The sequence below is a fragment of the Odocoileus virginianus genome, chromosome 23, assembly GCF_023699985.2.
Source record: "Odocoileus virginianus isolate 20LAN1187 ecotype Illinois chromosome 23, Ovbor_1.2, whole genome shotgun sequence".
NCBI classification, from domain to species: Eukaryota; Metazoa; Chordata; class Mammalia; order Artiodactyla; family Cervidae; genus Odocoileus; species Odocoileus virginianus.
The window spans coordinates 11,725,810-11,796,779 of NC_069696.1; the positions used below are offsets into that span (position 1 = coordinate 11,725,810).

At 52.4% G+C, this 70,970-nt stretch overlaps 1 protein-coding gene and 1 long non-coding RNA gene across 3 annotated transcripts in view; one reads left to right on the top strand and one right to left on the bottom strand.

Annotated features, from left to right (window-relative positions):
• The first annotated feature begins 24,231 nt into the window (after positions 1–24,231).
• LOC110140217 (uncharacterized) lies at positions 24,232–31,270 on the top strand. Its single transcript, XR_002314686.2, has 4 exons — positions 24,232–24,321; positions 26,932–27,100; positions 30,512–30,720; positions 31,136–31,270. It is a non-coding gene; the product is annotated as an uncharacterized lncRNA (long non-coding RNA).
• A 36,412-nt stretch (positions 31,271–67,682) lies between these two features.
• Positions 67,683–70,970, bottom strand: part of RTL6 (retrotransposon Gag like 6) — a 5,665-nt gene continuing 2,377 nt past the window's right edge. For both annotated transcript variants that reach the window (XM_020898532.2, XM_070453487.1), the window contains exon 2: positions 67,683–70,970. This exon is cut by the window's right edge. The gene's annotated coding sequence lies outside the window, so the exon portion shown is untranslated.

The following is a 70,970-nucleotide window of genomic DNA, read 5'->3' on the forward strand; positions in this document are numbered from 1 at the left end:
AGGAGGGGGAGAGATCCAGAGGATGTTCAGAAAGCGGCTGGGAAAAAACACAGGCCCACTTGTCCTGGTCTTCTGCCTGCAACACCAGGAATGGCCAGTGAGGCGACAAGAAAGCCAGCCTCTCCCCCACAGGGCGCATCAAAGTGTTCCTGATGGAAAGCAGGACCGAAAAAGGAGGAATTCAAACATACTCAATCCCTCCCTTTGCTGGGATCAGCTGCCAGGAGTGTAATGATTTTCATTAATACCATCAGCTTTCCTCAAACTTGATTATAATTACTCTCCAGCCCACGTTCCCCTCTGAGGAGTGATGCTGAGTGAAATGTACATTAATCAAATCAACTGATCACATCCGAATGCTGATGGCCTGAACTTGGAGCCCACGGCCAATGGGAGAGACCAGGAGGGGCTGGCCAGGCACTCTCCCTCCCTGGGGCAGGACATCCATATGGATGGCAGAATTAATGAATGCTAATGTGGCCGTGATGAGTTGCCTCCCTGCAGTCACGGGCCTCCCATTCTCAGGCTCTGTTCTCATTTATCACCTGTGGGGCCTGGCACAACAGCTCCTGGTAGCAGAAATAGCTTGTGTTTTCAGACAAGCAAGAGCTGTGGCTCAGAGAAGTCAAGTGACTTCCTGAAGGTCACACAGTATGTTGAGAGTCAGTTTTAAACCAGAGTCCAGTGATCCGTAGCCCCCCTTCTTTTTCCTCTATAGCCTGATTGTTCCCTGGGGCTGGAGAGTAATTATAATCAAGTTTGAGAAAAGCTGGTGATATTAATGAAAATCATTACACTCCTGGCACTAATGGCAAAGAACCCGTCTGCCAGTGCAGGAGACGAAAGAGATCTGGGTTCGATCCCTGGTTTGGGAAGATCCCCTGGAGGAGGGCATGGCAACCCACTCCAGTATTCTTGCCTGGAGAATCCCAGAGGAGCCTGGCAGGCTGCAGTCCATGGGGTCACAGATAACCAGACACGACTGAGCCCACACAGCAGCCCACACCCCCCTGGCCTGGCTCCCCTGGAGCTGCCCGAGAGCGGGTGAACTATGCAAGCCTGAGAGATGCCTGAGTGACAGAGGACTGGGTTCCCGATTAAGCCAGGGAGAAAAGCAATGCCTTAATATTTACTTTAGAGGAAAGAAACAGAAACATCGTAAATTCACTTGGCAGGAAAAATAGCCAAGACGCCCTGTTAGGGCAGCACACTGGGCTCCGAGACCCTGCCCTCCCCGCCCAGGGCTGCTCAGCACAGAAAATGTGCAGGGCGGGGACTTCCCTGGCTGTCCAGCGGTTGGGACTCCTCGCTTTCACTGCAAGGGGCTCGGGTTCGATCCCTGGTCAGGGAACTGGGATCTGCATGCCAAAAAATTTTTTAATTAAAAAAAGAAACTGTGCAGGGGTAAGGATGACCACCTCATGGGGGAAGGGACCCATCGTCGGCTCCCCTGCGGGCGGGACAGCATAGACTAGAGAGATGAGAGGAGAGCAAACCTCAGCCAGAGGGGAGAGGAAACCTGTGTCTCCCCAGCAGGGCCCCGAGAATCCCGAGTGCAGAGGCTTGAACCGGTCAGAGGGCAATAGACAGGGAACCCATTGGGGACAAAGGATGCCCTTCTGGTTTCTTCTCTCTTGTTAACCGGAGTTGCTGGTGACCGTGACCTCTGACACCACGCCTCCAACCCAGGGCCAGAGTCCCAGGACCGGTTCGGCCTGGGTGCTGAGCGATGCAAGGGAAGAAAGGCAGGAGAGAGTCGTGGGTTTGTTCAGAGCCCTGGGATCGCTTAACTGGAACAGCCTACCATCTGGGTTAAGGACCGCACCGGCTCCGCGGGAGATCGAGATGGGGGTTCTGGAAGAACCTTCAGCAAAGTAACATCCAGACACAGAACAAAGCTACAAAAGAGACGGAAGTGAGAAAGGGAGGTGGGCATCTGATCGAGAGCTTCATGGGCGTCTGAGAGCAGCTCCCGGGAGAGGGTGAGGACGAGGAATGGAAAGCGGAGTTTAAGAAATAATAATGGAAGGGGTGCCGCCTGCGAGCCGCAGCGAGACCCACATTTCCAGGTCAAATATGCCGATGAGAGCGGAGCGGGTGGAAAAACACCCACACCTGGTGCAATTCAGAATGGCAACAAGAAGAGAAAAAACCCTGCCAGGGCCCTCTGGGAGAAAGCAGCCCAGCCTGGGGGTGACAGCCAGCCCTGGGTTAGGGTTCTCCCCATCGAGCAGAAAAGCAGGGGGACAGCAGAGTCAGAGGCGCAAAGTCTGGTAGGCAGAGTTTTTGAATAGAGCCCTGCGCCAGCTGCACCGTCAGCAGGATGAAGGCGGACCAGAGACTTCCGTGGATGAGGAGCAGGCCTCTGGGGCCGCCATGCCGGCACGCACACCTGAGGCTGGGGCGTGTGCGCACACGCGTCCAGGCGAGCGGGCAGTGTGGACGGGTGCTGGGGCTGCCCGGGCCGTGGGAGCTGCAGGGAACCTGAGCGGGGCACCAGGTCCTCGTGTTGCTCAGTGCCCGGCAGGCTGTCCTCCCAGGGGTCCATTCTCAGGAGTTGGAATCACACCTGCAAGTCTGCAGGTCCAATCACGCTTCACAGCTCCTTGGGGGACAGCTTTTACATCGTGCTAACTTCATAAACCTTCTTTATTAATTCCCAACTCTAGGCTTGGTCTACTGACAAAGCACAGATGGACGGTTATTGTTTGTTCTATCCTCCCCGGCCAGCTGAGCGGCCACTGGGGGAGGGTCGGGGCCAGACAGGAAACGCAGGACACAGGAGAAAAATGCAAGGCTGGCCAAGAACTGCCCGGGATCATTGGGTAGAGAGCATCTGGTGGAGGGGAATCCCAGAATGGACTTGCAGGGGGTCCTAGGGCGGGGGCACTGAAAGCTAGGAGTGGGTGGCAAGAAGGAACCAGCAGAACCCACTTTCTGCCCAGGGAGCAGCCAGTGCAGGGCTAGAATCGAGGAACTGCGAGGGGCCAGTGATGCTGGGCTGGGGGGTCACGGAGGGTGGGGAGAGAGACGTGGAGGGGGAGAGACCGCAGAGCGGGATCATACCGCTCGAGTCTGGGCTTGGCTGTAGGTGCAGCTGTGTGGGTCGGGAGAGAGTCCTGACCCAACAAGCTCCCTGGCTGCTGGCTCGATGACAACGAGACAGAGGAAGCCAGAGTCCACAAGTGATGAGGGGTGCAGGATAGAGTCTGCGGTCCACGTGGTCAATCCCAGAGTCAATGGAACCGATTCTGAGAGGCAATCCCCCCTCCCATCAGAGGTGGAGAGGCAGGCGCGGGGAGCATGGGCGCAGGAGGCTGCAATTCCGAGCAGGAGCCGCAGCAGATATTGTGCGAAGTCGATAAGAAAGAGGTGGAAGTGTATTATTTAAAGTTATAAAGGGAAACCGAGAACAGCCGTTGGCTCACGGGAGAAGGTCTGCGCGGGGCAGGGGATGGGAGTCGGGGAGGCTTTTCCTCTTCCTTCTACACGTTCCCATAAGGTCTGCATATGCATTAGCCATGATCATGGGCATATGTAACATTTTAATTAAAAAGGTGGGGGGGGGGGAGAAATGAAGACGGGACGGGCCCTGCTTCCAGAGTGAGAGGCCAATGTAACGTCAGGGGTGGAGACAGGAGTCAGGGCGGAGGCTGTACCGAGAAGCGTGATGGGGGGCCAGGGAGCACCCCGCCGGGGGTGGCACTGAGGCTGAGCCTGAAGGTGGAGTGGGGGGTGGGCAGCCCTGGGCGGGGGGCTTCCCTGATAGCTCAGCTGGTAAAGAATCTGCCTGCAATGTGGGATTCCTGGCTTAGGAAGATCCCCTGGAGCAGGGATATTCTACCCACTCCAGTATTCTGGCCTGGAGAATCCCTTGGACTGTATGGGTCAAGGGGTTGCAAAGAATCAAACGCGACTTTCACTTTCACTTTTTCACCTGGGGGAGGGGGTGGGATGGCCAATCAGAGGAAAGGGACAGAGGGAAGAGCACCCGTCCCCAGCAAGGGCGAGCACCGAGGCCTGACGGGACCAGGGACGTGGTGGTCCAGCTGAGAAGCAGGTGTGAGGCCGTGCCAGTGAAGTGGTTGCACCAGGGGCTTCAACTTCTCCCTGAGCTCTCTGACGGCGATGAGTTACTTTCATCATTCAGAATAACATCCCAACAACAGCTCATGCCGCTGGTGCACAGGTGGGTGCCACGCCCCGAGAGGAGCATTCCAGATGAACTATTTCATTCACTCCCCACCAAAAAAGTGTCCTGCATAATTTCACCCATTTTACAGATGAGAAAACTGAGGCTCAGTGAGGTGACTTAGCTCACCCAGAGTTGGAGAGCTGGTAGAAGGCAGAGCTGGGATTTGAACCTGGGGAGCCCAAGCGCCAGTTCCCCACTACCGCGTCGTGCCGGGGACAGGCCCATTCCCTGTGACTCCCTAAACGGCAGCTGACTGTCCCCTGATGGCACCAGCAGCAGGTGAAGACCGAGATGCAAGTTCTGCTCCTGCAACGAGGTCCTCTGGTTCTGGACCAGTGCATCCCGGAGCTCCCCCAGAGTCTGAAATTCAATTCGATTATAAATGCATTAAAAAATCATCAGAACCGAGAAGCATTCTGGCTGCAGGAAGGCGGCATCAGTGAGCAGAGGCAGAAATTGAGTCTATCGGCCCCTGTGGGGCTGCCTGCGGCTCTTCGAGGAAGTGGTTCCGAAGTGCTCACTGAGGCAAAACGGCTCCAGCTTGTCGGGAAATAACGGATGCTAAACCCTGGGTTTTTAGGATGGCCCGGGGGCGCCCCTGGCTGAGCAAGGGCAGTCAGGCCCCTGCTGCCCCGTGTGGGTGAGGCTTCCATCCTTCCAAGAGCAGAAAACCAAATATTTGCCAGCTCCACATGCAAACAGGCTTTCCTTGTAGCTGTCGGTAAAGAATCTGCCAATGCAGGAGACCCAGGTTTGATCCCTGGGTCAGGAAGATCCCCTGGAGAAGGAAATGGCAACCCACTCCAGTATCCTTGCCTGGAAAGAAGTGCGGAGGTCACACGGGGAGGGTCAGTTCCTACTGCTGGCTGCGCCTTGAGGAAGGAGTGGGACTTTAACAGAGGCCAAGGAGGAAGGAATGGCCTGGCAAAGCAGAGAGGTGTCCGATTATACAGAGAACTCCGGGCCAGGCTGTAGCCTGGCGTGACTGCAGCTTGGGGAGGATGATAACGCGTGAGCAGGGCTACAGAATGGGAGTGGGGGGCCGGGGGTCTGCTCCTTTGGGGTCCAGCTCCCGCCTGGGACTGCCACCCCAATCATCTGGGGCTCGGTACAAGTCACCCACAGGTCCTCAGCCCAGCGTCTGCACTCCTCCCGGTCAATGCTGCCGGGTGGGTCTGTAGGCTCTGAAGTGTAGGGAGCAAAATTTTCCAGCCCAAGGTGTGTCTCTTTGGCAAGAGGATTAATTCAGGCTGATTGTTTTTAAGATACAGAAAGCTCAAGGAAGATTTTCTTTTGACCTCCTCTCAGCTGCCAGAAGAATTTAGAGAAAGGGCCAGTTCCCAGAATAGAGCTTCCCCAGCGGTGTCTTCAAAGAACCCCAGACAGATGTGGCGGGGGCGGTGGACACCGGAGGGCAAGGCTTAGACCTCAGAGTCCACCCGGCTCCCATTGTCTCTGCAAGGCCCTCGGACATTTGTTTTCCAAACATCTGCTTTTCCATCTTCATGTGAACTGCTTTCCTCCCCTTTGAAGTCCCAAACCACCACCGCCAACATTCTTCTTTGTCTTTAGCTGCGGATGGCATTTAAGGTGAGAGTTTCAACCATTTGGGAAAGGGGTGGGGGGGTCTCTCCCATGTACTATGTGCCTGAGAGGTCAGTCGTTTCAGTTGTGTCTGACTCTTTGCAACCCTGTGGACTATAGCCCGCCAGCCTCCTCTCTCCATGGGATTCTCCAGGCAAGAATATTGGAGTGGTTGCCATGCCCTCCTGCAGGGGATCTTCCAGACGCAGGGATCGAACCAGCGTCTCCTGCATTTCAGATAGATTCTTTACCACTGCACCACTGGGAAAGACCCTCTCCCATGTACACATGTTATTAAACTGTTTGATTTTCTCCTGTTGATCTGTCTCATGTTGGTTTAATTCTTAGACCAGCCAGAAGAACCTAGAAAGGTAGAAGGAAACTTCTTCCTTCCTGACAGAAGCAAGGCAGGCTTGAATCCTAGCCCCTCCCTGGCATTTATGGGTTCCAGGGTCTTGGCAAGCTGCTTGGTTGCTAAGCATCTCTTTCCTCAGCTTCTGATGGATGCAGTGACATCAGTTGACTGAGGGGACAGCAAGTGTGAAGGAGCCCGGGTAGGGACTCCGAGGGGTGGGCACTGAGGGTCCAGAGCGGAGAACAGCAGGCGTAAAGACTCAGCGCCATGGTTTTTTCTCACTGGAGGGTGGCAGACCTTGCAGGGCTGGAGCTGCTGGGCAGGAGAGGTCAGAATGGGTTGGGCTATATCTGAAGGGGCTGGGGAGGGTCATGGGAAGCTGATCAGCTGGAGAGCAAATGACAAAATGTACCTTCCAAAAAGAAGACATGGGCTGAAATGTGGGGGGGTGGGCTGGAGGGGCTTTGAGGCTTAAACTTGAGAGTGGAAACCAAAGGCGCTAAAGAGGAAATGCATAATGTCTCAGAATGATGGCCATCAAAGCACGTCTTTCAGGCACTTGCTAAGAACCAGGGTCTGTACATGAAGTCAAATGTGATAACTTTGCCATGTAACAGCTAAGACACAGAGAGGTTAAGTAACTTACACAGGATCACACAGCCCAGGTGGTGCACGTTCACGTGCATCCTCCCAACCACCAGCCATCCATCTAGGAGAGCCCATGAGCCATCAGACACCAACACAAAGCGTATCTTAGCCCCAGAGCCACCCTAGGCTCCACAGATCATTGTTAGCAAATGTCATGATATTTGCCTTTTGATACTGTCCATGGGGTTCTCCAGGCAAGAATCCCTAGGACTGCAAGGAAGTCAAACCAGTCACTTCTAAAGGAAATCAACTCTGAATATTCATTGGAAGGCTGATGCTGAAGCTAAAGCTCCAACACTTTGGCCACCTAATGTGAAGAGCTGACTCATTGGAAAAGATCTGATGCTGGAAAAGATTGAAGGCAGGAGGTGAAGGGGACGACAGAGGATGAGATGGTTGGATGGCATCACTGACTCAATAGGCATGAAAGTCTGAAAGTGAAAGTGAAGTCGCTCAATTGTGTCCAACTCTTTGCTACCCCATGGACTGTAGCCCATGAACCTGAGCAAATTCTGGGAGATAGTGAAGGACAGGGGAGCCTGGCAAGCTGCAGTCCATGCAGTCACAGACAGGACTGAGAGACCGAACAACAATATGAATTTGCACAGCACTTGCTTTACAACTTGCCACGCATCTTCAGCTATGTCAGCTCATAAGGCCCGTACAACAGTAGCCCTGTACAATCATGTCTGTTCTGGTTTTCAGATGTCAGGGCACTGGCCCCAGCTCACACGGTGAGCAAGGGTTACATCCGAGCCTCACTCCTGGCCAGGTTGGCGGACCCCACCTGGCGACATCGCGGCCCCTCTTCACGGTCATCACCGTTCGCTGAGCTCCTGCTGTGCAGAGGGCCCTTCTGCCACCTTCTCCTCCCCCTCGGTCATCCGTCCCAGCCACTCCAGGGCACAGGCATTCTGAGCCTGGCTTTACAGATGAAGCTCAGAGGGCTGGAGTCCCTTGCCCAGGGCCCCACAGCTCGCAAGTGGGGACATCAGCTTGATGGAGTCAGGCTGCAAAGCCTGAACACTCGCCTCTGCACCCTGCCAAGCTGGGGCCCATAAATCGACCGATGCCTGGACTGGCGCCTTTGCATCCGCCCCTGCCTCTCCCCAGCAGTGCCCACCCCGTTCCTTGATTCTGGATGGCAGGGCCTGGGGAAGCGTGTCTTAAAAGGGCAGAGGGTTTCCCAGTGAAGCAGCCAGATGACATGCACGCTCTTCTTGGGAGCAGGACTGCATTAGCGAGGAGGCCAGAGGAGCCCTAATTGTTTTCTAGTCTTTCATCATTTATGAGCCGCTTTCTCTGCAGACCTCGGGGGAAGCTAATTGGCAGGCGGGTGGGGCACGGCATCCTGTGAAGTGACTCATCTTGAGAGATCACATGGCTCGGGAGCTGCATTTAGAGGACAGTTCGGCTCCTGGACGCGGACCTCCTAGTGCTTGCGGCAAGATCAGGGCTGTGGCGGGAAGGGACTTCTGGGACACTCCCGACTGGGAAGCAAGCGGGGTTCAACCTGGGGGTTGTTGGCCTGGTCTAGAGGACTACGGGTGTTTACCCCAGCAGGGACATTTGCACTTCAGTACAGGCTGGGATGCACTGGGAAGGCAGGACTCCTAGTTTTTCACAACACAATGTAACCCAAATGGATCCCATGGCCCCACGTGGCCCAGTCTCAGTGAGGAATCATGTGCGTGCTAAGTTGCTTCAGTCATGTCCAACTCTTTACGACCCCATGGACTGTAGCCCACCAGGCTCCTCTGTCCATGGGGATTCTCCAGACAACAATACTGGAGTGGGTTGCCATGCCCTCCTCCAGGGGATCTTCCAGACCCAGGGATCGAACTGGTGTCTCTTAAACGTCTCCTGCATTGGTAGGCAGGTTCTGTACCACCTGCGAAGCCCCAGTGAAGACTCACATTCTACCCCAAATCCTCTATCTTTTTCCACCCTTGCAGCTCTTCTGTGTCTGCTCCCACCTGGGCCGCCAGTTCACTGTTCTTCTGCTTCCTGCCTCAGCCTGTCTCACAGTTTTCTCTCCACCTGCCCATGATCAGAATCCTCTAGAATACAGGAAAGCATGGGAACTGCCTGGTGGTCAAGTTCTTCCCTCCTTGTCATTCTCAACTTACTTTCCCAGTCCCATAGCTCAGAGACCCAGAAGTCTTCCTCTAGACTTTCACCTGGGAGCTGAGAGGTGGAGCAGATGAGCGGAGACAGATGGCCTTCTCTCTAGCTGGGAGGACGAGGCAGAAGTTTCCCCACGTCACGGCAGCATGGCTGTGTTGGGGCAGTAATGCTCCATCGGCCACTGTCCCCTCCTCGAGGACTTCTATCTTGTGGAGAAAGACACGTGTCCTCCAAGGGGGGCCCCGTCACCAGTGCCTTCCTGGAAGGCCACACAGGTCCAGTGTGGAAGAGGGAGGAAGTCAGGATGGCTTCATGGAGGAGGTGATGTTTGGATTGGGAATAGATGTTTACCAAGAAGACAAGTGCCTTTGGCACAAAGGGCACAGCACGGGCACAAGCTGGTGATGCCAGGTGCCCACGGGTGGCGGGGGCGGTGCAGCCGCATTAGCGACAGCCTAAATGCCACCCTAGGAGGCGACAGGAGGGCAGAGTGTTCCTGGCGGGGGGAGCAGCATGTGCAGAGGCCTTGGAGCGGGGAAGGTCCTGGGGTGCTTGGGTCCCTGGGGACCTGTGTGCCGGCAGGGCCTGCCGCTCCAGCCGACATCCCCACCGTATGGGCAGAGTGGGCTGCTTCTGTTCCACAGCTAAAGATGTAACTTCGGCCAAATCCCCAGCGGTCAGGGGGTCTGGCGGGGCCCGTGCCCACAGGGCCTGCCGCACCTGCTGGAGGAGTCACAAGGGAGCAGCCTCTTCGGCCAGCCTGCTTCCAGCGCTCCTCTGTGCGGACGTTCACGCCCGCCTCTGTCACACACCGCCTCTGACCTTGGCCGTGTCCGCGGCCCCTCGGAGCTCAGAGTCCCACCCAGAGGATGACCGTACGGTGCCCCAGTGCAGGGCTGCGGAGTGAGCTCAGTGGAGGCCAACCCCTCCCTGACCCCCATCACCAGTGTGACTGTCGCCTGGAGCGACAAGATCTCAGAGGTGTCTGATGGAGGACGGGACTTGGGAGAGGCCGAGGCCGCTGGACCCCGCCAAGGCCTCAGGGACCCAGACGTGCAGGTTCCAGGCACTACGTGCCCCCTGCCAAGCTGATCAGATGAGTGTGAATGAGGACAGGATCCCGCGCCTCTGCAAGGGGGGCGGCAGGAGAAAAAAATCAACTTGATTTGGTGGCTTTTGATTTTGAGACAGAGAAAGAGAAAATACCCGGCTCGCACTTGAAGACCTTTAATACATTTGCATTGCTAAAGAGGACACTTAAGCTTCACTTCAGGCCACTCCAGGCTGAGAGAAGGATGGAGGAAAAAGGGGGAGGGAAACACAGGGTCTGGAGAGAGAAAAGGATGGGGGAGGGGGACACAGGACTGACCCACACAGGGGAGGCCGCGGGCCCCCCAGGCTGGCGGCTCCGAGAATACGGCTCTATGCCCGGGTGGCTTGGTGGGAGCCGGCCCAGAGCAGGTTAAGGTGTGCTCCTTGGGAGGACCGGAGGCGGAGGAAAGCAGGGCCTGAGCCCACTGGGCCCCTCCTCAAGTTGTGAGGCCAGGATTTGGGACTGCAGGGAGGGAGGACCAGGAGCCTCCAGGTCCAGGGCTGGGGGGTTTCTAGAGCTGATGGCCCTGTCAAGGTGGGGGGCGGGAGGGGCTGTCTATCTGTGTCCCCGCTGTGAGCAGGAGGCTCCAGATGTGGGGCCCCCCTCCCACATTCCCCTTCCATCTCTGCAATCGGAGGAAGCCCTAGAAAAGATTTCATATGAAAACCTGCCCAAAGACGACTCAAAGCTACAAGGCTATAGGCTCCCCACCACCCCCACCACCCTCCAGGTTGCCCTGAATATGGGCCAAGGTCACCCAGGATTGGAGGAGGTCCTCTAAGAGGTGGGCCTGGAAAGACCGCCAGCACTTCCCGGGGAGCCCGCAGGTGCCCGGCGCTGTGCTAGGAGCTTCAAGCAAATTCACTCGTGCCATCTCCCGAGGACCCCATTAGCAGGCTGGGAAACAGCCTCACAGCAGTGACGCCCTCTCCGGGGTCTTGTGACTGACAGGTGACAGGGCTGGGGTCCGAACTCTGATCTCTGGCTCCAGAAACCCCAGGTGAGGTGCCCTGGGAACACAGTAGGCTCCCAATGACTGACCACACTTTCTGAAGCAGAACAAGGAGGAGGGTGGAGGAAACGAAACACGTTCTTGCCACCTTCTCGCCAGGAGGGGATTGACAGTTAATTCCTGTTTTCCCTAAACTGGCTTCCATATTACTCCTCTTATGTGTTCAATCACGCATTTTTTAAAATGTGGACTCAAGTCTCTCTGCTGAGTTAGAGATGACGGTGAACTGACCTGGGACTCCCTCGTGGTCGAGCGTGGGGTCTCCCTCACTTCCCAGGGGCCAAGAGGGCCTCTCAGGCCCGCACCCCCACTGTTCGCTCCTGTGGCAGAGCAGGTGGGCCCTTCTCTGTAGGTGCCGTCTGTGGTCACTGGGTCTCTATTTCCCTCCAGAGTCTGAGCCATAGGCCACAGATGATCCACCTCCCCACCCGTGCTCCCTAGGACCCTTTGTTCCCCCCCACCCCGGTGCACCCCCCACCCCCAGACACCCCTCCTCTGGGCACATTTTCGCAGCCATCTTCTCCCTTGATTCTCCCTGCCCTCCTAGAAGATTGGCCCAAGCAAGCATCAACAGCTCATTTTACAGATGGATAAATGGAAGCTTTTGGTGCCAAATAATTGATGCTTTCATTGTGGTGTTGGAGAAGACTCTTGAGAGTCCCTTGGACAGCAAGGAGATCAAACCAGTCGGTCCTAGAGAAAACCAACCCTGAATATTCATTGGAAGGATTGATGCTAAAGCTGAAGCTTCAATACTTTGTCCACGTGATGAAAAGAGCTGACTCATTAGAAAAGACTGATTCTGGGAAAGACCGAAGGCAGGAGGAGAAGGGGGTGACAGAGGATGAGATGGTTGGATGGCATCCCCGACTCGATGGACATGAGTTTGAGCAACCTCCAGGAGATAGTGAAGGACAGGGAAGCCTGATGTGCTGCAGTCCACGGGGTCAGAAAGAGAAACAACTTAGCAACTGACCAACAACAACAACTTCGAGAACGCCCAGGCAGCACAGCTACGGCCCTGGAACCATCCTTGATTCCAGGCCCTCTGCCTCCTGGTCCACTCTGCCTGGGAGGGGAGGGAAGAGACGCTTCGAACAGACCTTTAGTGTTCTCTCGTTGCCCAGGGTCTGGAAATCTTCAGTGAGCAGGACATATTTGACTTGGAAAAATAAGCTCTCTCCCCTTGGGTGTTTTGAAGTGCTGGTATTTAAATGCCTTCATAGCCTCAGGGCAATGGGACTGTGTATTCTATCTTTTGCAAATGAATGTGAACTGGAGTGTTTGTGAGTGACCTTTAAGCCGTGGGCCTCCTCACTCCCCCTGCCTGCCAGCTGGGTAATCCTCGGAGCCCCCGTGTCCCCGGGCTCTGCCACCGTGGATGACTAAGGAGCAGGACGATTATAATCCAAGTAATGAGATCAGAGGTCCCCGGTTACTATTTAATTTAGAGCTGGTGCCAAGAAGCTTAAGCAAGTTCTCAGGAAGGAACTCAGAAGCTGCAGACGTGCCTCTGAAAGGGCCCTGGGGCAGCACCCTCTTCGGAGTCCTGGCCTGGGGAGGCTCAGAAGTGGCAGCAGGGCCAGCCGGACTCTGTCTCCTGCTCTCCTGGCCCCCAGGCCGTGACCCGGGCAGTGCCCCCTCCTCGGATGCCCTCCGCCCCCACCTCTGCCCGCTGAGATCCCTTCACGGGCCTCCTCCTCTTGCGAACACGCTGCTGTCCCCTCAGTGACCAGTGACTCCTAAGTGCTCCCTGTCTCTGCGCCATTCCTCTCCCTGGACCACCCCCTGGCTGGAAGCAATGCTTTTAACCTGGGTGTTGATTCCCCGACTTGACCCTGAACTTGACCTTGACTCAGTGATATTTGCATCATCAGGGACTTGTGGTCCAGGGAGAATCAATCATGGTCCGACCTCAGGGAGCACCCAGGCTGGAATGGGGCGGTGTGTGAATAAAACAGAGAGAGGGTGGGAACTGTGTGTGGATGCTGGAAACAGGGCCCCTCATCCCCATCTCTGCCCCCCTCCACCCTAGGACCTTGCAGTGCCTGGAGGAAGAGTAGGTGGAGTCCATGCCCTCACCCTACCGACCTGGGGGCTCTGGAGATGGATGATGGCAAGTGCTGAGGGTGGAGACCTTCCCTGACCTGAGGTGGTTTGGCCTCCTGCTCGTTCACCACAACCCAGGGGAGACCAGGCCCCAAACTCAGAACGTGGAGCAGATGCAAAATGATTACAGCCTGGAGCCGAGTGCCTCTGATTGCATCCCAGCCCAGCCAGACCCAGCCAAGGTCAGCCAAGCCCCAGACCCACAGCAAGAAAAACACATTTGGTCGCTGTAAGCCACTAAGATTTGGGGGACTCTTTGTTACAGAGCATCATCACAGCAGGAGCTGACTGATACAGCAGAGACGTGCACGTGTCTGGAGTGGGGAAAAGACCGAGACAGATGCAGCCCTGAGGGGCAGCTTTAGTTGGGATGAAATGACGAAGGACACCCCGCAGGCAGATTTTGCCCTTGGCATAGAAGCTGGAGGGAGGCTGAGCAGAGGTGGGCACCAGCCAGGAGCTCGGTCCCCGGGTGTGTGAGCCGAGATCTGACTCCAGCAGCAAGCTTGCTAGTGTGGCCGGCAGGTGCCTCGGGTTGTAGCAGAAGCGTCTCTGCTTCAGGCCCGCCTCCCTCTCTGTGTTAAAGTACGCACACAGTGGCACTGTTTACTGAGTTGCATCTTTTTCCAGAACTTTATTCTTTGCAGTAAAGCCGAGTGGTTGGATGTGTAAGACAGTGTCTGTGAGGCACGTGGCCCCAGCCTGGCATTTGCTCACTGACACACGAGGTCGCTGTCGCTAAAGCAGGAACATGCTTGGTTTCAGGCCTTCGCTAAGACACTCCCTATGACCTTATCGTGGGTCTGCAGACAGCCACCACCTCCAGTGCCCCAAGCCTCCCGGGCATCACAGAGGCATCTCTGGGGGACAGGCTGGCTTCAGAGGCTTTGGAGGACAGAGGCTGGGTGTCCAATGCACACGCAATGTGCGTGCTAAGTCGCTTCAGTCGTGTCTGACTCTGTGACTCTATGGACTTAGACCACCAAGCTCTTCTGTCTAGGATTCTCCCAGGCGAGAATACTGGAGTGGGTTGCCATTTCCTTCTCCAGGGGATCTTCCCGACCCAGGGATCGAACTTGCATCTTTTATGTCTCCTGCATTGGGAGGCAGACTCTTTACCACTAGCACCACCGAGACGGGAGCCAAATGAGCCAGAACTCGGAACGGAGGTGCAGTTCCCACGTGAAGTCCAGTGCCTTAACCTGGGATTTCAGGGCCTCGCACGTTCCCACAGCTGCACCCACCCCTCTGGAAGGTGGACCCAAGTGCCCTGGACCCAAACCCACCAATCTGCCCTGGGAGCCGGAACCCTGCCGGGCTGGGCAGCCCCGGGTGTTGGGGAGGACAGAGGGGTAGTCACGGGCGTTGGCACCGTGGCTCCAGCCAGACTGGGTTGGTGTGGGCGTCAGAGCCAGAGGGGCCGTGCCTTTGTGCGTGCACGCTCTCGTGTGTGTGTAAGACTGACAAGCACTGTTGCACACCTACTGTGCGCCAGGCTCTGCGCTGGCGGGTGCTGGCCCTCGGGGCACAGGGTCGCGTGCAGAAGAAATGACCCTGGTGTCAGAGCCTTATCCTCCCCTGAAGGCTGCCCCAGGCTCTGTGTCACACTTCCCGCCCCAGCGCTCTGAGACTCCGCCAGCAGCCCCCCAGCACAGGCAGCGTCTCCCACTTCATGGGGGAGCGGACGGAGGTGTAGGGGGCCGAGCTTTGCCAAGGTTCACACTGATGGCGGAGCAAGCCCGAGCCGGAGTCCCAGCCCGGTGGTGACAAGACCCAGGTGCTGGTCCCAGTGACTCAGGCTGTACAGGAGGACTGGGAGTCATACAGAGGCTGGGGGAGGCGTGCTGGGTTTACTGGGTCGGTGAGGAGGCGAACGGCCCCTGAGCAGGGCCAGGATGAGGGGCCCCAGCTCCTGGGAGGTGACTCTGAGGGACCATGCAGGTGGGGAGGACCGCAAGTGTGTGGGCGCGGACTCTGGGCATGGAGGATCCTTGGGTATTTGCAGGAAGGTTGTGCTCAGTCCGAGGCCCGGAGGTTGCCCAGCGCTTTTCCACTGATCATCACAGAGCACCTCCCTCTGCAGACTGGCCTGACCCTTCTTCCTGCAGCCATATGCCTGGGCCACTCGCCCGACAGCCCCCCGCGCTCCAGACAAGCCAGCACAGCTGCAGGAGTTGGCCATGACAGGAGCCAGCTCACTCTCAGGCCACGAAAAATCATCGCGATGAACCCCACTCCCCGGGTGAGTCCCCGCAGTGTGCCCAAGAAAGGCCCTGGCAGCCCTCGCCAGGGTCTGACTCGTCCCCCAGACCCCCAGCACCTACTCCCCTCTGATGAGCGGGGTGGACAAAACTGTCAGCATGACGCCCCCACCCCAGTCCGTCTCTCTGCTGTCCCTGTCCCAGGCCTGTTAGGAGATCGCGTTAGCACTGATCACCTCGCCTTTAGGTAAATATCCTGCCCTGCAATTAGGCATAGAAACCCATCTAAGCAGAAAGGCAGGTTTGCCAGCCCCTCCAAGCCCCAGGGACGGAAGTGCAGGGCTCAGGACACATCCAGTCCAGCTCAAGGCCCAAAATAGTGTCTTCTACTGGAAGGTCTGTTTCTGTAAACCGTGCAGAATGACACAGAATCAGGGGTGCCCCCGGAAAGCATGTGTCCTTGGGACATCTCCCCATCTTCCTAGAGAACCCTCCCCCATGTTGTCAGAAGGCCGGCTGCCCGCTTCCCATCAGCGGCAGGAATGCGGTCCTCTGTTCTTGGGCCCACCCCCGGGAGCAGGAAGGGGAGCCTTCTCCAAAGCTTCCAGTCCCGTTGGCAACCCTGTGCGGCACTTGCCTTCAAAACTTTCCAGCCTGTGCTTCCGCAAACCCATTAACCTGCAGCCGGCTTCCAGTTAAACCCCCAGGACTCTGACATTTCCTGGCTGGCAGGGCGTCTTCAGAGCTGCAAAGGGCAGGCTGCTGCCCACCCAGCTGGGGGTATGGAAGGGGAAGGGAAGCTCACGCTGTGTCAGGGTTCCCGGGAGCTGAGGGCAGACACGGAGTCCCCCGCCTTCCCCCGCAAAATCCCCTTCCACTCTCGCACCCACAGCTCGCCTCCTCCGGGGCCTGAGAAGACGTCCCCTTACCTGTGCGGAGACTTGACACTCTGTAGCAAGTGGAGGGTACCTCCAGGTGTCCTGGGCGCCAGCCTCCAGCCCCTTCCTGGGGAACAGCCCCCGCCCCACTCCCTGGCACACGTCCCAGGTTGGGGCACGTGTTGTGTGCGGGCAGGGGGCAGAGGTGCCTCCAGGAGCCAGGCTGGAATATTCCTGGCTGCCACCTGCCACCGGCCTGTCCTGGGGGGCCAGCTGCCAGAGCGGAGATGCTCTGGCCGGTCCGGGCCCGCCGTCATCTGCCAGGAGCGCCAGGCGTCAGCTTTCGCTCACCAGGCGCCCGCCGGCTGCTCCCAGGCTGAGGCGAGTGGTTTATTTTTAGAGCCCGGCCCTTCCCCAGACGCCAGGATCCCAGCTGAGATTTCCAGCGGCTCAAACTAGCCTGTTCTGGGCTTTACTGGGAAGGTTCTGGAAGAGAGAGACGGAGGCTTTCAAGGATGCGGTCCTCAGTGTTCCCATCTGAGAAGGGCAGGGCTAAACTGGCGGTCCCTGAGACCCTCGGGCGAGGAGGATGGCTCCGACTCAGGGGCCGGGCTGGGATTCGGCTTCCCTCTGGGGCTCCCTCGGTTTCTCCTTCCAGAAGATGCGAGCAGAGAGGGCACTCCTGTCCGGAGCAGGGCCAGGACCAGAGAACGGGCTGGAACGAGGGGCAGCCAAGACCCGCTCTGCATGTCTCCCCAGCCGCACTGAGGTCCCAGGAGGGCGGGGACCTGTCGTCTTCACCGTCATAACCCCATGTGTCTGCTCCAGAGTCGGTGCCCATAGTAGGTGCTCGGGAAACATGTAGTGAGGAAGGGGACACAGGCCCAGGTCCTGGTGGCACCTTTAGGCTCCTGAATGCCTGCAGGGTCTCGGGCGTCAGCGCTCTCGGCAGGCGTGCGGCCCCAGGCCTGGACAGGCGAGGCGCTGGCCTCGGTCCGCTGCCTGGAGGTGGTTTTGCCTGGCTCCCTGGGTGCGGGGTGTGTGGCTCAAGCCCAGGTCACTCCCCGTCCCACCTGCAACCCTGGATCGCTCCCCTTGGCCAGGCCAGCGGGAGCCTCACACGCTGCCCCCACCCCCCACACCGAGCACTGTAAACCTCATCCCCTTCTCACCACCCACAGCCCCCACTCCCAGGAGCTGTAGGACCCAGCATGGGGCCGCGCTGCCTTATTCATCTGTCCATTGCCCCAAGGGAGGACTCAGCCGGTTCTGGACATCTCTACTCCGCAGGAGGCCTCCGCACAGCTCTTGACCTGTGGCAGCCTGGCTCTCCCCTCCATCAAGCCAGGCAGCAATGCCATTCCTGGAGCAGGTGGGGCTGCAGGGGCGAAGGGGAAGGCGCCGGGCACCCAAAGGCCCAGCAGCGTCTGCTCGTCCGCTTTGCCTCAGCTTATCGGGAAAGAACGTCTTGATCTCTGGGTTTGTCTGTGTGCGCGCGTGTGTGTGTGTGTGTGTTGGCTGAATGTGCTTGAGCCCCAGTGCAGAGAATGTGAGCCAGTGCCCCTCACTCCCTGGGCATAGCCCCTTTGCAGACGCGCGGACCCAGCTGTCCTGCCCACACCCTGTTCCTCGGGTGTCACTGCAGCCCCCCAGGCCAGCACCTCCTCTTCTGTACAGAGGAGCCTGGCTGGCCAGTCTCCCAGAGCCCCGAGAGGCCTGGGGAGCAGGAGGCAGGTCGCCTGGAGACTGGGGTGCAGCTGCAGCCATTGGGGTCCCCTTCCCGGAAGACAGAAGGAAGCCCACCCAGGGCCCCTTCCAGGCCTCAGGGCTGCTTGCAAGCAGGAGAGGGTCTTAGCATCTTAACCAGGACCGTCGATCCCTAGGGGGGCTAACCAGGCCCAGCCAGTAGCCCCTTCGAGGACCCAGCCTGTAGTCTGCAGCAGCTGACATGCCCCTTTGAGGCTGGTCTCCCCAGTTCTCTTCAGTTCCTGTTCGTGGGTCAAATGAACAAATCCCCCAAAAGAAGAGCTCAGTGAACTGGGGCTGTCTGTGAGATGTCACACTGTATAGTCATTTCAAAATGTTCTCTGAATCATATTTAATATTCTGGGCAGTGTTCACAGTGTGAGCAATGTGACTACAGTAGATTGCAAACTGTCACCTTGAAGATGCCCAGTGATGGACACGGTCCATCCCGGCAGGCACAGGGCAGCCCCCTCCCAGCCCGGCCCTTCACCTGTGCGCCCTGCTGCCTTGCTTCCTGCGGCAGCTCAGTTGACGCTTGGGGGAGGTGATGATGACCATTTGGTGAAAGGGTGGATGGGTTCCTTCATCCAGCTACCCAATACTGCAGAGCACCGACTGCGCCCACAGCACAGACTGTCTTCTCAGTGCTGGGCTCCCAGGGGGAGTCGGACGGCCGAGGGCCCCGCGCTGCAGGGTTTGCAGCAGACAGGTGATTCCAGGTACTGAGACGCAGAGGACAGGAGAGCAGCCCCCGAACGCTGAGATGAAAAGACGAGGCTGGGCCCTCTTGCCCGCTCGTCTGCAGCCCGCAAGCTCCCAGCCTGACCTGCTTTGCCCGCGCCACGTGCCGGCAGCATCTCTACCACTCCCTGCTGCCTGAGGTCCTGCCCCTGCTCATAGGACTCAGGCTGAGCCCGGGCGCTCTGTGCTCTGGTCTGAGCATCGGCGGACCCGAGGAACGATCACCCTCCAGGGACAGAGCCCCAAGCACCCACCTGCCCTCTTGAGTCCTGATGCCCTGCGTCTGGGCACCCGATGGGTCCCTGGGTTCTCTCCAGTGCACCCCACCCCAGCCAGGACACCTCACCTGTCTGTGATCTGATGGTCACAACACTCCAATCCAGGCCCAGCCCAGGATTTCTATTACTGGGTCCCCCTTTCTCTGGGGACTGTGAAAATCACCCCCCAACACCGCCCCAGCAGAGAGGAAAGAGAGGGTGGCAATTGACCTCCCAGCTGCAGGTCTAATTCCAGCCCATCTTGCTCCCCTGTCCCCACGGGAAGTGGGGAGGGGCGGGAGAGACAGACGCAAGGTGAGACAAGGCAAGAGATACATGGAGAGAAACATGGAGTTAGGAAGAGATGGGGCTGGAGGGGGGCGACAGTGCCCAGAAAGCGATGGCAGAGGACAGCCTGCGTGCCTGCCCACCTGACCTCAGACTATGAGTTGAGATGGTTTTCCGGTTCAGGTCAGTGTGGTGGTCCATTATACAGATAAGAAAGCCAAGGTTAAACTGTCAGAGTTAGATGCCTGTGCCCCCAGCCACTGCACTGACAGCCTCTCTCTATTCCTTTGCGGCACTCATGTGCCTTTGGCAGCCTTCCTGGTGGTGGTGAATGTTCGCATACCTCCAGCAATGGGGAGCTCACTATCCGACACGCAGCTCCTCTGTAGTCACAGTGCACGCCTCCAGCTGTGCCCCCGCCCCTTCCCATCTCAGCGGCTCAGGGAGCAGAGCCTCTGCCCCAGCCTTGGGAGCTCCGGTTCACCCCTGGGCCTTACGTCCACATACCTGGGCTTTTTGAAACTTTCAGTAGAACCCACTCCTGTGCCTTTAAACCACTTCTCCTGAGTCAGAATGGCTAGCAGCCCCCACACGTGTTCTATAGCCTACATGTTACTCGCAAGCACTAGTCCCCAACATAAACAGTTGGTCTGTTTATTTATGAAGTGCGGGTTGACCCCATTCTGGAAGGTCAGGCCAAGTCAGCAGGGCCCCGTCTGTCTTGTTCACGTCTGGGGGGTCAGTCCTGACCACTGCTTGGCACATACCAAGCAATCAGTGGACATTTACTGCCAATCGGGTGATCTGGCAGAAGAGGGAAGACGCACATCCCTGGTGCCCCAGACAGAGACCCCTTCTCCTGGCTCCCTGCCCTCCTGGCCGCCTCCACACAGGAGGCTCCTCCGTGGCTCAGTCTCCCCTGCCCTGAGCCCACCCTAGCTCAGTCAGGGTCATCCAGCCCAGAGGTGGGATTGGAGGGGGACAATGCATCATCCGCAGGAGCCCAGGGACCAGCATGGGGCCCAGATCAGAACAGGTGCACCATTTACGGAGAAGACTGTACTTTCTCTGCCCTTTTATTTTTCTTCATTTAAAAAACTCTATTCTTAAGTATGGATAATTTTTTATTGGTCTGTATTGTTTCCCCATCATCTCTATCAATACACTGTGGTGCCCATGTAGTGAATTTTTCATTGCAGGTGTACACTTTACTTCTAGAGTTTGCATTTTTAGTAGTTTTTACTCTTCTGGTGAGTTTTCCTACCTGTTCACTCATTAATATCATATTCTTTAATTTCTTAAAGACACTTTTCCTTTAATTGTTTGAATGTATTTGTAACAGCTACTTTAAAGTCTTTGTCCACTAAGCCCAATGTTGGAGTCATCTCAAGTTTAATTTCTATTATTGTCCGCTTTTTCCCCTTAACTGTCCGTCTCATGTTCCTGTTCTTTGTATTTCTAGCAATTTTTTAATTGAATTCTGGGCATTGTGAACAACATATTGTAGAGATATTAGAGTCTACGGTCATCCTGTAAAGAGTGGTTCTTGTTTTAGCAGGCAGTTATTCTATCAGCTGACTCAGCTTACACTTGGTTCACGTGAATATGGAGAAAGCCAGCTTGTTTCCTCAGTTCCTCTTGCATGCGTGTGTCCAACTCTTTGTGACCACATGGACTGTAGCCCACCAGGCTCCTCTGTCCATGGGATTCTCCAGGCAAGAATACTGGAATGGATTGCCATGTCCTTCTCTAGGGGATCTTCTCGACTGGCATCTGCAGCGGCTTCTGCAGGCAGATTCTTTCTGCAGGAGACACGGATTCCTCTTAGTTGGCAAGAATTACCTCTGAACCCTGTGTTCCTTGCAGATCTTCTGGGGACTTGGTTTTAAGCTTTAATAGTCAGACAGAACTTAGCAGTCAAACAACAAAGGAGGAGTCCAGTGTAAATCTTACCCTAATACATGGTTCCCACTCTTAAGACAAAGCCTCTCCGGGGTCTCAGCTGCATATTGAGAGTATTAACGAAGTGTGAAGGCTCCTCTGTTCTGGCCAGGCTGAAAGTGCAGTATTCCCTGTTCTTCCCCAGTTTAACTCAGACCTCCAGTGCTTCCAGCTTGCTTGCAGTTCCGCAGGGTCCACTCTCTGAAAGTCTTAGATGGTCTTGCTCTGAGCACCGACAGAACATCCTCCAGCCGTGTTCTCAACAGGAGACCCCACACTGAGTTCTGGGCCCTCTGTGTGCACGGTCCCCTCCTCTCTGATGTCTAACTCTGCTGGTCCCAGCTGCCCTGACTTCTGACCACCTGTCTCCTCAACTCACCGTGGCCACTGAGCTCGGCTTAGGTCCCTGGGCTGCACCTAGGAAGCCCTCCCCTGGGAGGGAACTGGTGGCTGCGGGTGCCCCGTGGGCTTTCCTTCTCTCAGGGAAAGTCTTGCACTGCCTATTGCCCACTGCCTGCCAGGAGTTGCCTCTTGTTTATTCCCAGGTGGTGCTAGTGATAAAGAATCTACCTGCCGATTCAGGAGGCAGGGGTTTGATCCCTGCAAGAGGAAATGGCAACCCACTCCAGTATTCTTGCCTGGAGAATCCCACGGGACAGAGGAACCTGGTGGGCTCCAGTCCAGGGGGTTGCTCAAGAGTCAGACACAACTGAACAGCTGAGGACCATACATAGTGGTGAACACATTCGGGAGGGCATGGCCGGGTGCCAGTTACTCCATCCTGGCCAAACGCAAGTGGCTTCATGCCCTGGCCTCTGGTGCTGCTCAGAAAGGAATTCGGGTTCTTTATTTGGTCTCGAGGCTCTGCAATCCCTACCCCACTCTCAGATTTCACCCTCATGCTCGGCAGTCCCTTAATCTCCAGGCACAGAGACCTTCCTTTTGATCTTCAAGTACATCAAGCTCTTTGCTGCCTTGGAGACTTTGCATCTGCCCCTTCTGCCAAGTGTTCTGAGCCCGGCTGTCTGCCTGACAGACAGGTCTCAGTTCCGAATCACCTCTTCCCGGACCAGACAGGGAAAACAGCCCTCTCCACCTCCCCACTGTTTCTTTTACTGTCTTCCTTCCTTTTCCTGTTTCTATTGTTGTTGCTGCTTTCAGTTCTTTTATTTAATTTTGGTGACCCAGGGTCTCTGTGGCGTCCGGGCTTTCTCTTGTGGAGCAGGGCTCCAGAGCGGCCAGGCTCGAGAGTCGCAGTGTGAGGGCTTAGTTGCCCCCACGGCAGTGGTATCTCAGTTCCCCAGTTCAGTTCAGTTCAGTCGCTCAGTCGTGTCCGACTCTTTGCCACCCCATGGACTGCAGCACACCAGGCTTCCCTGTCCATCACCAACTCCCAGAGTTTACTCAAACTCATGTCCATTGAGTCGGTGATGATGCCATCCAACCATCTCATCCTCTGTCGTCCCCTTCTCCTCCTGCCTTCAATCTTTCCCAGCATCAGGGTCTTTTCCAATGAGTCAGTTCTTCGCATCAGGTGGCCAAAGGATTGGAGTTTCAGCTTCAGCATCAGTCCTTCCAATGAATATTCAGGACTGATTTCCTTTAGGATGGACTGGTTGGATCGCCTTGCAGTCCAAGGGACTCTCAAGAGTCTTCTCCACTACCACAGTTCAACAGCATCAATTCTTCAGTTCCCCAAGCAGGCATCAAAGCCACATCCCCTGCACTGGAAGGCGGATTCTTAACCACTGGACCACCAGGGAAGTCCCTGCTTATTTATTTTGTTACACTGATTGACACCTGAAATGATTGTGCTTGTTAACAGGTTTGTTTGTTTATTCTCTGTCTCTCCAAACAGAATGTGTGCCCCAGGAGCAGGGGTGGGCCTGTCCTCTTCCCCATGGTGTCTGGCACTCTCGGCTCTGTGTGAGGATTTTAATTGACCACTCCACTTTCTCTGATGCCTGCTTGGCACCCTCATTTCCTGAATAAAGAGTCGTTTCCTTGAAAGCGAAGGTATAAATCTGTCCCGCACCTCATGCCTCTTAGCCACCTTCCGCTGTCTGCAGAGCTGCCTCCTTCCATCAGCAACGGGCCCCATCCCTCCACACTGCCCTCTTTTTATCCCAGACGGAATGAAGCAAGACCCTTCCTGATTGGGCTGGGTCTATCAAAAGCCTTAATAATGTTCCCACTCTTGAGTCCAAGACCAAAGAAGCAGTTAGGCCTGAAACAGGGGACACAGAACAAGACTCCGGGGAGCAGGCTTGGAGCTGGGTTCAGAGTCTCTGGTCCCAGGGGGTGGGTGACTGATGGGACTGAGCTCTTGAGATCAGTATGCCAAGACAGGTGTTACGTGCTAGAGCCCATGGGATGGGGGTGGGGGGTTGCAGCCCCAACGAGGGGATTCACGTGGGATCCCTGGAGACCAGAAGGTTCTCTCTGGGTGGGCGAGCAGGCCCACAGGCATGTTCCTCACTGCAGGCTTAATTAACTGTTTGTAAATTCTGAATCGAGAGCAATATCTTTTTTTCTGACTGACAATTCTGCCCATAATTGATATTTGTTTTCTGCTGTTCCCAGAGGCAGTTGGGAAATAAGAAATCTCATTGCTATTAAGCCTGATCTCAGCCTGAGACCTTGTGGTGGTGGTAAGTGGGCGGGGGGAGTTGGGGCTGAACTCACAGCCCTCACCCCTAGCCTGCCCTTTATCGTTTGCTGTGTCCCCAGGAGAAGGGAGGGTGGACACAGGAACCCACGACTGGCTGACGGAACCCTCGAAAGTCTACCCATCCTCAAAAATATGAAAGTACCTGCTCTTTCTTCCTTTCTTCTTCGTGGTGCCTCGTGGTTTGAGGGATCTTAGTTCCCTGACCAGGAATTGAACCCGGATCCTTGGCAGTGAGAGCAAGGAATGCTAACCCCTGGACCACCAGAGCTCCCACCAACTCTTTCTTAAAGATGAGAATGTGTCCCCGAAGACCATCTCCCGAGTGTTCTAGAACCAAGTCCTGCAGGGATTCCTCCGGGGCCATTGTCTGGGAGGAGTGTGACTGTGGGTGATACCGAGGCTGTGGAGGAGAGGCTGGCCCACCCGGGGTTCAAATCCCACCTGTGCATCAGACCCCAAGATCTCCCGCAGGGTGGTGAGGACCACGTGAGGTTTCATCTCACAGCGTGTGCTGGGGACAAAGGAGGGAAGTGCGTGGAGGGGCTTCAAGATGCTGAGCACACACTTATCATCAGACCATGGGGGGTGATTCCTGTCTTGGAAAGGTGGTTTGGAACCTCAGCTGCTCTAGAACAAGTGGGCAGCCCACCCCAAGGAAGGGCACCCCTTCCCTACGATGGGGCATTTCTAGGGTGTGAGTCAAGCGCTCAGTCACAGCAATTCACCCTCACACCCCACATCCTTGTCCTCCTCAGCAGCAGGAACTTTGGGCTAATTATAGAAGTGAAATAATTACCAGGGGCAGCCGATTCCACACAGTATAATCTGTGAAACACGAGTTGGCACGCTGCGGGCCCCCTCCCCGGGCACTGGGGAAGCTCCAGGCTGTGGGACGATCCCTGGGGTACCCTGACGACTCTGGAAGCAACACCCCCCCCCCACCGCCTGCCTCCATTCTCATCTCCTCCCACCTCTTGACTCAGCTGGTGGAACTACAGAGAGGCTGCAGGAGGCTTGACCCTGGGGAGGCCATTCAAGCTTTCTTGAGCGTGATGTGGGGTCTTGGGTGGTCCTCTGGTGGGCCGGGTATCCCAGCTAGTCCCCAGCCCAGCCTGGGAAACACCTCGTCTCACCCGTCCTCTGCTGATGATCATGGGGACAGGGCCAGAGAGCTTGCCCTGGATCCCAACTGGGCCACAGAACCCTTCCCAACTTTCCTGGCAGCCTCTGCTGATCCATTAGGGTTGGCACTTGAGATGAAAGTGATTTGCCAACCCTGCCTGAAGCCTTCCAACTCTGAAAGAATCCAAGAAAAATGTTAGCTCTGGTGTGATGCACTCCATAGCTGTATAGAGGAGACCCCTTGGCAGTACATGGGGGACCCTCTTCTTTGGAGAAGGCTGGAGCCCTGAGCAGAAGAAGAATAGGAGGGATGCTGAGAAAGCCGTATAGCAGCAGCACCTCCCCTGAGAATCCCGGCCTGCAGCCTGGACTCCCTGCCTCCTCCAATCCCTCTCCCACCCCCGTCAGACCCCCGATACCCTGCCCCAAGTCGAGGTGCCCTTAGAGAGGAATGAGTATAGTAGAGGCCTCAGTGGTCCAGGTCAAGTCCCAGCCCTGCCACCTAAGTAACTCAAGCAGTTCCGGAACGTCTCTGATCCTCAGTTTTCTCATTTGTAGAAAGAGGCAAACATTTTCTGCCTTGAAGTTATACTGTGAAGAATAGATGAGTTAAGCTGGTAATATTTTATTGAGTCTAGGATTCATCTTTTTGTGTCACCATTACATTGTCAGTGTTTTAAAAATTCTTAGTGGTACGTAAAATACAAGGGTGTTGCAATCAGCAGCATCTTTGATTTATTGGAATATTGTGTGTACAGCATTAGAACAGTGCCTGGCCTGTAGTAAATGCTAATAAGCATTACAATTATTTTTCCATGTAAATCAGATAAAGCCTAGATGTTCTGTTACCTTCTCCCTACCCTCAGTTCAAGCAAGGCAAATAAAAATCACTGAAAACAGAAAGCCCTATTCTAGGGCTTCCAGGAGTGTGTGCAGGGGAAGTGTTTGTATACTGGCACTTCAGGTGGCAAGGGGGGCATCTCTGTCAATTCCATTTCTGTCCCCTCCTCTGTTGGGGTCACCAGGCTCAGGCTCTTGATTATTTTTCTCACAGCAATAGTATTTTTCTGCAAGATGAATTTTCTTGGTTGCAGTCTTCTGTCCTACAAACGGTCCTCTTCCTAACAAGCCCTTACAGGTGGCGAATAGCGTTGTTTCTACTTTTCCACGTTCTACAGAATTGCCTTGCTCATGTCACCCACGAGTCCCCTGGATAAAGTCCTCACAGGTAGTTGCCAGAGAGGAATGATCAGATGTTTCATGCAGATCTTTGGTCTTTATAATCGACTTGCAATTTAGGAATAGTATCGCATTATCTCACTTTATGGACAAGGAAGACACCCTAGCATATTTTGTCTGATCAAGGTCACGTAGAAGGCTGGCAGCAGACTAGGACTCACCCCACACTCTGGAAAAGACGTGCTACCATGCTGGTTTGAAACACCTGTCTCCAGGCCTCTAGGAAGACTGAGAAATCTCGGGGAAACCTTACAAGGTTTCCTCTGGTCAGACTTCTCAGGGTCTCGGCGCCAGCTTGCGTTCAGAAGGTCAAAGCCCTTGAGGCCAAGTTTCCGACAGGCGGGATTTGCAGGTGTTTATTCTGGTCTGAGAGCAGCGGCAGGTCTGGGCGGCTGGGGGAATCTCATTTCCAGCGGTAACTGTGCGTCTCTGCTTTTCTCTAGAGCTTTCTCTCTGAGCCAAGCCACTGACCCGGTCGCCGGGCTGTGAATTAATTACACGCAGGCACACAGTTCTGTCAAAGAACGCAGAAAAGCAATTTTAGAAGAGAAACCCCTTTTTCTCGCTTGCTGGCTTTCATTGTGGGAGAAAGGGACAATCACGAATGACATCAGAGCTATTCTGGAACGGCAGGTGGGGGGGTCGGGAGGAGCCTGATGTCAGCTCTCCAGGGGCCAGGCCAGGGCACGTGTCCTCTCCCCAGTCTCACTCCCGTTTCCCCCAGGGGCCAAGAGCTGCTCAAGACTGAGTGTGGATGATTGTGGTATGTGAATAGCGTCAGATGGCAGAAGGCCAGAAAACCCTCACCAGCATCTAACACAATTCTTTCAGACAACAGGAATCTTCCCCCTCACCCCCGAGAGGAAGGGACTTGTCCAAATTTGCACAACCAGGTAAGTGAGGACTTGGGGCCTGAACCTTCTTGTTCTGAGGGTCCCTGTCCCAGAAGTTTGGAGGAGGGGTAGCATCTGGGGTTGGCGTCCCTGGAGGCTGAAACAGGAATCTGGCACACAAGGTCCAGGGGGCAGGGGCAGGAAGGGCAGAAAGGACTCTCAGTAGATGCCTGGGGTGGTCTGAATGGTGGCCCCAAAGACACGTCCACAGCCTCCCCCCTGGAACCTCTGGCTGTGACTTTATTGGTCAAAGAGGTTTTTGCAGTTGCAATCAAGTTAAGGAACTTCAGATGGACTTCTGAATTATCAGGAGGGGCCCAAAGTTCAAAGACAAGCGGTATTTGTTTGGTTTTGACTGTGCTCCACAGTTTGCAAGATCTTAGTTCCCCAGCCAGGGACTGAAGCTGCAACCTTGGTGGTGAAATCGTGGCGTCCCAACCTCTGGACCGCCAGGGAATTCCCAATGACAAATATTTTGATGGTTTTGTTTGTTTGTTTGTTGTTTGTTTCTTCCCTGCTGCATCATTTGCAGGATTTTAGCTCCCTGACTAAATTGAACCCATGCCCTTAGCCAGGAATGTTTGGCGTCTTAATCTCTGGGCCACCAGGAGTTTTCAATGACAAGTGCTCATGTAAGAAACAGCAGAGGTGAGAACACAGGCAGAGAAGGGAAGGCCATGTGGTCTGAGAGGCAGAGGACTGGAGTGATGTGGCCGCAAGCCAAGGGAAACCGGGGGGTGCCGGCAGCCCCCCGAAGCTGGAGGAGGCAGGAAGGAGTCTTCCCGGGGTGCATTCAGGGAGCGCAGCCCTTCAGACCCTTCACTTTCAGACCACTGGCCTCCAGAGCTATGAGAGAATACTTTCTATTCTTTTAAGCCACGAACTTATTGGTGCCGGGTGTGGCTGCCCCTGGACACAGCACACCCTGTCTCCGTGGGGAGTGAGGGGGACTGAGCAGGAAAAAGAGACAGTCCCACAGAGGCTACAGGTGCTCTGGGGCTAGGGGCACCTTCAGAGGGGTCCCAACCTGGGGCATCAGCTGCTCAGTCACCAGGACACCCGCTTCGAGGAGAGAGTGAGACCGGGAGAAGCCAGTTCTCTGTGGCAACAGCAGGGATGCAGGCGCCAGGCCTGAGGAGCATCTGGGCAACAGGCGACAGTTCCCACCACAGACAGGCTGGCAAAATCGTCTGCATAAAAGCCTATACTTTTCTGCAAGTTTCTGCAAGAAACTCCTATAGATGAATGAAAACAAAGTGAAAAAGACATATGCCAAAGGGAGAGAAGACTCTTGCGACATATATAACAAAAGCTTAATAGCCTCCTTCCGCAGGAGGTGTGCTAGAAAGCAGTGAGAAAAACACAAACAACAGGAAAAGGAGTAAAATAGTGAATGAGTGAAACATAAAGAAACATGCTCACCTTCACCAGTGATCAAGGAACTGAAAATTAAAACGATGCTGTGTTAGTTCTCACCCATGAGAACGCCAACAAAAAAAAGGGTTCTGATGTCAGGGGAGCTGACATTCTCAATATTCTGGCTCAGGGGGTCAACAGGTTTGGCTTTCATGAAAGGTCAGCGGCATCAAAATTGTCATCTCATGCACCACCTTGAGTGAGACAGTCCACTAGTTAGAGCCCCTCATATGAAGTAGTCCTCAGTTGCCCAGAGCTAGCTGCGCATTTTGTTACAGCATCACTAGTCACAGAGAGAAGCCGATACCTGTTCAAAGGAGCTGCATGGCCATCACCACCTTGGCACGTGTGCAGAGACGGTGGATCTGTTTATCCTAAGGATGCTGTGAGCGGTTACAGGAAGACAATCCAGAAAGTGTACTTCTAGTAGGAACTTATGCAGGAGGGAAGCGCTGGCTCTGTACATGCATGTGGGAGTGAGAACACGTGTTGGAAACACCCCCCCCCACCCCTCCACTCTGCAAAAGGCCTGCTTCACACCTTCCCTCCTTCATCCCACGCTCAGCCAGTGACCTCGCTTCATTCTTCACTGAGGAATCAGAAGCAACCGGGTCAGGCTGCTGACCCATGTGCCCACTCTCCGCGTGGGTCTGTAAGATGCATTCATGTCCCCACGTGGACACAGATGGAGCTCTCCCCTCCCCCCAGCAGACCTCCCCCCTCCCCCTGAGCCTCATCCAACCTCCCTCCTTTCCTGGATCAATCCATCAGCACAGAAGCACCCTGTACTCCCTGGCCCCCAGGAGGAAAGGGCACCCTTATCCAGCCCGTTGTCCTTCACAGCCACGGTTCTGGAAAGCTGTCCCGGCCACTGCTCCCATGCACCAGCTCTCAGCCCACCTCGTGGCCATCCTGTAACCCCCGTCACTCCGTGGAGATGCTCTCATTGAAGCCCTCCATTCCCTCCTGGCACCTGAGCTGTGCCCACTTCTGTGTCTTGCCTGGCTGTAACTGTCAGCAGCATGGCCGCCGTCCACCTCCTAGCAGTGCCAGCTGCCCTTGGCCCCCAGGAGCCCACCCTTGCCTAGTTCTCTCCCACCTCCCTGGCCGCCCAGTCTCCCAAACACCTAAACCTGGGTGGTTCCCAGCTTGGTTGTTGGATTTCTTCTCTATGAATTAATGCACTCCCTGTTCACCTCATCCGATCTGGAGGCTCTCAAGGGTGCATCCCTTCTCGGGGCCTTCTCCCCAACCTGACTCATCCAACCTGCTCAGCGTGTCCACCTGGATGTCCAACCAGCCTCTTGACGCTCAGAGGACCAGACAGCCCTGTACCACGGCCCCGCCCCCTCCCAGACAGCCCCGTGCCACGGCCCCGCCCCCTCTCCCCCCATTGGTGGATGTCTCTCCCCGCTCCTCCCACATTCGAACTAGGGAAGTGGCTGCTAGAAGCGTCTCCACTCCTGACCCTGGTTCACAAGTCCTGGTCCTCTGGACCCCGGCGCCCACGTGCTCCGGCCCCAGCCCCAGCCCCCGTTCTGCCTCCAGCGTGAACTCGCAGGCCAGCTCTGTTGTGTGTAGCACCGGGCGCCACCTGCCACGTGGCTGGTTTGCTTTGTTTATCGAGAGGCAGAGGGGGGTCCGTTTTAGCTGTGCCAAGGACTCACTGGGAGACCTTAAAGTCTCTTCTCGCCTTTGGGCCTCAGTTTCGCCATCTGTAAAGTGGGGCTGGACCCCATAATGCCTGTGGGCATTCCTACCCTGACAGTTCAGGATCTGTCCACACCGAGGAGGTGGTTTGCTGTCATCCCTGGGTTTGCAGTTGACCCACCTGATGCCTTCTTGCCTCCTTCGCTGCCTGGATGTCTGAGCCTGGGCAGCCTGTCCTCTCTCCTGGGGTCTCAGATCTGCCATCCGCTGCCTGGGCCTCCCAGACCATGTGACAATGTGAGTGTCCTCTTCCTGCCTGAGTGTCTGCGCTCTTGTTATTCACAGGTGGTTCAAAGTCACAGACCTGAGCTCCAGGCCCGAGACGACTCCACCTTCGAGGAAATTCAGCTAATGCAGGGCCTTGGGAGACAGGCATGGGCTGGAGCTACCCACCTGGGTCCCTAACGGACTGGCCTCAGCAACACACCTATGCCAAACAGGAGACTTTCTGACACAGCTCACAGGCTGCCAACCGTGTCCCAGTAGGCTGGGAGGTGATCTTTGCCAGCCCATTGTCCCCACAGCCTCTTGGGGGGTGCTGTCAGAGACTCCCCCAGGCTTCTGCTGGTAACTGGAGCAGAATGGCTAATTGGGAGGAGGGGTTTCTGCTGAGCTAGGGAGAAAACTTAGGGAGCAAAGCATAGGTGGGCAGTGATGCCAGGACCCCACCCACAGGTGGGGGGGTGTCTGCTGAGCTCCCGACACGGTGGGCAGCTGGCAGGGCACCGCGCCCTGGGACTGTGTCAGGGGTCTCTCCAGGACTCACCGTGGCCAGGGAACCTGGGGGCAGGCTGGGGGTAGGGGTGTGCAGGCAGCGTGGGGTCCCCTCTGCCCGTGGGTGCAGCAAACCACACTCTTGGCTCCACTGAAGCCCTCCTTCAGAGTCTGATTCCTCACCCCTTCTCACAGGGAGAAACTGAGGCTCAGACAGGTGGCCTGGCTGGGACTTGCCCAGGACATTGGCTTCGGGGGCCACACCCCTCCTCCTGCCCCATGGTTCCTGTATTCCACTGTGCTCCAGCCAACAGCATCTCCTGAGGTGGACTGGCCTGAGATTCATTTGTTCCTTTCATCCAGCTTTTGTTTGTTTTTGACCATTTTTTTTCTGAAGCACGATACACTCATAGAAATGTTTACAAAACATTAGCGCCCAGCTCACTGAAAGTTTCCAAAGTGAGGACCCCCATGTGGACCACCCCTAGGTTGAGGAACAGAGCCCTCTGAACTTCTCCACATGTCACACACATGGTAGACCATGTCAGAGCCCCCTTCCTTTCTCAGGATGAATAATATTCCATTTTGTTCTTGACACGAACCCTGCTGGGCCCTGGAGAATATACCAGATGCCACAGAAAATGTAGAAAGCCTATAGAAGCAGGCCTATGCTGCCTGTAAACTGGGGACAAGAATGTATGCTTTGCCATGGCTTGAAGGGAGAGACGGGTTCGTACAGGTTGGCCCCGAGCAGGGCAGTGCTCAGCGCACACTCAGTAGGATCCATACTTCCTGTGTTTGCTGCGCCCTCTGGCAGGACACCTGGTGGCTGGTCCATGCCTGCACAGAGCGGATGCTCCATTAACACTGCCGTGAGCGGCACGTGGGTGACCTGGCAGAAATCAGCCAAGGGAGGGCCTCACCCTTGGCCCCAGATTAACTCCCCCACCTCTGCGGGGGAGACCCTCCAAGCCCATTTGACAGATGAGAACACTGAGGCAGGGGAAATGGGCCACTTAGGGGTCTCATGTGCAGGCCTGGCTCTTCTAAGTCCTGTACCAGCCTCCCATCCCCATGTCCCCACCCAGAAGCAGCCAGAGCTCTAGAGGCGTAAGGCTCACAGAAGGGGTGAGGGGCGGGGGTGGGGAATGAGCTTGCAAGGACTCCCTCCCCCCGACACACACCTTGCTGCCACCCCTGCCACCTACATCAGAAGCTGACACTCAAGAGTGTGGGTACTGCTCCCAGGTTCAGAGGCCCAGGCTTTCTTTCCAGAAGTTTCTAATCCTTGCCTGGGCCTTTGATTGGCCCAGAAGAGCTCAGTAGAATCTGGCCTGGCCCAGGGGGAGACTGGGCAGCCTCAGAGCAAGGGAAGGGGCTTAGAGTCTCCCAGGGACCAGAGTCTAGAGTCTCCCAGGACACAGAGGCCCCTGGGAGCTCTGGGAGCACTGGGCTGGGGCAGGGCCCATCCGGGCTTCACGTGTCAGGTTTGATGAGCTGGGAGGTCTGGGGTGCCCATCAGGGGCAGCTCCCCGCTTCCTGAGATCTGGGCCTCCTGGTGCAGTTGCGGTGGAGGGAGCGGAGACCCAGGGAGGGGGCCCGGCGTGGGGCGGGGGGCTCCGGCTGGGACCACACGGCTAGTGCGAGGCAGGGCGGCCCCCAGCACCCTAGGCTCTCGGGACCCGCACCTGGACAAGACGGGAGCCATGTTCCAGGGCCCGGTGGAGGCCGATGGAAGAAGAACAGAAGGAGTCTGGCAGGCAGCCGTGGGGCAGGCTGGCTGCAGTGTTACCTGGGATCTTGCTAAACTGGAAGTGACAAGCCACAGAGTGAAGGCGCAGATGGTGATTTATCTGCTCCTCTGGACAGGAAACCTATCAGTGAGCACTGTGCTCCCCCGCCTCTGAGGCTCTCGCGCTTCCTGGGTGTAAATCAGAACCGTCCAAGTTCTTCTGCTACGTCCCTGGGGCCCGGGGACCAGGAACGAAGGCAGAGCAGGGATGGAGGAGGCTATACAGGGTGGGGAGCGGGTGGGCAGAAAGAGCGTCCCCTGTGACAGGTGTGGGGAGGGGAAGGCTGGCCTTGAACCCACAGATGAGTCAGGGTCACATCCCATTCTCCCACCCGCGCTGAGGGGACCCCGTGCTGGGTGCCAGCATCAGGAGTCAGTGACAATGGTATTGTTGATAATACTGGGGCCTCTCCCGGTGGACAGTGTGAGGCTCTGGGAGGGAGTTATGGGATCCCCCAGTGGGGAGACAGTGCCTGGTGGGGCCCTGGGGTTCTGCCGACCCGGGCCTTGGTGCGAGGGAGGGGCTAAAACCATCCGAAGTCCCTGGTGTCTCAGACGATAAAGAATCTGCCTGCAACACAGGAGACCCGGGTTCCATCTCTGGGTCAGGAAGATCCCCTGGAGAAGGGAAGGCAACCACTCCAGTACTCTTGCCTGGAGAATCGCATGGACGGAGGAGCCTGGCGGGCTGCTGTCCACAGGGTTGCAGAGAGTCGGACACGACTGAGTGACTAACACTCCACTTCAAAGTCACCAAACCTCAGTGCCTCCCCAGGGAAAGTTTCCCTCCCAGAGCTGTGACCTGTCCCCACCCCTCCACCACCACTCCACCCCCTGCTTAAAACTTCCAACGGCTTCCTAGGATGCTGTCAATAAAGGCTGGCTCCAAATGGGCCGGCACCCCCATCACAGGCTCCCGCCTGCACCCCTCGCCTTCCACCCAAGGCCCCAAGCTTGCTCACCACCATCACCCACCCCTCCCCACCACGGGAAGGCCTTCCCCATAGCTCCTCCCATTGGTCCTCCTTGTCAGGCCCTCCCCCTCCCCCAACCAAAAGTCTACAGTCATCAATCACCCCGTCTCAGGTCCTTCCTCATCGATCCCTCTGTCCCTCTACTGATTTGCTCATTCATCATCGGGGTGCCCCCTGCCCCCCAGTTCCAGCACAGAAATTCCCTGGGGGCCAGCAAGAGAGCCTGGGAGTGTGGAAGCTTGGGGGGCCCAGGCTCTCCCACCAAGTAAGTGTAGGGGCCCCATGCCAGGGGTCAGACCCAAGGCCTCTGCGCGGCCCTGGCGTGCCGTGTGGCTTTAGGCAGGGCACCTCCCTCTCTGAGCCGCCTCTCCAGGACTGGAGCAGGATGAGCCAGGAGGTGCCCCGGCAGCCCGGCGGGGCAGCGTCTCTGGTTCCTCAGACCATTTCCCGGGAGTGCTCGCCACCGGGAACAAGGGAACAAATCCATGTGTCGCCTGTCCATCCATCTGTTCATTAATGTCAGCCACAGACGTCGGTGCCTCCGTGGACAAAGGCCCCGTGTCTGGGGAGGGAGACAACACGGATACGGCAGCCTTCCCCTGCCGGCTCTTCACCAGAGACTCCACCGCTTGCTGGTCGGGCCACTCCCGGGGGCTTAGGGACCTTCCAGCCTGCGTGTCACCCTCGCCGTGTGAGTCAACCCAGGAAGAGGCCCCACGGGCCTGAGGCCACACATTCCTCTAGGGCCCTGGATCGGGGTGCACGTCCCACCTCCAGCCCACCGTCCAAGGGACGAACCTTCTCAGAGCCTCATTTCCTCACCTGTGAGATCGGAATGACCATCCCTGCTCTGCCTGCCTCCTTAGGATGTTGGGAAGACTGAATGTGAGCGTGATTGGGAAAGCGCTGGCAAACTGCAGAGGGCTGTGGCCAGCAAGGCCCAGAGAGCTGAGCTTCGGGGCTTCGACGGCAGGGGCCAACTTCAGGGGAGTCTCGTGTCTGACACCTGCTGAGTGGGGTGCACATCTGCTTGCCTGCACCCTGGGCCTCCCTTCCAGGAGGACATTCGAGTTCAGGTAGGGTCAAGCCTGGGTGTGAATGGGGCCGGTGGGTGTGGCTGAGCCTACCGAGACCCTTGTGGGCAGAGCTGACGTTGTTTCAGGCCAGGGTTTTTGTGCCAAGCAGCTTGTCTGAGTCCAGAGCCCTGAAAACTCAGGATTGGGGTGCTGGGGGGAGCCGGGTTGGGCCTGGGGGGCCCCAAGAGTCCCCTGTTCCAAGCACGTAGGCCCTGGCATGTGCATGAGGGATAAGAGGCTGGTGAGGAACCCGGAGGGAATTTCTTTCTCTAGAGCAGATGAATCCTGGCCCAAGTCCCATCTCCCCACACCTGGTGTTTTATTGCCATGTTTCCCTCCTGTCTCTGGCAGCCCCAGGGTCCCAGAGTCCCTCTTTCCTGCCCCCAGCTGTGGGAGATGGGCTGGAGGGTCCCTGGGTGGCCCAGAATGCCCCGCCATCTTCACTGCGTGGCCACGGGCTGGGCCCTGGGGTTTCTCTCTGCCTCCCCGGGAAGACTGTGCTCCAAAGGGCCAAACCGAACACAGTCAGCCCTGGACTAGGTCCTCCCCACCTCACCCACCTTTGAGGGGGTGGGTGGGCATGAAAGCCTAGGGTCCTGGTTTCCATGGCAACTGCAACAGCAGGAGGGCCCTGGGCTCAGGCTCCTAGAGGGCAAGGTCTGCCCTCTGGGGCCCAGCAGATGAGCTGTCCTCTCGAACCCTCTGGGCCTCTGTCCTCTGATCCCCCAGCTCCATGCTCCTATTCATCACTCTGCTGTGGGGACGCCGGGGACCCTGACCCCGGGGGCAGGCACGGCGGAAGCTGCCAGGGTGAACGCCTTGGACCCTTGGTCCAGAGCTTGAGCCCCTGTCCTCTGTCTCCCCAGCATGCAGCAGGGGCCTTGTGGGGCCCAAGGACACCGAGCCCTGGAGCGCTGCAGAAGGTAGAGATCTCAGAGAATGAGCCCCTGGGGCAAGGGCAGCCCCCTAGGCCTATCCCCCCTCCCGCCACCTTCTACCTTGGACTTGGCAGACTTGACAGTCCCCTGTCCGGGCGGCAGGTGACACGGGCCCTCCTTTGCAGGTGCAGACATGGGGGCTCCGGGGGCCTGCCCTGACTCCAGGGTTCCCAGGCCCCCAGATTCTGCACTGACCTCAGCTCTCAGAGGGCATGGCTGGGGCTCTGAGAGTGGAGTATTCTTCAGGCCTAATGAGCAGATGCTCTTGAGAAGGCAAGGGTGCCGACTCCCCAGGGTTTCAGGGATCACTGCGTCACTGTGACTTTGGTCACAGCCACCGGTGAGGGACGGGAGCAAAGCCCACCCTGAGGGGGGAGGTGGTGTGGACACAATGTGGCTGGCGAGTATAGACGGCATTCCCAGAGGGCTGCCTGGAAGAGGGGGGAGAGAGACACTGGAGGGGCCCCTGGGGTGGGGGGTTTCCTGAGCACAGCTGTGTGGGGAGGGGACACAGCGGGGACGTGAGGGAGGAGCTCTTCCCTTCTTCGTCCCCCCCGCCCGGCCCCAGCATCTGGCACTCTCCAGCCTCCTGTCCCCGGGTCCCAGGGGACCCTCCCAGGAATTTGTTCTGATCTGCTGTCAGTTCTGCTCTTTGGCATCCACGGTCCAGCGCATCCGCATCCCCAGGGAGCTCCCATCGTGATGGACAGAGGCTGTTTGTGCACGAGGTTGATGTTGGGGAGACGGCAGCTGCTGGATTCAGCCCTATTTGTTCTTAAATTATAGAGAAAAGAAAATAGAGCCTCTTGGGGGAACAGTGGGGGAAGCCTGACTGTCCCAGGGTGCTGCACCCCCTAAGGATGATGGCCAGGGTCCCAGCTCCAGCCCGAAGGTCCCACGGGCCAGCAGTGCCCTTCCAGGCCCCCCCAGCACCAGCCCCCCTCTCCACGCTTCTCAACGCTCTCCCCAGCAGTCTCCCCGGGTGCCACACAGAGGAGTAATTTTTCTAATAACCTTTGGCGTCTCCGACTTTTTATCATCCAGCAGCGGCTTTCAGGATTTACTTGGATTTCTCCCGACATGGTTTGACAGTTTCTTTGAGGAATTGGACAGTTTAGCAGCAGAACTCAATTTATCTGCAAGCGGCATGTTCTGGTCCCCCGGCCACCAAGGCACCTCTGCGCGCCAGCTCTCGGGGCAAGCCACAGGCCAGCTCTGCTGTTGACAGGCTAAGTGGCCGCTCGGAGCGGGGAGCCGGCCGGGGGCGGCTGCGCCGCCGTCATAGGCTCTCCGAGGACGGCTGGGGAGCACGTAGACTGTGACGGTGTTCTCGTAACTGGGGTTTGCGGAAGAGCGATTCTGGAGCCAACCCAGAGAAACAGAGATAATTTCTCCAGGAGATGATCTGCGGCTTTCGTGTCATGTGGAATCTCAGGGAGGAGGCTTTTCCATTGTCACGGGCAGACGCAGTTGTCTTTGGAAAGCGGTGGAGGGTGGAGGGGAGTGAGGCTGGATTATGAAGGATGAGGCTGGAGCTCCTGTCCAAACACTCAAGATCTCCAGCTCCCCACCCCCAACCCCGCTCACTCTCGCCGGCTCTGCGGCCCTCGCGTCACGGCTCACACATCCTTCATCCGACGCCTGCCTCTCTTGGTCTGTGGGGCTCCCTCCCCCTGGGGCACAGGTACCTGCCCAGGAAACCCCTGTCCATGCCAGGCTCTACTCCCAGGGCCCCTCCCCAGGGGACTCTTCGTGAGCACCCTCCTCTCTCCCTGCTCCAGGTTCTCAGCCCTTTGTGTAGACGAGACAGGCGCGGGGAGCGCACGGCTTATGGGCGTCCCACTCCAGACACTCCAGCCCCTCCTCCAACACTGAGAACAGGCGCGAAGGAGACGTGTGCTCAGCATCTGCTCTGGAGCCCCCATGTGCTGAGAAATGTCAGCTCCTCAGTCCTGTCTGACCCTTTGTGACCCCGTGGACTGTAGCCCACCAGGCTCCTCTGTGCTTGGCAAGAATACCAGAGTGGGTAGCCGTGCCCTCCTCCAGGGGGATCTTCCTGACCCAGGGATCGAACCCAGGTCTCCCGCATTGCAGGCAGATTCTTCTGAGCCACCAGGGGAGCCCCTACCATGTGTGAAATGCCTCTAACAGCTGGGGCTGCACTGTCAGGCACTCCCTCTCTGAATATTCCTCCCAGAGCTCAGAGCAGATGAGCAACATGGCCGAAGTCACTGCTGTCTGGAGGCAGGTAACAGGCCCTGGGATGGCAGTCGGGTGAGAGGCGGCCTCCCCTGCCCAGCCCCATCCATGTTAGCTCCCAGTCATTGCTTCAGGGACTGGGAAGGAGAGGGACATGGAGGGTCATCTGTTACAGGGGATTGCCACATGGGTGAGATCAGGGAAGGCTTCCTGGAGGAGGTGATACTTGACCTGGGATCTGAAGATCAAGCAGGAATGAGCCAGGTTCAGCAGAGAGAGAACCTACCCATTCTATGCATACTACTCACTCTTTGCGGCCCATCCTGCCTCCTCCGGGAAGTCTTCCTTGCCCTCTCTCCCAGGCTGGGCTCCCACACTGTAGCTGTGTATCTCTATCTGAGCCTGAGCCCCCTCCAGACTGGGAGCTGCCACAGGACAGGGCCAGGGCTGGCTCCTCTGTGTCCCCAGCATCACCTACCTGGGCACAGGAATCACAGAGGGGCCGGGTGACAGCAGGTGGTGGGGGTTGGGGCCAGGGGGAGACGCAGCTGAGTGCCTCTTTGTCTCAAGGTGCCAGCCACATTGAGCAAGACGCTCACAGGCGTTCTGGGGACCCAGGGTGCTCTGGAGAAATTTTGGCCTGCCTGCTCTTGACTAGCCCCTAAAGTTCTGAGTCTGGAGCTAAGCAGCTGGGCGGGTGAGCCCCCCTCGTCGCCCCCAGGAGAGGTTGGAAGGAGTACCTCTCCAGGCCAGGCTTGCAGACATGTGTGTTGGAGGAATCAGAGGGACAGCCACGTGTCCATTTCTGAAGATGCCTTATTTTCCTGTGTCGCCTTTGTCTTTAACTTGTACCCAGAACACCACCGTGTCTGTTGGCTGGACAGGCAGAGGCTGCCTGGCTGTCAACACGAAGCGGCATTTGCTTGAGGAATTCTTACTAATTCAGGGGAGGCCAGCATGAGTCACCGCTCATCGCCGCAACAGGGGACAAGCCTGCTCCATCGGGGAGTCTGGGCTGCAGCCGGAGGGGACAGCTATTCAGAGGACTCAGGTCCCTGGCGTCCCTGGTGCTGGGACAGTAACATAATAGCTGCAGAAGCTGACTGAAGCCACAAAGACGCCTGCAAGGCTGAGAGTCCAGTGGGCCCACGTGTCTCACGAGCCTGCCACCAGCTGGCCAAGATGAACTGGGACCAGCCTCAGAAATCCACAGTGGCAGAAAATGGATCTGACTGGTGCCCTCAGACATTATACCCCGCAAGCCAGCCCTCAGCTGGGCCTGCAGGGCCAATTCCTACTTCTGGCCCTGTCTGCACAAACTCCTGGCTGAGAATTCAGGTTAAAATAGTGTCCTCCGGACATCTCACAAACAAATGCCAGTCCCCCTCTGGAGGAATCCACCTGGAAGCCAGCTGTGAAGGCGGGAGACAGAACCAGCAGCATCTTACAGAGAAAAGCCACTGAATACACAAGGAGTCGGGGCACCGTGAGAACCCGCGGAAGCCACACCTGGCTGGATCGACCCACATCTTCCTTGGATAACAGCTTTATTAGAGGCGTATAAACTAAGTTTGCTCAGTGTGACTCAAGAAACAAAAGAGGAGAGGATTGGAAATGTGGGTTAAAAGCAAGAGATCCTAAAAATGACTTGAGCAAGTTGGTTTCTGGAAATGAGTAAAGCAGTCATTGTGTAACTTGGTGCAATCGCTCTGGAAAGCAGTTTGGCCTTACTTCATGAGTGTGGAGGTGAGCAGACCTGGTCATTTCACTTCCATGTCTTTTAGAAAATCTCTTGCCCCAGGAGATGACGCCAGAATGTTTCTGGGAGCAAAACAAAGAGCAAAATCAAGAAGAAGGAAAGGAAGGAAGGAAGAGAGGGAGGACTTTTTGACTGGCGGAGATGTCCAGTTTGGAGAGAGGCTGGCTGGTGAGGTGGTGAGCGCCCTGTCCCTTGCAGGAAGCGGGGCTGCGGCTGATGACTCCCTGTGAGGATGCTGTGTTCTGAGGTCTCATTTTGCTCTAAGGTTCTAGCAGCTCCCCGGTCACAGGGCCCCTGTCTGATTTCTCTCCCAAGATCCAAGCTCTCGGCAAGACACAGAGCCGCTATTCAGTGGACATGTCAATGAATAAAGGAAGGAAGGAGCGAACAAATGAAGGGACTACGGTCATCTCACTTCCCTGCCATGCAGTTGGTCTGGCCACTCCTGACAGCTCGCTCCATGAGTTCAAGGTGCAGCGATTGCGTTCAGATGCTCTGACCTCTGAGACGAGGAGAGAAGAGCTGTCGCCTGTGGAGCCCCGAGGCTGGATTTCCTGTAGTTTCAGAGGAGAGGCTGGTGTCCGGGCTATGCACTGGGTCAGTGCACGAAGGTTCAAATCCCAGCCCCACCCTGAGCCACATGATTCGGGCCAAGCTTCCGATTCTCCTGCCCAAGAGCATGGAGCATTTCCCCATCCACCCAGCAGGCCAAAGCAAGATCAGTGCCAACGGAATTGACGCCCGGTATCCAGAGGCCTTCAGAGTGCCTGGGCATCTGAGCTCCTGGGATCGGCCACGAGAAGATGGTCTGAGCAGCCTAGGCCTGGAGCAGACCCGGGCCCACGTAGTCACCCGGGAGCCGGCCTGGATCAACCGGCAGGTGGACCAGGAATCGAGAACCCTCACTTGTCGTGACGCCGCCAGCTTTGGGGTGTCTGCTAAGCCGGCTCATTTTGGAAACAATTGACTGATTCCTTCTCTGCTCTTTGGATCCTTTATCTGTGAAATGGAGATAAGGCTGCCCACTTGGCCAGGGTCCCGGAGAATAAGAGGACACCCCTGGGCCTGCTTTAGACCCCGAGAGTCCCCTGCAGGAGCCCACTGCTTAATGCACAGCTGCAGCATTGGGCAGCCTGTCTCCCCCACGACCAGGACTTCCTCTCAGCAGGACTGGCCAGACCCAGTGGACAGAGGCTGCGGGGACAGAGCCTATTTTAAGGTTCTCTGCCCACCAGGAAGGGGGGAAAGAAACACAGAGCCCGAGGTTCCGAGGGGACCACGGATTCTCCCAGGTCTGCCCCAGTTACACCTGACGAATTCGTCCCAATTAGAAGATCACACAGTATACCTGAAAACCTTGGCTCAGCTGTGACGGAGCAGATGGGATACAGGGCACGGTGCCCCAGGCTGGGCCCCGAGCTCACCCTCAGTGGAATCCCCCGAGGCCAGCCAGTACTGTCCTTTCCCGGCCCAGAGGCCAGACACGTTCTGAGGATGGAGCTAGGACATGACCACAGTGAGTGAGTCACAGCCGCCCGCCTCGGCGAGGAGACAGCCTCTGTGTGACCTGCCCCTGTGGCGGGGACAGACGGACTGAAGCGCTGCCCCGCCCCCGGGACACCTACACCCAGCAGCAATAACTCCATGTCTGGGAGCTACGTGAATGCCGGGCGATTCCAGCCTGGACGCCGCTTAGAATTCCACCCAGGAACGCGGCCGCCAAACCGGCCACTGAATCAAAGGCAGGAAGTGAAATCCCGCAGGACAAATTAAACTCAAGAAATATCTAGTGTATCTGCTTCATGCCGGACACAGCTATGGATGCTACAATTTAAACATAGCCCTGTGAGACACGGTTTATTATATCCATTTTATGGATGAGGAAACTGAGTCCCAAAGAGGTGAAATAATGCCTAGGATCATGTAAGAGTAAGCGAAAGCCACCCTCTGTCCCATTCATTCATTTATGCACATGTTCATTCATTCAATGTTTTTATTTATTTTCTTATTTTTGGCTGCTCTGGGTTTTTGTGGCTGCGCTGGCTTCTCTTGGGTCACGGCGAGCAGGGACTACTCTAGTTCTTTCCCAAAGGAGAGGCGAAAGAGGGCAGGCCTAGTACGTACAAAATCTTCATTGCATCTGCTACACATTCAGTGAAACCCTGCCACGAGTTGAAGTACAGAGTATGTATCAGTGAACAGGCTTCCCTGTCTGACCTTAAGGAGTTTATATTCCAGAGGTCCACTGGGCCACTGAACCCGTGACCACAGCCATACACGGCACTCCATACGTGGAGCACGTGGGTTCCTGCTAGAAGGGTTTAGGGACAGCCTTTCTGATCAGCTGACATTTAAGATGGAATCTTAGGGGTTTGCTGAACAATGGTAGGAGGGAGATGAGAGGGGAGACAGGATGGTGTCTTGGAATATAAATGAAGTACGTGTGTGTGTCCGTGTGGGTGCATCCTGTGTGTGAATACATGTGTGTATCCTGTGTCTGTGTTCATTCATGCGTGCATGCGTGCATGTGTGTGTGTGCATGCACACGGGAGGCAGGCAGAGTCCAGCTGATCCCCGAGGACATCCTTCCGTCCGGGGAGGGAGCCACCGGGGGGGCCCACTTGGCCACGCTGGGAGCATCTTCTTCCACCACTGTCCTCTCAGGCTGCACCCAGAGCGGGGACCTGGGGGAATCAGCTCTGGCTGGGCCTGTCTCGGGGTCTGAGCCTGTGTCAGGGCTGAGCCCCCCAGCCCTGTCTCCAGGTCAAGACACCTGCCCCTCTCAGGCCTCAGGTGACCCCTGGGGATTTGGTCTCTAAAGATGCCATGGGCCAGGGACAAAAGCCCAGGGTTCTTTCTGAGTCGTGGCCTGCAATTTGGACGTCCGCCTGAAGATCTCAGTCTCCTAGCAACCACCTTCCCCAGCCGGCCGCCTCCAGGCCTGGGTTATCTGCCAGCCGGGCTGTGCGCCCCAGGCCAGGCTGTACCTGGGGGCGGTGGTTGGACTTCCCAGTGGTTTCAGATTCGCTTGTGTCGGCTCAGCCAGGAGTGCAGAGCAGAGACACCAGGAAGGCCCCCAGCGCCCCTCGCCCACTGCATCCCCCACCTCCTGCCTCTGCTCACAGGAACCCCAGCTTGAAGCAGAGAATTTGGCTTCTGCCACCTTGCCAAGCACCTCATTACTGGACTTGAGGCCCCAGGCAGACAGAGCTCCTTTGACCAAAGCTGGACTTTCTTCCCTGTTTCTAAGCTGGTCTCTGCCGGAGCTTTATTGGTGCTGGAAGGAGCACCCACATCTTCCCACGTCCAGACATTTCTCCACCAACCCTCCAAAGGCTCTGCTTCTGCAAGACACCAGGGTACAGTGCAGCCAGAGCTTTGCTCCCATGGGACCAGGGCCAGTGTCCCCAGAGAAGCCCCCGGCCCCGGCGTCTGATCCTGACCTGCCCGCTGTACACAGAGGGCTGCATGCCCTACGACCTGCAGCTTCCGGGGTCTATTTTCACATCATCAAACGGAACCTGTGCAAATAGGGTGATCAGTGGCTTCCCTGGTTCAGAAAATGGTGAGCTGCTCTGGTTCCAGTGCGGTGACCCCTCCAGGGGCCCAGATGGCAGCCGTCTTCTCTCCTGTTTCCTCTCTCCACCTCCTCCCTGGTGCCTTGGTGTTGGCTCTGCAGACTTCATCATCCATGACTAGGAAGTTGGTCCAGCTGAGCCTCACCCAGGAAGCCAGAGAAAGTCCCAGAGAAGACACTGATTGGCCAGTTTGGGTCACATGCCCACCCCTGAAATCACCTCTGTGGCCAGCTCCAGGCGGACACCTGTGGTTGAGCCCCTTGATATATGGTCCTCCCAGGAGCACCGCCCACGTCAGGCTGTTTTCCAGTCCTGCCAGATTCCTCTCCCAGGTCCTTTCTCAGCCGTTACAGGTAAGCTTGCTCCCAACCTACTTTGTTCAATTATTTTCTCTCTGCCCGTCTTTCTGTCCACTGCACCCAGGTCTCCACTCAAACCAACCCAGGCTTCGTTCCCAGTCCACTGGCTCTGCTCCTCTATGCCCATGTCTGCCCATCTTCACCCTACAAATCCTCCCAGGCCAGGTTCATATGTCACCTCCTCCAGGAAGCCTTCCCCAGTACCCATTTAGAACTCTCCCTTCACAGAGGCCTCATTCCTTCTAGTGTCCCTCCAACCTCTCCAGAAGTTTTGCACCTAAAAAATACAGCCACACACTTGCCTGAATTCCAGAGGTCTGAGCAGAGCTCATTCCCCGTCTGGACCTGGACTGATCTTGAATGTGGGCATCCTTCTGGGCCTTTATTTCAGCTTGATCCTAAAGAGATCATATAAGAAACATAAAAGTAAAAAAAATAAAATAAAAACTCTCTTGATTCCCCTAGACAAAGGCAACTACTATGAAAATTTTGTGTATACTATTGCATTATATCTGTGTGTGGAATTATATAGCTGCTTTTAATAGATATTCTAGTTATAACACAGTGGATGGACAGGCAGGTCTGGCATGCTGCGGTCCATGGGGAACTGAACTGAACATACTTTTTCCTAATCATTTGTCTATCTATACCAACATGTATTTCTACACATACACAATGTATAATAGTGAGAATTAGCTAATATTTAAAGGTCTAGAAATGGGAGATTTATTAATAAACTGTAGAAAATCATCCAAGGGAATATTATGCAATCATTGAAAATGTTACGGTATTGTAGGAGAAATATTTCACAATTACGAGGATGCTCCTATTATATTAAGTGCTATATTATCAAATAAAAAATCTTTTTGCAAAAAAGAGAGACCATAGGAGAGAAGGGAAGCCTCCCATCTACCCATCCATCTGTCCATCCATTCACTCACCTACCCATTCATGCACTCATCTGTGAATCAACTCAATGACTCATTAAGCTACCCATTAAGCCAGCCAGCCACTCATCCACCCACCCATCCGTCCGCGAACCCATTCAATGCCTCACTGACTCATCCCTCTACCCAGCAAATCTACCCGTCTTCCCATCCCTCCAACAGTGACTTATCAAGTTCCATGTCAAGCCTTGGGCTGGGTCCTTTAATTCAGACATGGTCTGAATATTAACGCATATTCTGGTGAGGGACACTGGCATGGATATAATTCACTGTGGTACATTATACTGAGTTCTTCAACTCACCTGGTTCAAGCCAAGTGCCACAGAATGAAAGGGAAGCTGCCTGGAGGGCAGGTCTTCAGAGGAGGAGTCTGCAGGGCTCCAAGGGATGTGGAGCTGCCTTCCCACCGACAGGGGTAAGGGAAGGCATTTCGGGAAGAGGGACTAGCAAAGTTACAGAATCCTAGAACACGTACCTTGCCCAGCTAAAGGAGCATCTGAAATGCTTGCAGTGTTGACTAAGACAGGATGGGAGGCAGGCAGGGCCCAGACAGTAAAGGGTCTTGTGGTCCATGCCAAGGATGTTGGGCTTCATCAGAGGGATAGTTGGGAAGCACTGAAGGGTTTTGAGCAAAGGAGGAAGGAGAAGATTTTCAAGGTCATCCGTCAGCACGCAGAGCAAACCTGGATGGGGTGGAGGAGGGAGCTATGCCGGGAGGAGCCTGCAGGGTCCAGGCAGGAGATGATGGCAGTGGAGTGGGGAGGAGGGAGGAGAGAGAAGAGCTTCAGAAGGGAGGGTGGGTTACGGAGGAGCCCACACATGGGAGTGGGTAACGATGCCAGTCACTGAGATGGTGAACAGAGAGGGAAGACGGGGCCACAGTGCAGACGATGATTCCCACTTACTGGCTACTGAGGATGACTCTCCTACCATGATGAAAGAGGAGATGCCAGAGCAGGCTGTAAAGACAGCAGATGCTTGGCCTCTGCCATACCCTGCTCTCCAAACTCCTCCTGTCTCTCCTCACACTCTGGAGGGCTCTCCTTCCACAATCTGCCCCTCGCTAAGGCCAACATCCCAGCCTTTTTCTGGGCCCCTTCTCCTTACCCCTGGAGCCCTCAACCATTGCAAACAAAGCCCTCCAGCCCACCAAGTGCTGCTGACTCCCAGACTACCAACTCCAGCCAGACATCTGGCCTGAACTCCAGACAGATGGTTCACATTGCGGAAGCAGTTAGTATTGCATGTGACAGAGACTCGAACCCAGCTGAACAAGTGAAGGGCTTGTTTTGCGTCATGGAAAAATCTGGAGGTGAGGCTCAGTTGCTTCAGTCCAGAAATATCTTCAATGCCAGGCTTCTCTGCCCTTGTGCCCGTCCTCCTCAGCCTCTGACTGTGATCCTCGTGGCCACAAAGTGGCTGCTGAGATCAAGCTACTCCCTCTGCATTGTGGGCAGGAGGAAGGACACAGAGATCCAAAACAAGGAAGCAACATCTAACCCTGGTACTTGCACAAAGCTTTCCCAGAAGCCATCCCAAGTGACTGTCACTCACACCTTTTTAGCCAGAATGGTGCTACTCGGCCACCACTGACCGCAAGGAAGGCTGGGAGAGCAAATTGGTTTAAACGGGCATTTTGCAGCTCTGACTGAAATCAGGGTGAGTGGCTATTAGCTAAGCAACCGGCGGCATCAACTACCACCTCTTAGCATTCACTCTAGCTTTGATTACCTCAAAGACAGGGCGGGGGGGCAGGTGGTGACTTATTGCCCCCAGGGTGGGCAGACAGCAACTGGGACGTGGAGAATGGTCAGTAGAAACCCCAGGCTTGGACTCCAAATCTCTGGCAATTTCACAGACACGCCAGGACACTCAGACACTTATCAAGAGTGCCTGATGCCAGCCATCAAAAGGGATGCATTCATTTGAAACACGTGTCTGGGTACCAATGCTTCTTTACACATAACCATCAGGATTGTCTCCAAGACAAATCACTGCCTGGACCACACAACAGCTTTTCTGTTATCTCTCAGTAACCGGCCTCCGTGGGGTGATAAACAGCCTGGATTGAAACGTTGCTTCTGCAAATTAAACTCTGTGGGGCTGGGGGACTACCATTACGTTAATTGTATGCCAAAATTTTCCATTTATCTCCCGCCTGCCACTCCAGACCCCAGGCGGATGTGTTTGTGCGCATTACTGAATACACAATTGTGGCTCAGCTCGCGGCTTCCTCTTGGAGAGGCTCTCACTGGCTATCTCTGAGGCCCCTGCCCTTGCCCTCTTTTGCCTGAAGGATGGCTTTGTCCAGGTGCAAAAACTTCGCTCTAGATACGTGTGGGTTTGACTGATGTGAGGTCCTGATCTGAGGATGTGGAGTTGAAAGGCGAGGTGCACACTCCGGCCTCGGAGGCAATTAACATCTTACACAAAGCCTGATGCTAACATATTACCTGCATAATGGCCCGGCTATTTTTAAGCCACCAAAGGGACAAAGCACAGCCTGGAGTTCTCCAGCTGCAGCGCACTCTTTCATCTGGGGCTCTTCCTACAGAAGGCATTTCTTTGCACGGAGGGGGAGACAGGGCTGGAAGAAGACCAGTGTGTGGGCCACCCCTGCCCTGGGTCCCTGGGGTGTATGGTTGATCCAGCACCCGTGAGAGCTGGCAGGGCCACAAGGCTGGTCCCAGGAGTCCAAGGCAGTGAGCCAGCATCCTCAGCTCAGCCCCGAAATGCAGTCATGCTCCCTCTCCTTCAGGCCTGGAGGCAGACAGAAGCCGCTCCAAGATGCTCCGAGAGCTCAGGCTGGGTTGTTGTTGTTCAGTTAGTCGTGTCTGACTCTCTGTGACCCCATGGACTGCAGCACACAAGGCTTCCCTATCCATCACCATCTCCTAGAGTTGGCTCAAACCCATGTCCATTGAGTCGGTGATGCCATCCAACCATCTCATCCTCTGCCGCCCCCTTCTCCTCCTGCCCTCAATCTTTCCCAGCATCAGGGTCTTTTCCAATGAGTCAGCTCTTCACCAACTTCAGGCCGGGAGGGGACATCAGTTCAGATCCCGTGCAGCTGCCCACGCACTAAAACCCAGCAAAAGTCCCAGCAGGAAGTCATATAAATGCAAATACCCTTCCACCCAGAAGCTCAACTTCTGGGGATTTATGCTGAGCAGATAAGTAAGGGCACATAGCAGGGCCAGTTGCCCCCACACTGCTCACAGTGTCAAAAACGCATCCAGGAACTAAATGGTTGACACTGAAATTGGTGGTGCCCAGCAGCACAGCAGTATTCATTCACAGAGTAATCCGCTCAACACACAGGGCCAAGTCCTCAACGGAGGTTGTGAAAGAGCGGGGATAAACCTGGCCTCGTTTCTGTCAAAAATAATTACAGCCGGGACTTTCCTGGTGGTCCAGTGGTTAAGAATCTGCCTGCCAGTGCCAAGGACACAGGTTCAATTCCAGTCTGAGAAGATTCCGCAGGGGCAGCTAAGCCCGTGAACTGCAACTGCTGAGCCCACATGCCTAGGGCCCGTGCTCCGCGGGAAGCATGCACGCAGCAGTGAGGGCCCCGTGCAGCCAAAAGTTAATTAACTAATTAATTTAAAAAAATTATATCCCCTCACACACACACACGCACCCCTCCCCACTCAACCAAACAATGGTTTCTTAGATAATGACACCAAAAGCACGGTCAAAGAGAAAATAAACTGGGCTTCACTGAGATTAAAAACTTCTGTGCTTTGAAGGATTCCATCAAGAAAGGGAAAAGACAACCCACAGAATGGGAGACAATTTTTTGCAAATCTTATATCTGAAAAGAGACTTGAATCTAGAACGTATAAAGAACTCCTACATTTCAAAAACAAGAGGACAGCTCATTTAAAAAAGCAGGGGTTGTGGGGGACAGGGCAAAGTTTATGAAGATGTTTCTCCAAAGAAGACATGCAAAGCCAATAAGAAGATGGGAAAGATGCTCAGCATCATTAGACATCAGGGAGATGCAAATCAAAACATAGTGAGATCTGGCTCTGGGACAGTTGTAATCAAAGAGGCAGATGAGAGCAAGAGTGATCAAGAATGTGGAAAATCAGGAACCCACATACCCTTCAGGAATGTAAAATGGTTCAGCCACTTTGGAAAACAGTCTGGCAGTTCCTCCAAAGGTTCAACATAGAGTTACCACATCAGCAATTCCACCGTGACCTAACAGAAATAAAACACGTCCACACAAGAACCTCTACACAAACATTCACAGAAGTATTATTCACATAGCCAAAAAGTGAAAACAACCCAAAAGTCCATCAGCTGATAAATAAACAAAATGTGGCACATACATACCATGAAATTTATTAGCCACAATCAGATACCGTGTGCTTAGTCACTCAGTCGTGTCTGATTCTTCGTGACCCCATGGACTGTAGCCCACCAGGCTCCGCTGTCCGTGGGATTCTTCTCCAGGCAAGAATACTGAAGTGGGTTGCCATGCTCTTCTCCAAGGGATCTTCCCAGCTCAGGGATCAAACCCAGGTCTCCCGTAATGCAGGAAGATTCTTCACCATCTAAGCCGCCAGGGAAGCTCACAATCAGATACAGGATCTGCAAAATTTTTCTCCATTTTTGTGGCTTGTCTTTTCTCTTCGCTGATGGTGTTGTCAAGGGTCGGAGTGCGGGGGAGGCAAAACATGAGACCTGTGAGTTCAGTTTTATTTGGGGACTTACTGAGGACTGTAGCCTGGGAGACAGCTTCGCAGATAGCTCTGAGGACCTGCTCGGAAGAGGTGGGGGAGGCCAGTGCATGTATGACTCTGGTGAAGGGGGCACATCCAATCCAGCACACATCTCAGGGGAAAGTTGCTGCTAGTCCCGAGGAGCAGGTGTCTGTTCACAATTTTGGTGCTTTCCTAGGTATGAGAAGACGTAAGAAACTGGGTTAATAATAAAATTTCCTCCTGAAAGTATCTAACTATATGAAGAGCTGTTCTGCCAGGTTTTCCCAGAGCCAGAGGGCCTCATTCCTGATCTTCACTCTGAATCCCAGATTACCTGACCCTACAGAGCTGGATGGTGAGTGACATTCTTTAGTTGACAAAACCCTTTGAAGCACAAAAGTTTTAATCTTGATGAAGCTTCAGATTACCTGTTTTTCCCTTGATTGCCCATGTGTGAAATATCTAAGAGATCATTGCTCCAAGCCAAGATCATGAAGATTTAGCCCACTGTTTTCATCTGAAAGTATTATAATTTTTGCTCTTACATTTAAGTTTTGGATTCATTTTGAGCTAATTTCTTAGAACGTGAGATAGGCATCCAATTTCATTTGCATGTGGCTATCCAGTTGTCCCAGCACTGTTTGTTGAAAATCCTATCCTTTCCCCATTTAATAGACTTCGTACCCTTGCCAAAATCAATTGGCTGTAATTGTGAAGTTTCATTTCTAGACACCTAATTCAATTCCATTAATATAAAGGCCTACACTTAGGCCAGTGTTGCACTGTTTTGATCCCTGTAGCCTTGAGGTAGGTCCTGAAACCGGGAATGTGAATCATCCAAATTTTTCCTTCATCTGCAAGACCGTTTCAGATAAGATCCTGGGTCTCTTGAGTGTATGGATTTTGGATTAGACAGTTAATTTATACCCGGGTTTGATTCCTGAGTCAGGAAGACCCGATGGAGAAGGGATAGGCTACCCACTCCAGGACTGTTGGGCTTCCCTGTGGCTCAGATGGTGAAGAATCCGCCTGCAATGCGAGAGACCTGGGTTCGATCCCTGGGTTGGGATGATTCCCTGGAGAAGGGAAAGGATACCCACTCCAGCATTCTGGCCTGGAGAACTCCATGGACTATTTACGGGGTCACAAAGAATTGGACACAACTGAGTGACTATCACTTTTACAAAGAAGCCAGCTGGAATTCTAATAGGGATCGTATTGGATCTATAGGTCTGTTTGGGAATTACTGCCATGTTACCAATATTAATTATTCTGATCCATGAGCATGATATGTGTTTCCATTTAATTTTTCTACTCTAATTTCTTTCAACAATGTATTGATGTTTTCAGAGTATACTATTTTGCACTTTCTTTATCAAATGTTTTCTGATGTGTTTTATTCTTTTTGATGTTTTTGTAAAAGAATTGTTTCAATTTTATTTTCAGATTATTCACTGCTAGTGTATAGAAATACAATTGATTTCTGTATATTGATCTTGTGTCTTGAAACCTGGTGAACTCATTTACTAGTTCTAATAAATAATTTAATAAATCATGTAGTTCAGTGGATAGTAGATTTTGTAGGATCTTCTACAAAGAAGATCGGGTCCTCTGCAAACAGAATTAATGTTACTTCTTCCTTTTCAACATGGATACCTGTTTTTCTTGCCAAATTGCCCTGACTAGAGCCCCCCGTAAACTGTGGAATAGAAATCATGCAGGTGGACATCCTTGTTTTGCTCCTGATCTCAGGGGAAAGCATCTGATCTTCCACCACTACACGTGATATTTTGTTGTTGTTCAGTCATTAAGTCGTGTCCAACTTTTTGCAACCCCATAGACTGCAGCACACCAGGATTCCCTGTCCTTCACTATCTCTCGGAGCTTGCTCAAAGTCATGTCCATTGAGTCGGTGATGCTATCTAACCATCTCATCCTCTCTCACCCCCTTCTGCCTTCAGTCTTTCCCAGCATCAGGGTCTTTTCCAATGAGTCAGCTCTTCTCATCAGGTGGCCAAACAACTGGAGCTTCAGCATCAGTCCTTCTAATGAGTATCCAGGGTTGATTTCTTTTAGGGATAATTCTTTAGGATTAACTGGTTTAATCCCCTTGCAGTCCAAGGGACTCTTAAGTCTTCTTCAGCACCACAGTTCGAAATTATCAATTCTTTGACATTCAGCCCTTTTTATGGTCTGTACATGACCCTCTTTATGGTCTGTATTCTCACATCTGTACATGACTACTGGAAAAACCACAGTTTTGACTATACAGACCTTCTGCTTTTTAATACATTGTCCGGGTTTGTCATAGCTTTCCTTCTAAGGAGCAACCATCTTTTAATTTCATGGCTGCAGCCACCATCCCCAGTGATTTTGGAGTCGAGGAAAATAAAATCTGTCACTGCTTCCAATTCTTACCCTTTTGCAGACTTTTTATAGATGCCCTTTATCAGACTGAAGAAAGTCTTTTCAATTCCTAGTTTGTTGAGTATTTTTATCATGAAACTGTGTTGTATTTTTGTCAAATACTTAATCTGCATCTATTGAGATGATTGTTTTGTCATTGTTTATTATTTTATTGATATGATTAATTATATTAGTTGATTTCTGGATGTTAAAACAACCTTGTGTTATTGGGATAAATCCTATTCAGTCATGGAGGATAGTCCTTTTCATATGTCACTGGATTTGGTTTGCTAGTAATTAATGGAGGATTTTTGCATGGATACTCATGTGATATTGGTCTGCAGTTTTCTCGTGGTAGGTTTGTCTGGTTTTGGTATCAGGGAATTACTGGGCTGTAATCCAACCAAGTCCCTCCTAAAAGGATCCAACCAGTCCACCCTAAAGGAAATCAGTCATGAATATTCATTGGAAGGGCTGATGCTGAAGCTGAAACTCCAATACTTTGGCCACCCGATGCGAAGAACCAACTCATTGGAAAAGACCCTGATGCTAGGAAAAGTTGAAGGGAGGAGGAAAAGGGGACGACACAGGATGAGATGGTTGGACGGCATCACTGACTCAATGGACATGAGTTTGAGTAAGCTCCGGGAGTTGGTGATGGACAGGGAGGCCTGGTGTGCTGCGATTCATGGGGTCGCAAAGAGTCAGACACGACTGAGCAACTGAACTGAGCTGAACTAAATATCAAGTTCTTATATCTATTCAGCTTTCCTATTTCTTCTAGGGTCAGTTTTGATAGTTTGTATCTTCCTATGAATTTCTCCATTTCTTCTAAGTTGCCTAATTTTATCAGAATACACTTTTTCATAGTATTTAAATGCTATCTTTAAACTTTTCACTTTCTGCTCATTTCTGATTATAGAAATCCAATTTACATTTGTATATTGACTTGTAACCCTCTGTTATTAAATTGTCTAATAATTTACCTATAGCATCCCTGTAAGTTGAGACATATACAATTCCATTTTATGTAGATAAAGACAAATCTCTTGCTGCATTTCCAAACCCTATGATTTCCTTATTTTCATTGCCATATTACACTGGCTAGGACCCCCAGGCCAATGTTGATCAGAAGTAAAGATAGCAAGTATCTTTGTCTAGCTGCCAATCTTAAGAGAAAATCTTTTAGCATTTCACCAATAAATATGAATCTTATGCAGATTTCTTGGTGGATACCTTTCAAAAAATTAAGGAATTTCTTTACATTCTTAGTTTTCTGAGAGTTCTTTTTTTCATGAGAGGATATTGGACTTTACCAAGTGCTTTTTCTACATTCATTAAAATAATCATATTTTTCTCCCCTAAACTGTTAATTTACCAAATAATGTTTCAGTTTATAATACTAAATCTACCTTGCAGTTTGGCTGCTTTTTTCATATTTCATTTAGAATTTTTATATCTATGTTCATGAGTGAGATTTGCCTATAATTTTTCTTTCTTATATTATCCTTTTCCCTTTTTTGTATCAAGTTAAACTGGTTTTGCAAAGCAAGCTGGGCCATCTTCCCTTTTTTCTCTCTCTGGAAGGCTTTGTGTAAGGATAGCATTGTTTTTCCTTAAATGTAAGCTATAATTCTCTGGTGAAGCCATCTGGTCCTGGAGTCTTTGTGGGTAAGTTTTCAGTTATAGATTCAGATTTTTCCTTTCTTTTTGTGCCAGTTTTGGAGCATTGTCTTTTTTCTATAAATTTATCCATTCCACGTAAAATTTCGCATAAATTGTCACAGTTGTTTCCATAGTAGCCTCTGTTTAGTTTCCCATAGCTCCCCTGGTGGCTCAGTGGCAAAGAACTCAGCTGCCAAGACAAGAGATGCAGGTTTGATCCCTGGCTCGGGAAGATCCCCTGGGGAAGGAAATGGCAACCCTCTCCAGTGTTCTTGCCTGGGAAATCCCATGGACAGAGGAGCCTGGTGGGCTACAGTCCATGGGGTCGCAAAAGGGTCGGACACGACTGAGCGACTGAACAGCAGTAACAACTTATCGCAAACTGGGGTCTTAAATCAACGCACGTTTATTCTCGAACGGTCTGGAGGCCAGGAGACCAAAGTGGGTCAGGCTGGGCCTAAGTCAAGGTGTCAACAGGGCAGGCTCCTGCCAGGCCTGGTAACCAGCAGGTCCTGTGCCGGCGTGTTGGCATCTTCATCTGCCAGCGTGTTTCTCGCACGTCCTGACACGTGGAGAGGGCAGGATCAAGATCCAAGGTGGTCCCCACTGGGCTCAGGAGGAGGGGAGGGGAGACACATCGACTGGGACAATTGAGCCCTATGCTGTGCTTAGTCGCTCGGTCACGTCCCACTCTTTGCGACTCCATGGACTGTAGCCCACCAGGCTCCTCTGTCCATGGAATTCTCCAGGCCAGAATACTGGAGTGGGTTACCATGTCCTTCTCCAGGGGATCTTCCCAACCCGGGGATGAACCCAGGTCTCCCGCAACGAAGGCAGATTCTTAACTGACTGAGCCACCAGGAAACGGCAATCAAGCACTAGAGGAGCATTTTCCAGTGTGAATTCTGAGACATCGTAGGCCTAAAGGAAGATCAGAGGGAAGAAGAGGATTCTGTATTCTAATGAATCAGTTTGGGAGAGTGTAAACTGACTGTCCTCTGACATTCTTAATGAACCCTGGGCATTCTGAGGGCTTTGAGAAGAATTTGGGGGGTGGGGGAGGAGGAGGCAGGGGAAGGAGTGAATTGTATTTACTCTGCTGATTCTTGGACTTAATTGCTTCAGAAGCCTCTTCCCTCCCGACACCTGTCTACAGCCCAGGAAACTTAAATTTTTTTAGTGTGCAGACTGGAAAGTGGATTCTTTCTCCCTTATTAGGAAGTGCTGGAGTTGGAGAAAAGAAGGGATAAAAATATAAGCAGAAATTCATGAATATGAAACAGGAAAACAATATGTTAAATCAATAGCTGATTCTTTAAAGAATAAATACTACAGTAGTCAATCTCTGACCAATCTAATCGTTACAAAAAGGAAAATACATTAAAAAGAAGAAAAAGGACATTACAATTACAGAGAAGATTTACAAAGCCTGAGAATTCCAGCACAGTTTTATGCTGATAAATCTGAAAATCTCCACGAAATGGACAATTTTCTGTTGAAGTCCCTAAAAAGGATTAAAGTAGAAGTAAGCTAAGCTGATCTGGAATTAAAATGTCATTTACTCCGTTACCTAATACCAGGAACTCCAGCCAATTAAATTTAACGAGAAAATACATCAGTATGTGAGGTTCTCAGTGAAGAGACAGACTTTCTCATCTGTCCAGGGGATGCCGGTTTTACTGGAAGCCCAGAAGCAAGACACTACCAGAATCCTGAATAATTGAGAGCTGTCGCCTCTAAGTAGAAAAAGAGGGTAAAATTCAGTAAGACTTAGATAGCGAATGGAAGGTGGATGTGACGCAGTTAAGCCAAGCAATGACAAGAAAGGCCGGAGACCCAAGGTAAGGGAAACCCAAGGGACTTCCCCTGGGTCCCGGGGCTCAGACTATTCACTGGGGTCGAGCCCTGGTTGGGGAACTAAGACCCCTCATGTCACATGGCGCGGCCTAAGCGGAGGAAACGTGAGAGTGAAGTCGCTCAGTTGTGTCCGACTCTGCGATCCCGTGGACTGTAGCCCGCCAGGCTCCTCTGTCCATGGGATTCTCCAGGCAAGAATACTGGAGTGGGTTTTCATTTCCTTCTCCAGGGAATCTTCCTAACCCAGGGATCGAACCCGGGTCTCCTGCACTGCAGGCAAAAGACCTCAGTCTAAAAAATAAAGGGAAGCCCAAATCAACATCAGTCCTTCCAATGAACACCCAGGACTGATCTCCTTTAGGATGGACTGGTTGGATCTCCTCGAAGTCCAAGGGACTCTCAAGAGTCTTCTCCAATACCACAGTTCAAAAGCATCAATTCTTCAGCATCAGCTTTCTTTACAGTCCAACTCTCACATCCATACATGACTACTGGAAAAACCATAGCCTTGACTAGATGGACCTTTGCTAACAAAGTAATGTCTCTGCTTTTTAATATGCTGTCTAGGTTGGTCACAACTTTCCTTCCAAGGAGTAAGCGTCTTTTAATTTCAAGGCTGCAATCACCATCTGCAGTGATTTTGGAGCCCCCCAAAATAAAGTCAGCCACTGTTTCCACTGTTTCCCCATCCATTTGCCATGAAGTGATGGGACCCAGATGCCATGATCTTATTGATAGCTTACCTTGTGTGTTACCCTGTATATTCTGCAATGTTAAATTTTTTATACGTATACATTATTTTGTACTTAATTTTATTTAAAACTGATTTCTTTCATTTTATGGTTTCCTTTATACTCTACTTATACTCTACTTACACTCTATTTTCTAATTTTCTACAATGATCATGTATTATTTTTACAAAATGGAAGAAACTGATAAACATTATGGAAAGTTAAGTTTATGAGAAATAAAGAGTAGGTATGAGGGTCTCCCCTGGTGGTCCAGTGGTTAAGAATCCACCTTGCAATGCAGGAAATGCAGGTTCAATCCCTGGTAGGTGAACTAAGATCCCACATGCAGTGGAACAACTAAGCCTGAGCACCCCAACCTAGACCCAATGCAGCCAAATAAATAAATATCTAAAAAAAATTTTTTTAAGTGGATATGAACAGTCAATACATTTTTGAAAAGTTACATTGGTGAGGGAAAATGTGCTCTATCAACAAATTTAAATCAAAAACACATATGAATCATGAGTAAAGGAAGTTCTTTTCCTTTCTCTTCTTGTTTTTAAAAAGCCAAGTCAGTCCAAAGTCTAGGAGTTAAATATATGAAAACCCTAGGGAGTATCTCTTGGACTCCTTAGAAAATGACAATTTCTGCTCTCCTCTGTCCCATAGATTTTGTGTGCCTGCTCAGTTGTATCCAGTTCTTTGGGACTGCAGCCCACTGGCCAGCCTCCTCTGTCTGTGGGATTCTCCAGGCAAGAATACTGCAGGGGGCTGGCATTTCCTCCTCCAGGGGATCCTTCTGACCCAGGGATTGAACACACATCTCCTGCGTCTTCTGCATTGGCCGGCGGATTCTTTACCTCTGTGCCTCCTGGGAAGAACCCCAGAGCTTTTACCAAATGCTTATGCCTACTATTCGACTCTTTTATCATATTATATTCTTCTACTGGTAAGAGACCATCTTCTCTTTTAAGCTGTTCAAATAAATTTTCTTCTAACATTTCCTGCTTATGTATTCTCTAACAGAATTTTAAAATATTCTATATTCTAAAGAGAAAAAGAGGAAGCTACTGGGCCACTAGTAAGAGTGAGGTTTACAGAGTGTTCATTTTTTTAATTCAATGTTTTCAGTACAGGTGAATTCATAACGTGTTCTTTAATCTGATGTAATTGATTATTGATTGACTAATGGCAATGCGTGTGAGCAGGAAACTTGCATCTAAGTAGAAATAAAAATGAATTTATGGTTTCCAATAATCTTTTGGCAAAAAAAAATAATTGAAATGTTTTATGAGTTTGAATATATGTGCAATAAAATCGAAAACATAACTTAAAAAAAAAAGCCAAGTAGGTTCAGGGTATAGAAAACTGCAAGAGAACACTCATATTCAACCTAACGATGAGGAAAAGCTGATAATCTCCAAAATCACAGTTTTTCTTGAGCCCATGAGAGCGCTCAGATCATAAGGAATCAAAGGAATGGGAATTCTACACAGCAGCAAGCTCTCTGTGCAGAGATGGGGACATCAGTCTCTCCACCTTCTGCAAAGCATGGAGGAAAGGGTTTTACAAAGACTGGTGGGGGGAGGGGCTTCCCTGGTGGTCCAGGGGCTGAGACTATGCACTCCCAATTCAAGGGGGCCTGGGTTTGACCCCTGGTCAGGGAACTAGACCCCACAGGCTGCAACTAAAGATCCCGTATGCCACAACTAAGACCCAGAGCAGCCAAATACATACATAAATAAATTTTAAAACAACAGGTCAGGAGAAAAGAGCTGACACTTTAATAAATTCTCAAATTCTCATGAGCTAGTGTAACCACTTAGAAGGGCCAGGGCCTAGACACTGTGGACACCCCACTCGCATCTCTTTCCCGTGGGCCCTGACTCGGTGCCCACGACGGACAGTGGGGACAGGACGGGAAGCCAGAGAAAGCTGTGCTCCGTGTGATGCACAAACCTTCAAGACCGCTCTCGCCTCTTGTATCAGAGTAGGAAGTTCTCCCTACAGCACCGCCTAGGGAAGGCCCCCCGCTTCTGGAGAAGCAAAAGGCATCTTCCATCTTACAAAACGTGAAAAGGGAGAGTGAATGCAACCCAGTGGACGCAGAAGGAAGGGAATAATCAAGACAAAAGCAGATGGAGACGGTGTGAGGAAGAGGGAGCCCTCTTGCTCTGTTGTGGGAGTGTTAGTGGTACAGCCGCTACAGAGAAAGTGTGGAGGTTCCTCAGAAGACTAAACCAGAATCACCATATGATCCAGCGATCCCATTCCTGGGCATTTTTCTGGACAAAACTATAATTCAAAAAGATACACACACACCTGTGTTCATAGCAGCACTGTGCGCAATAGGCAAGACATAGGAAAAAACCAAATATCCATCAACAGACAAATGGACAAAGAAGCATATACACTTCCTTGGTATATGTAAACCATGGAATATTACTCAGGCATAAAAAGAACAAAATAATGCATTTGTAGTAACATGGATGGACCCAGAGATTATCATACCAAGTGAGGTAAGTCAGAAGGAGAAAGACAATACTATATGGTATCATTTATCTGTAGAATCTGAAATATGACACAAACATATCCATCTACGAAACAGAAGCAGAATCCAGGATATAAGGAATAGACTGGTGGTTGCCAAGGGCGGGGGGAGTGGAGGAGGGATGGATGGGGAGTTTGAGGTTAGCAGATACAAACTGTTACATACAGAATGGATAAACAGCAAGGTTCTGTTGCTCAGAAACTATATTCAGTATCCTGTGATAAACTATAATGGAAAAGAATATGAAAAAGAGTATATATGTGTGTGTGTTTGTGTGTGTGTGTGTGTGTGTGTGTAACTGAGTCACTTTGCTACAGAGCAGAAATTAACACAATATTGTAGATCAAGTATACTTTAATTTTTAAAAAAAGCAGAAATCAATGATATGGAAAACAGAAATGTGAAGTAAATCAATGAAATAAAAAATGGTAGTTTGCGAAGATCAGTAAAATTGATAAACATCTAATCAGAATTTTTTTAAAAAAACACTATTATGCAGTACAAGAGGGGAAAACACTCGAGATGCTATAGATTTCAATAAGGAATATTACCAACAACATTATGCAAGTAAATTTGTTCACTTGGATAAAATAGACACATTCCCAAAAAAGACACACACTACAAAGTTCACTAAAGATGAAGCAGATGACTGACCAGTCCCATTGAATTGCTAAAGAAACTAAACACACTTGGTCATTGCTGTTGTTCAGTCACTAAGTTATGTCGGACTCCTTGTGACCCCAGGGACTGCAGCACACCAGGCTTCCCTGTTCTTCACCAACTCCTGGAGTTTGCTCAGACTCATGTCCATTGAGCTGGTGATGCTATCTAACTATCTAGTCCTCTGCCACCTACTTCTCCTTTTGCCTTCAATCTTTCCCAGCATCAGGGTCTTTTCCAATGAGTTGGCTCTTCACATCAGGTGGCCAAAGTATTGGAGCTTCAGCTTTAGCATCAGTCCATCCAATGAATATTCAGGGTTGATTTCCTTTAGGATTGACTGGTTTGATCTTGCTGTCCCAGGGACTCTTAAGAGTCTTCTCCAGCACCACAATTCGAAAGCATCAATTCTTTGGTGTTCAGCCATCTTTACGGTCAACTCCAGGTCCACGTGGTATTACTTCACTAAACAATTGAGGAAGAAATAATCTAATCTTACATAAACTCTTTCAGAAAACAGAGAGGAAGAGTTCCTAATTTTTCTTAAAGTGAGCATAAATCCTAATAACAGAGACACTGCAGAAAAGAAAACGACAGCCCAATATCCCTATCAATAACCAACACAAAAGGTACTTTAAAATATTAGCAAAGCAAATGCACCATTTTATAAAAAGGATAAGACTGGATTACCACGTTGTGTTTATCCCGAGAATGCGGGGTTGGTTTCTTTTCTGAAAATCAGTCAGTTTAATTCACCATGTTAACAGGATGAAAGAGAAAAAATATGATTGTTTAAATTGCAGGAAAAGCACTGAATGGATTTCAACATCGATTCGTGATTAAAAAAAAAAAAAGAACTCTCACAAAGGAGGGATGGATGAAAATCTCATGAATCTGTTAAAATGTATGTGTAAGAAAACTACTACTTAGCATTACAGCTAATGTGAAATAACCACAACGTTCCTCCAGGTCAGAAACAAGGCAAGACTATTCAATCCATGCCTTCTGTCTAACACTGTATTAGAAAGTCCCAGACAGTGTGAAAGGTGAGAAAAAAACAAAAGGCATCCAGAATGAAAAGACAGACATAAACTCTCTTTATTCACAGACAATATGATTGTGAACGTAGAAAATCCTGAAAAGGTTGGGGATAACTACCAGAACTAAGGCACAAATTTAGCAAAGTCACAGAATAAAAGCAAATATAAAAATGAGTTTGGGTTTTATACATTAGCAACAAACAATTACAAAATTAATTTTTTTAATTCCATTTAAAATATTACTGAGAATCATAAAATCCTTAGGAGTAAGTTCACAAAAGACATATGAGGACATTAACTGCAAAACTGCTGAGAAAAATTAAAGAAATTCTAAACAAAGTGAGCAATAAACCATATCATGTATTGGAAGCCTCGACATTATTAAAATGTCAGTTTCCAACCACTTAAATCTGTAGATTCAATTCCTTTCAAATCAGAGCCCCAGCGGGTTTCCTTAATAGAAATTGATGAAATGATTATAAAATTTATATAGAATTGCAAAGGACCTAAAATAGAACTATGATAATAGAAATGCTCTCCTGAGCATTTAAAATGTGGTTATTGTATCCAAGGAACTAAATCTTTCGTTTTACTTAATTTTAACAAATTTAAATAGCCACATGTGTCTAGTGACTTACTAACTGGAGCGCACAGATGTAGGTTTCCCACAGGGATCTTGAAAAAGAAGAACATCGGTGCAGCGTTTATACACCCTGAGTTCAAAGCTTACTACAAAGTCACAGTAATTAAGATGGAATGGTGCTGGCATGGGAATAGACAAATAGGTTTATGAAAAAGAAGTCCAGAAGTAGACAAATTCTATTTGGTCTTTTGACTTAAACAGTCACCAAAGCAATCCAACGGACAGATAGAGTCTTTCAACAAATTATTCAAAAGCAATTAGATATCCATATTGGGGGGGACAAATTTCAACCCCATCTCATATTGCTGATAAAATATTTATTTGAGATGAATCAGAACCTACATGTAAAAGTTAAAACTGGAAAAGAATCTTAAAAAAACAGATATATACATATATATGGATAACTGTATCACTTTGCTATACACCTGAAATAAACAGTGTTGTAAATCAACTGTAATTTAAAAAATTTTTTTAAGTTAAAATCATAATTTTTTGAAAGGAATCACAGAACACTGTGTCTTGTGGATTGACAAAAGGTCTTAAGACTGGGGAGGAGCACTAGGGAATTTTCTGGGTGGTGATGTGCTATACATTGATAGGGGCTTGGATAACAGCGACATGTTAGATGGCTGGATGGTGGATACATTTTTTTCAAAACTCCTCAGATGGTATAATTAAAACTGATGGTTTCGGGACTTCCCTGGTGGGTCTAGTGGTTAAGACTTCAGGCTTCCAAGGCAGGGGGTGAGGGTTCAATCCCCTGTTGGGGAACCAAGATCCCAGTGGCACTCAGAGTGGCCAAAAAATATGCTGATGATTTCACTGCAAGGTGAATTAATCCTCCTCCCACAGATAAAAAGTAACTGTAACAAACATTGAAGTCTAGTGTGTGACCTGCATGCTAAGTGTTTAGGAGTGAAGCATACTTAGTGTTTTTCACTTACTTTGCTATGCATTAAAAGTAAGATGCTAAGGATGGATGGTAGATGGACATGTAATAAAGAAAATTTAGCATAGTGTTCATTGTAGAATGTAACTGGTGGATATTTGGATGTTTATGGTACAATTTTTTTTCCAACTTTTTTGTATGTTTGGTATCTTTCATAAAACATCAGGAGGGAAAATACATTCATGGCTGGCAAAGAAAGGCTCAGAATCATTTGAATTCCAGTAAATGTAAAGAAAAATCGTTATGGGATACTGTTACCCACCAACCAGAATAGTTGAAATTAAAATGACTGACAACAGCAACTGAAGAGAGAAAGCCAGACCAACGTGAACTCACACATACAAATGTAAAACATGTAAAACGGTGCAGCCATCCTGGAGGCAGTTTGGCAGTTTCTTATAAAGTGATACAGTGTACCTATGACCCAGCAATTCAGCTCCTGGTATTTATCCAAGAGAAATGCAAACAAGTACACGAGAAGACTTTTCTGGGGATGTTCACAGCAACTTTATTTGTATTTGCCCAACCTGGAAATAGCCTAGATGTCCATTCACAGATGAATGGCGAAACAGCTAGGTCTATCTACAGAATGAAGTGGACTGTTAATCAGCAATAATAAGCAATGAACGACCAACACACGCACCACCACTGTGGTGTTGGAGGAGACTCTTGAGGGTCCCTTGGATTGCAAGGGGATCAAACCACTCAATCCTAAAGGAGACCATTCTTGAATGTTCCTTAGAAGGACTGATGCTGAAGCTGAAGTTCCATTACTTTGGCCACCTGATGGAAAGAGCCAACTCCTCATTAGAAAAGACCCTGATGCTGGGAAAGATTAAAGGCAAAAGGAAAAAGGGGCAGCAGAGGATGAGACGGCTGGATGGCATCACTGACTCAATGGATACAAATTTGAGCAAGTTCTGGGAGACAGTGGAGGACAGGGGAGCCTGGTGTGCTGTAGTCCATGGGGTCACAGAGTCGGACAAAACTTAGCAACTGAACAAAAATAAGTACCAACATGAATGGATGTTAAAAACACCCTAATAACAAGAGAAGCTTAAAATACAAGGGAGTGCACGCTTCACGAATCCATTGATATGAAATTCCAGAACAGTCAAAGCAAATCTACGGGCACAGATATTAAAACAGTGGTTGCCCGGCAGGCGTGGGGAGATTGACTGGCAGACGGCACCAGGGAATTTTCTGGAGTGATGGATATGTTCCACATCTTGATTTAGAGGGTGGTGACATGAGCACACACATTTGTCAAAACACACCCAAGTATGCACTTAAATTCTGCTCACTTAACTGTATGTAAATTATATCTTGATTTAAAAAAAAAAGGGGGGAGCCAGTCTGGGAAGAACAGCTACACAAATTACATACCTCAATGTGAGGAAATATTATGAAGTGGTTAGTTTGTTTTCAAATAACCTTTGTGACAGCGAGATAAAATGTGTATCGTATTAAGTCAACTTTATGGAGAATGCAGAAGCGTTATTCAGTGTAATCTCAAGTTGGAAAAAAAAATAGTTCCTTGAGTCTAAGACACTATCAATTTAAAGACTAAACAGGGATTTGCATAATGACTTTTTCTCTTCGGCACCACGGTCAGGCTTGAGTCTAAGCCCCCTTCTCTCATTTCCTTGGGGCTTTGCTGAGTCTCAAGGTCTTGTAGAGACCACCTTGGACCCCACTTGCCCCCTCCCTCGTATGAGGTACACGTGGGTTGTTGTTCTCGTCCTCCCCAGCAAGGAGGAGGACCCCGCAGAGGCCACGCCCTCTGTCTTGCTCACCCTTGCATCTTCAGCTTCTAGCACTGTCTCTGGCAGACACCAGGTCCACAGCTGTGTGTTATCTGGTCCTTTGCTCATTCAGAGTCCAAAGGTTCTTCTAAACCCTTCTGGGCAGTCGGTGTGCAAAGGACAGAGTCACTCCGACACAGTTTTTCATGCCCTAAAGCTCCTGTAGGGTTGAGAATAGCAGAGTTTTCTCTGCGTTTCCTGTTTTATTTCATAGCTTTGTGAGGTTTTTCGTCCTTTTAGTGAATTCAGTTCAGTTCAGTCACTCAGTCATGTCCGAGTCTTTGCGACCCCATGGACTGCAGCATGCCAGGCCTCCCTGTCCATCACCAACTCCCAGAGTTACTCAAACTCATGTCCATTGAGTCGGTGATGCCATCCAACAATCTCATCCTCTGTCATCCCCTTCTCCTGCTGCCTTCATTCTTTCCCAGCATCAGGGTCTTTTCCAGTGAGTCAGTTCTTCACATCAGGTAGCCAACATATTGGAGTTTCTGTTTCAGCATCAGTCCTTCCAATGAACACCCAGGATTGATCTCCTTTAGGATGGACTGGTTTGATCTCCTGCCAGTCCAAGGGATTCTCAAGTCTTCTCCGACACCACGGTTCAAAAGCATCAATTCTTCGCCACTCAGCTTTCTTTATAATGAATTAAGTGGACCTGGTTTATTGAGGCATTTCAACTCATTGGGAATAGAAATAGCAACAATTCTATTTCTCCCAAACTCCAGTCCAGAGGTATATATCAAACCCCTTCCCACGAGGTGTGAGGTTCTGAGTGATATCTTGGCCACATTCCGAGGCTTCCTTGTCATTTTTGTCTGTAGAACGGGCGCTTTTTAACACTAAGCCGTCTGCCTGTGTGTGTGACTTAGTCGCTCAGTCATGTCCGACTCTGTGCGACCCCATGGACTGTAGGCCCCCAGGGTCCTCTGTCCGTGGGGTTCTCAGGGAAGGATACTGGAGCGGGTTGCCATTTCCTCCCCTACAGGATCTTCCCAACCCAGGGATCGAACGTGCATCTCCTGTGACTCCCTCATTGCAGGTGGATTCTTTAACACTAACACCACCTGGGAAGTACTTCTGGGGACTACTCGGCTCAAATCCAATTCTGGGTTTGTCTCATCCCCTCTCCCCAGGGCTGGCCAGAGCTCTCCATGACCCCAGAGGCTTTGGAGAGACTAAGTTCATCTCTTGACTTCATTCTCTGCCTCCCCCGGCCACACTGGCCCATGTCAGGACCACTCAGGTAAGGACTCAGGGTTCCTGGGGACACTGTGGCCTCTCTGTGGCCCCCACTCAGCACTGGGTGGCTGGGGGGCCCACCCCTCCTCGGGCCGCCCCGCCCTGCTCCCCGCCTCCACCCGCCACTGCTGGGCGACCACCACCCAGTCACGCTCCAGGCCCTAGGCCTGCAGCCTGACGGGCTCCCCCTTTTGGGGACCCTGGCAGCACTCCCCCAAATTGTGGCTTGGGGCCTCTGTCCTGCGGGCCTGTCCCTCTCACTGTATGTTTTCCAAGGTCGCCTTGGCCATCAGCAGGGATCCAACCGTTGAAGGAGGGAGAACACAGAACAGCCCTCTCGCCCGCATTTCTGAACGACAGAATTCCATCACTGAGCCCCGCTGTGCTGGAGAGGAAGCTGGGGAGTGTGGTCTAGCTTTTTGCCCAGTGAGTGAGTGAGTGAAAATCGCTCAGTTGTGTCCGACTCTTTACTGTCCATGGAATTCTCCAGGCCAGAATACTGGAGTGGGTAGCCTTTCCCTTCTCCAGGAGATCTTCCCAACCCAGGGATCGAACCCAGGTCTCCCACATTGCATGCGGATTCTTTATCAGCTGAGCCATCAGGAAGAGGCAACTTGGCAAAGGAGCCACCAGCCTACCAAGCACCCTGTGTTTAGGGTTGGTAGGGTGACCCAGCTAGGCCGTCCGCACAGGTGTGGGGCTGATGGCTCGTCGGCCGCTCTCCAAGTTCGGAACACGGGCTTTCTGTCTCGTGTGTGGTCTCGGCTCCACCAGCGAGAGCCCAGCTCGAGCCCCCTGGACAGCGCATGCCTAGAAATGATATCATGTTTCTTGACAGCAAGAGGCTTCAGCAGATGCCTGGAGCCTGAGGCGGCCGCTGGAAACTCACCGGCCGATCACAGGAGCCTCCTATCTTTGAGACTGCTCAGATAAGATCTGAGTCGGCAGACTTTCTCTGCTGGTTTAAATGTGCTGCTTGAAGTGTGACCGGCAGGTTTCTGGGGACACAATACCATTTGGAATCCAGAAGACTTCCCAGCTACCTCGAGAGTTCCGGAACCCAGGGAAGGTCCAAGGAGAGAGGCGGGCCAGTCCTTGCAAACCTCTCAGGACCAGCCATCCAGGGCCAGCCAGCGCTCTAGATACTTCCAAACAGAAGATGCTTCACCACACAGCAGGCTAGCCACTTGGGGCACAGATTTTTACCCCAACCCCAAACCAGCCACCAGTCGGAGAGGAATGTTCATTGAAATCCCCCAGGCAGGGCCTTCCGTGGGCAGAAAGGGCAGAGGCCACCCACCCTCCAGGGCTCTGGCCTGTGCAGGACTGGCCAGCCCTGTGCCTGGACTGGGAGGTGGAGCAAAACTTAGAATTCACTTTATGTTCATCTGGCGAGAACAGCCAAGCAAACCAAAGGGGCAGATCCCCGTATTAGAGGGGAGCACAAAATATAACCCCAGAATCATGTTTAGGTTTTATTTCTGGCTGTGCTGGATACGCCACTGCCACAAGGACTTTTCTCCTCTAGTTTGGCCGGTGGGGGCTCCCGCTCGGGGCAGTGCACGGGCTTGTCTCACTGCAGCGGCGCCGCTTGTTGCGGAGCACGAGCTCTGGGGTGCACGGGCTCCTGAGACGCGAACCCCAGGCTCCAGAGCACAGGCTCCGTGGTGTGATGCGTGAACTTTAGCTGCTCTGTGGCATGGGGGGGTCTTCCCAGACCGGTGCCCACCTCGTGCCTCCTGCATCGGCAGGTGGATTCTTTACTACTGAGCCACCTGGGAAGCCCCGAAACCATTTTTTAAAAGGAGGTTCTGGGGGAAGAAAATGGATCATCAGATACTGGGAAAGTCGGCCCTCTGATAAGTAAGATGTTCAGATAGGATAAAGAAACATGAATGAGGGACAGAATGAAGTTAAAACAGGTGAGAATAGATGAGCTCCGGTTATTGGTTTAAACACTGAGAAGTCAAGTCAGAGCTTCAGCTCACACTACAAACCAAACTAATTCCAGAAATATCTTTATTAATTCTAGAGGGAAACAAAGACCTTAAGCTTAAAGCAGCGAAGGAAACCACAAAGAACAGATGGAGGTGTTTGCAGGACGGACTGTTGTGTCTCTTCTTGGACCAGAGGTTCTCAAAGTAGGCAGGACCTCTTCCGGGCCTGGGAGGCAGTCCTGTTTTCATAATGCTACCAAAATATCTGGGCCTTTTCCACTCCTGCTGTCTCCTGAGTGTACAGCGGAATTTTCCAGAGACTACATGATGGGTGATCTTGCAAAAGATGAAGAGCAGGGGCAGGTCAGAGGCCCCAGCTGTCTTCTATTAAGCCAGACATGAAAGAAATTTGCAAAACCATGGAAGAGTTTAGTGAAAACTGCCCCCCCCCCTTATTTTTAAGAAAACAGTTTTCTTTAAAATATGCTATTTATGTTGTCAGGTAATGAGTTTATCTTCTAAATAGCATTTAGAAACATTCTTCGTCTTAATGTGCAATATGGTAAATACGGATAAACAAAACCTTCATTAGAAGCAGCTCTCTGGGGTCCTAAAGGATTTTGAATGGTGTGAAGGGATTCTGGGGCCAGAAGGCCTGTGCGCAGTCCTGGGTCTGTAAGTGCTTTGGTGGGGTCCCAGCACTCGGCATATCCATCCATGTAACAGCCCCACAAACGTTTATGGCATCCTGACACAGTTATAGGTGCAGTGATACAGCCATGCACAAAAGAGACAAATACAAGCGCCCGCATTGTGTTAGTCTGGTGGGCACAGGGCCCAGTGAAGGGACGGACTGGCTATGTGTCAGGTTAAAATTTCAGTCATAAAAAGCCAGAAACACGAGCAGCGAGCACGACACACAACGGGTTAATATCTTTAATATGCAACGAGCTCATACAAATTTATCAAACCCCAGGAGGTAAGAGCGGAGGACACGACAACGCACAAAAGAAATACAACTGCTTAACGTGAAGAGATGTTCCAGTTTGCCAGAAATTTAAAAAAAAAGAAATGCAAACTAAAATACAATGCTATTCTCCCATGACCAGATTAGCAAATATTTAACCAGTGAGAACACTGAGTGCAGGCAAGATGGTAACGGGCACATTTATCCTTGCCGGTGGCCATGTAAATGGACACAAACATCTCTGGAAACCGTTTGTCAATACGTAATCAGAGCCTTGAAGGTTTTCATATTCTTTAACTCCATCATCCCACCTCTGAGGATCTATCCTAAGGAAGTAACTTGGACTGGGGAAAGCTTTATGCACAAAGATAGTCATCAATTTCCAATGGTGAAAGATCAGTAAGAGCATTGGTGATCAACCATTGGCACTACCTGACAGCAGAGTACGCAGCCATTTCAAAATGAAATGAGAAAGACGCCTATGACGTAAGTGAGGACGGCTACCCGGCACTGTGTTACGAAGGCAGCATCCCAACGTTAAAACAAAGAGCAGAGGAACCGTGACTGGGGTGAGGGGAGACTGGAAGGAGAAACATCAAAATGTTAAAACTGTACATCTTTCTACTCCTGTTTTCCAAAATTTCTAGGTTGACTTTGATAATGAAAAGAACTAGTATGTGGTCACTTATGAAAAGGAGTTGGTGATGCTGCAGTGAGGGGCTAGCAGTACCCCAACCTCATCTGCTGCGTCTCTGCTATGCCCACCACCACACTCAACACAGGGGCCCCATGACTACACCGGAGTCATCAGCTCTGTCCACCCGTGGTGGGCGATGGGATTTTCCTAAACGCCAACCCGCTCCCCACACAGCCAAGTTTTCGTTGCCTTCTCCAGAGTCCAGCTGTGTCTTCATCTCTAAGACCCTAACCTAGGGCTTCTCAAGTAGAGGAGATCCAGGCTTCCCGCTCTGGCTGCAAGATGGACGGGACCTCTGCTAAGTTCTCTCCCTCTTCCCGCCCAAACTCCAGCCCTGGAAGCTGGTCGGGGCATGTGCACTCTTACACACTCACAGGACTGCTCCCTTAAAGTAATCTAAGCACTTGCCTGGCCCTCCCCTATCTGTTTATTCTCCTAAAGGCTGGAATCGTGGTCCAGCAGGTGGTTCTGTCCCTCTTGACAACAGCAGCTTGCACATCAGAAAAGTCTTACCTGCATCTTCACGCGGCACTTTTGGGCTCTGTGTCACGATTCACTCGTTACATACTCACCTGGGACCAGGGACACGAGTCTTAGTGTCTTCCCAGAAGCCACCGAAATGCTCTAGGACATTAAGTTAATCCCAAGGTCACACAATACAGCGGGCCAGAGGTCACCCCTTCTAACTCTGAGCTCGAGTGAGGCCCTGCTAGGCCATGAAGCTTCCTTACCAGATGGGGCACCGTGGACCAAGGAACAGTCAGAAGGTGGTCCAAGTAACGCGAACACCATGAAAAACATAAAACCTTCCCTCACATGCACGGTTTAACACTACTAACTGCCTGTCCCTTTTATAAATCAACATCTGTTCTCTTAAATTTAGAGAAATTATAACCCCCAAATATGTACAGAGCAGCCCTCCCCTGCCGCTGCCTTCTCCAGCTTGAGCCTCTCAGCCACGTGTTCCTGCTCTGGCTGCATGGAGCGTGGGTGTCCTCTCCAGCTGGGGACAAGGGTGTCTTCCACAAGAGCCACCGGGGGCTCCCACCGCGGGCCTTCTTCCAAATCCAACCCCGGGCCTCACATCCACTCCGGTTTCCGAGGTCGCAGGAGGCAATCAGTAAGGCCACGGACGTCCAACAGCACCAGTCCCCAACCTGTAACCATGAGCACTAACGGGCAAAACCCAGCCACATCACCAAGCCAAGCGAAGCCGGGGCAGCAGCCAGGGCTGGGCACGACGACCCACATGCAGAGGGCTGGCCTGGGCCTAGTGAGGTGCAGCGGCTGAAACAAGGCGCGATGCAAACATGGTAGGACTTCTGAACACCACCCGAGGTTGGCAAGCAGTTCCTGCCCTGTTCCCGGGCTGGGTCTCCTGCCTCGGCTGGCCCGGGCCACGTGGAAACCTTCAAGGTGTCAGCTAGCCTTGCAGGCCCCCTCTCCCGTGGGTGTCACGGTGCCCCTTCAGCAGTGGGCTCCTCTACTTGGCAGGCAGGCAGAGAGTAGGAATTACAAGTGGTCTGTGCACCGCCCCCCCCACCAGAGGGCCCACGTCCCCCGAAAGAGTGGCCCCCCGTGTGTCTCCCCCACTTCATGCTTAGTGAGCACCATGGTCCCGCCTGAACAGTCTGGCTGGAATCTAGAGGGGTCTGAAGCCTGTGTTCAGGCAGTGGTTCAGCAGGGCCATCGGGCTAACAGAGCTTACGATGAGGGGGCGGCAGTGGTCCATGAACCTCAGCAGCCACTGAACCACCTTGACCTTGCAGACAGTGGACTTTCAGGAACAGTCACTCTCCCCAGCATCATCAACTTGCTCAGAAGGAGGTCATGGGTCCTAGGAGACAACCTCTGGAGGTCCCAAGATGCAGGCTTATAAGGGGTGGCACAGAGGTTATCCTCCTGCAGTCAGGCCGGGACCAATAAACCCAGGGAAGGATGGCCCATTTCCCCACAGCCTAGGGGGAGGGCATCATTGGTATCGAATATGGCAGGAGCAACCCAGGTCAAAGGGCCTGGCCAAGCCTCATTTAGAAAGTGACTCTGGGCGTCCCCAGGAGGAAGCACAAGGCCGCCCACCACCCGGAGGCACGGCTCTCTCTCAGAACCAGGACCCGAGCGCCAGCCCTGCCCTGTCACCACCTTAGGACCTGGGCAGCCGGCTGCTCTTTTCCTTTGCAAATGTCAGCACGGCCCTGACTGGGGCCAGACGGGCAGACACCCCCTCGCCTTAAGGGCTCCGTGATGTGTCCAGGGGAGCTGGGGCTCCAGCCCTGAGTCCAAGTTTTCTGGGACAGAGGCTGGACGTCTGATGGACGGCCCAGGCCTGGGGAGGGCATGCTACCGAGGCTTTGGAGACCTAGAGACCGTGTGTGTGGCTCCAGGAGCTGAGGTGAAGGCACATGCCCCTGTGTGGAGAGGGGAACAGGTCTCAAGCCAGCCAGGCCCACCTCCACATGCGGGGGGCAGAGAGGAGAGGGGGCTGCACCACCACTGAATCCCACAGGGAACCACGGCAGCAGAGTGAGCCTCTTGAGCCCACCCCT